The sequence below is a fragment of the Pyrus communis genome, chromosome 9 (assembly GCF_963583255.1).
Source record: "Pyrus communis chromosome 9, drPyrComm1.1, whole genome shotgun sequence".
NCBI classification, from domain to species: Eukaryota; Viridiplantae; Streptophyta; class Magnoliopsida; order Rosales; family Rosaceae; genus Pyrus; species Pyrus communis.
Window position 1 is genome coordinate 3909436 of NC_084811.1, and position 70203 is coordinate 3979638.

The window sequence follows — 70203 nt, forward strand, 5'->3', positions numbered from 1 at the left end:
AATCTATATAACAAATGTACGCTCTAATTGAAAAATTATCTCATTGCGGCAATTTGTCGAACACCTTCTGTGTGTATTTCCCACAGGGCAGTTTGAGAAAAAGCTTGTATAACACTAACACAACACAAATCCGATGGCATTACAGCGAAGGTGGTGTAGGGAATTACCTTTTTGGACCTTTGGGAGGAAGACAAGGGTGAAGATTGATCGACAAAGTGGGGGACTGGGGACTCTCAGTCCGGTACTAGATGTGAGAGACGAAAAACCAAAAAAAAGGAAGAACTGAAGAGGAGGGCTGCGTGCTGGGAAATGGGCTCAGCTTGAAGTGGCTTAGGCCGGGAGGGGAGGGTGCTTTTCTTTTTCCTTTTTTAACGGGGATATTATGATTCAATTTCGGAAAGAAAAAAAGTTTGAACTTGAGTGCAAATAGGAGAGTACGATGTTTTAGACAATTTCGTTACGTTTAGATACATGGTCTAAGTATACCGCTTAAGTTATAAGATATAGTTTGGAAATAATTAAATATTATTTGACACGTTAATTTCATGGTTCATCATTTCTGAAGAGCAACTAAGATGTACTGCGTACACTACTACGATAGTGTTCTGATCTAATAATACAATATCATGCATTAGTTTCACTCCACATAACATTTTGTTATTAAACCAAGACACTCACTGTGACAGTGTACTTAATCCATCAACGTCCTTCCATTTTTTTGTCAATTTTAACAGCTCTGTCAGAGCCTCCCTAGTCCAGCAGGAGAATCGATAGTCAACTGCAATAGCCTTTCGAGCATGCCAAACGTTACCTTCACCATCGGAGATAAACCTTTCTTTCTCACTCCGGACCAGGTTAGATTTTGACAATCGTACAGATTTTCCTCTTGTAGTTGATGCTTTCTTGCATCAGTAACATAATCACGAACCGGAGCTGTTTCCCAAGAACAAATTATTGGTTTAACTCTACAACATAACTCCGGACCACGTGTCACTCAATATTATGGTTTGGTGGTATTTATCTTCACTTGTAAGTGAGATCTTAGGTTCGAATCCCGTAGATGACGAATTCGATACCAAATTAGATTGTTCATTGTGTGACTTAACCGAACTCTCAATTTCCTTAATGTAAAAATATATCGTGCCACACGGTGTTCGACTTTGTGCCTGCAGGATTCTCGGAGACGTACTCATGGGACCGTACCACACGGTGTTCGACTTTGGTAACATTCGAGTTATACTTGCCGAAGCTGCTTAACAGCCGTACCATTCTGATTCTGTGCATCTTACCATGTATTCCGACTCCGATGCTTTATTAACTTATGTATGTATTGTATCATGAATCGTTTCTTTTTCACTTTGATTCGATATATTTGCGCTTTGATTTGATATATTTGCCTTTGATTCGATATATTTGCGCTTTGATTTGATATATTTGCCTCCGCATAATTTTAAAAGAAAACTACGAAAAATTAAAAAAACCTTTAGTTTTAATGAAAAGAGACAAATAAAGATGTAGTGAATAGTACCAGAAAAAGGTAAAATGTGGTTTTTCTTTAAAAATGAACTGTATCGAAAGTGTTTCGTTAAAACTCCCTAATTTTAAACGAGAGGAGCCAACTGATGTCTTCACAAACAATAGTTCGTTACAAAACCAATCGTTCATGAGCATCGATGTTTATAACTCCGATTGGTAAAACTATAAAAATGATCTTACATCTCATGCAACACAAATGCGTATAACTGGTGTCGTAGGTCACATAAAACTACATAAGGAGGCAATGTAAGCTTGATAAGGTACATAGCTGATGGCCAGTACTGTCGCACTACTCTTCATCGCTATCATTGCCGAATACTGAGGCCACACCGACTTTTGGCTTCTTTGCAGCACTACCAAACGAGATCTGTAAAATGGGAGAATAGTGCCCATATGTTAAGAGGACATAATTTTTATAAACTAGAGCTGATTGCCTGGATAACAAAGGCTAGAATCAAATTGCCATGAGATAAAATGGGGACAATGTAATAATTTTGTCAAAGTTCAGAGTGCAACATGCAGAGTTCCCGGTCTAATAGATTAGATAGAAAAGTGTTGACGGTGGCGGTAAAAGTTTTAAGTTTTGGAACCAAGCAATGAAAGCAAACAAAAGATATGTCAAGCGTAATATTATAAATATTTGAAATAATTAAGTAAGAAAAGGTATCATGTAGAGAAACCAGATATACTTCGACAGAGAGAACAAAGATAATCAGCACGTCATTAGAGAACACAAAACACAAGATTTCTCAGTCTACACATCCATGCTTCATAGATAAATATTTGCACACGTAAAAAAGTTGTATGCCATATGCACCACCATAAATCACCTTCCTCTTTAATTAAACTCATCTTTAACATGAACGCGTACCTTAGACTTAGAGGTTGCACCTTTAGAAGAAAACCCAAATTTCAAAGCCTTCCGTTGATCCTGATCTGCAAGTGTAGTAGCACTTTTCAGTTCAGTGGAAACTGGGGCAGGCCCAGATTCTTCTTGTTGCTGTTGTAACTGCTGCTGCTGCTGCTGCTTACGAGCATCCGCACTGCATGGAATTGAAGAAGACAGAGAAAGACATGTTACAAAAGTGAGGTTATAAGGATACAGATAGCAAATGAATAATGTATGAATCAGGGAAGGGAAAATAAGTGTATACATCTGAACAAACTTTGCCATTTCCTTCTCCTGACGCTGTTGCTCTCGTTTTTGGCGATCATCCCGACTACTGGAACCGTGCATTTCTTTCATTTCTTTAAAACGCTGCAACTCATTTAAGGGTATTGCGAATTCAGACCATATTGGAAAACACCCCCCACAAACACAATTAAGTCAAAGAAATGTAGATTAACAGTGTCATTTACCTTTCTGTGATTGTGATCATATGAGCTTAAGTGAGCTTCAAATTCCACGGCCAACTTGTATTGTTTGCTGCAGAGTTCACAGTAGAACACCTTGCGTATTTCTTTCACCTCGGTTTGGATTTTCTGCTCACGTTCTGCTAATACCTGGATTTTCATAATGGGCACGAAGCAGGCAGTAGAAGCCACCAGGTAATAAAAACTGCAGGAAATTCTCAAGACCTTCGAAAGTTGATGGTCCTATTCCCGTCAAAAGACATGCATATATGCTATATGCTGCCTTCTGCTATTAAGTTTAGGTTTCAGAAAAAGTAAAGCATCAACCTCAATACTATCTATAACTTAACACTTATAGCAACTAAGATCAAAGACATACCTCCCGCTTCTTTGCAGTTTCCTCGGTCTCTTCTAATTCCACATCGAGTTTTCTTCTCTGGATATTTTCTTCTGCTGTATAATAATCATCTTCCTCTTGTTTTCCAACTCCTAATTTTGGGTCTCTAATCCCAGATTTTATTGGCTCCGTAATTCCTGCACATGGATTGCATTAATAAAAAATAAATAACATAAAAAAAAAATGTAGTGTCATATAACTTGAAGGCACTGAAACAAGTTGTCAAAGAATTTATTGATTAAAATTAAAAGAGGGTGCCACTTACTCTACAGATAAGTAATAGCTACCACAGAACATGAGTATTAAACAATCATAAATATTTCACTAGTAACAAACCTTGCTCATCCTTCCCAAGCCCCTTCCCTTTCCACCCCATCTTTTGGAGAAGCCTAAAACCAACATTAGATGATGCTATGTGTGTGTCCAATGATGCTTGTTCCACATTCTCCAGATCAACATTTTCTGTGGGCCTTTGATTAATCGGCAATCGAAATTCTTCTGCTAGATCATCAACTAGTGAACCCTGATATGCCTGTACCATAAAGGTCTAATCATACACCATAATAAAGCGGGAATTACAAACATACAGACTCATTGGCAAACAAATAATAATATCAATGCAAAATTGGCATGTATGCATTAAAGTAAACTAAAATTAAAACAATGACATTTATGAGGAACCGCATATAGTTAATCAAGAACCTCAAAACTCAGAAACCACTTTAGAGTTCCAAAGTAAAGGAGCTAAGATCCAACATATATACAAATAAAGATCCTAGAAATACATTAGTTACCTGCTCTTTCTGATGTTGCAGGTTGCCTCGGGTGCTTGTTTCCTGTCTACCGTTATACCGGTAGGCCATGATGTTACCTAAGCAATCATGAACCATCAAAAATGTTAACGTACAATTTCAAGGCGCTGGGTGAACTTATTTGAAAGATTCTAACATCAAAACCGCATAACGAAAGAAAGCACAAAACACCAATTCAGCGTGTTGACCTACAATTGTAACCAAAAAGATCTCTTAACAATAGCCGTTTGTCTATATATATAAACATTAAAAGGTAAAGCTCTTTCTTCTTACTTAAAGTTGGATTGCAACACTTAGATTGAACCGGTAAGAGCAGAAACTAAAATTTATCTCAATAAGTTCAGGCAATGAAGATTTTTAAGATTCTATTCTATATACAAATCGAACTTTCTGATCTGATCTTGCCTTTCCCTAGCAACAAAAATAATTCTAACAAATACAAAATTACCAACAAAATTCAAACATTACCCCATATTTTCAATATACCATAAGCTCACAAAGCATTACCAACTACACTAAAACAAAAACAACAGGTAATTGGGTAATTTCAGTAAATCCCATAAGTTTCTGACCAATTCGGGGAAATAAATTTCAGAAAAATCAAATTCCAATAAAGCAAAAGAGTCTCTATCATCTCAGAAAGACGAAAATTAAAGCCAAAATTGAAGAAACAATACACAAAAGAGAGTGCTTTCTACAAATTGGTCGAAAACCCCATTCAAAAACCTGGTAAAGGTAAATAATTTCGAATAGTTCAAATCACAATAAAAGAAGAAACTCCAAATTATATATATACATATATATATATATATATATATATATAGCCGGATGAACGAGCAAAGTAGGCAATTAGTTAACAAATCAAGTAAATTTCGACAAAAGAAAAACAAATCAAATAATTAGCAGATATGAACAATTCAATTAGGCATAGAGTACCTGGATTGACGCAGCCAAAATTTCTGGCGAATGAAAGAACCAAAGATGCTCTCCGGATCTTGAACCGGCTCTGTTTTCTGACCCTGTTCGATTTGGTTTAACAAAAAAGTAATTATAATTAGTGAGATTGGGGTTCGATAGCCCAACTATAGTTGGGTCAACCCAATGGGCTGAACTGTCTGTTGATTTGGTGGTTGGGTTTTAGTAAGAGCCCACGCAGCCCAAATGACTTTTGTGACTTAGAGTTTTTTTATTTTATTTTATTTTATATGATAGTGTTATCCACATACTCATTTTTCCTTCTTACACACCCTTCTCAATTTCCAGATGCAGAATCGAATAAATTGAAGAAAATTAATAAGAGTGTGCAAGATGAAAACTAGTGTATGAATAACACTTTCCTTTAAGGATAAATTCTGGCATCCTCATGCGCGGACCACCTCACTCTTACAATCTCATAAAAAATCATTTCACCCAAACCTAACCTTTCATTTCCGGACCAAAGACTTTTTTCTTCATTTGATTGCTCCAACTTAATCTATCAACAAAGCTCCATAGGATTTAACTGAAATGGATAATCCATTAATTTAGAGGACATATTGAAGGTAGATGGATGATTTTTCATTTCAAAGGGTATTGGATGAGAATTAGAATGGATTTTTTTCTTTCATAATTCATCTTCAACTTTCAAATTAGATATATATTTTTTCGTTTCTTTCTTTAACATGCGCTCACTATAATAAGTTATCCCTTTCAATCCAATAGTGGAGATGAAATGAGGCATGAGATCAAATTAATTCCATTTATTCAAAATACCAATAAACAAGTCACTTAATATTACGGTTTAGTGGTATTCCTCTTCACTAGTAAGTGAGAGGCTTCATGTTCGATTCTCGACAAAAGCGAATTTGAACCAAATTATTGCTAGTCCATTGAGGCTTAGCCAACTCCCCACTCCCTAGTGTAGATCATATTGTTTATCAAAAATAAGATACCAATAAACAAAACTGAGCACTTACAAGATTTTGTCAAACTACGAAACCCCACTATTTATTTCAAAAAAGGGCTATGGCTGCGATGAACGAGAAAAGTTGTCACTTAACCAAGAAAAGTTGTAACAAACCAAATCATTAGCACATTAGCTGGTGTTAGCCCTAGGGGCTTCTCCTTGTAATTTATCTTTACATATATATACACGGAGCTTTTGACACATATTTTATAGTCTTGTAGAGTTCGCTTCGTAACATATTTCAACCATCTGAACCGTCTATAGTTTAGTACATCATTCATAGACTATCAACATTCATTCGTAGTAGAAAAAAATAGACGAACATAGTTCTGCAAATAAACAATAAATATAACACAATGGTCATATGGCTTCGGTTTCGGTGATTTTTGGTAGGCGTAATATTTGAGGTAAGATATAAAAGATAGACTTGGATTGTTGAAATTAATTGTAATACCCTGAAAATTTAAATATATGAATTAGATGTTCATAATTATTAATATGTGGACGAAAACCGTTCGTGAAACAGAGTTATAACGAAAAAGTTATTAACGTTTAAAGTTAGGGATATTTTTGTAATTTTGCACTTAACTAGAATCCTTCAGAAAATCTAGAGTCTGAGGTGTGCCACCTGTGTGGCTGAGGTGAAAAGAAAATAAGAAAAAAAAAATGGGATGGATGGCGGGGATGAAAAGGAAATGTTAGAAAGGAGGAAAAGGGGGAAGGGGAAGATGAGGCTAGGAGGAAAAAGGAGAGGAGGAGGGTGCACAGGATCACGGATCCTGGCCCAAAACCCGTGCGACCCGTCTCCTCAACCGGCGGCTCCTTGCCGTTTCTCGTCCAATTTTTTGACAAATTGGACCTATAAACCACTCCTAATCATCACCTTGGCCCTCTCTCTTCTAGTTCCACCAAAAATTAGAGGGAATTTGATGGTATTTTGGTACAAAAATAGTGATGGGTGCGGCAGGAGACCTTGCCCAAAATCCATCAATTGTGAAATGATTTCTTACCATTACCTCCACCAAAACCCTTCCCTAGATGGCTGCAACAAAGCCCAAACAATGGTAGGGGCGGCGGGCACCGGAGGTGACGATTCGAGGCCACCCATTTATAGGGTTCCGGCGGTTTTGAGGCAAATTGGAGCCTTTCCAGGCCAAATTGGACTTGGCCACAGGTATAAAGTTTTCTCTACTCTTCGAGATCTCCATTTCTATAATTTTTTAGAATTGTTAGAAATAGTTAAATTTCCGGTGAGTCGGGGTAACCGACCGCCACCCACGGCGGCGCATGCGGCGGAGCACGGGCAGGGAGCCGACATTGTGTTTTTATGCGAATTTCGCTATTCTAATTATGCTTTGGAGATCTAACTGTTGTGGTTTGAATATTAATACGATTGTGGTATATGTGGGACTAAATGAATATTTTCGGATTTGGTTTGAATGTTGGAAATGTGAACTACGAAAGGCTTGATCCTGCTCAAGGATACGTAGGCAATCTAACAGTGTTAGATGTAGCCTTAAATAACTCGAGAAATAATTTTTAGAACGGGAAGTGTTTTATAAAAGGAAATAGTGACAAAGTGAGAATAAATTTGTACGTTTGGTGCTTAAATTTTTAATTATGAATCATGGTTGTAAACAAGACAGATAATTAAAGAATTACGATGTGGTAGTTAAATCATTGAGATAAATCCTCTGTTGAGAATTGGTACTAAGAAAAGGAATTTGGTAAATAATTTGAGTATTAACCTTATGGATTGAAAATTAAAAGTTGGTCATGAATTTAATGTGAGGGATAGGAAAGTGAAGTAGAGAATCGGGTTTAATGGTAGTTAACTAACCAAGAGTTTAGTTTGGGCCTATCACCAATAATATTCCCTGAAAATAAAAATTTTGGGGCAGGGGCGTTACATTAACTACGAAGTAGGTCCCACAAAATGTGTGTCAAAACATATGTCAAAATAATGTATCACCGGATCCTAATCCTATATATAATGCACAAATCCTTTGTTTGGATTTATAAACATATAAATTTAGAATTTCCGCGTGGAAAAAAAAACCTTACAATTTGAGATCTCCAATTCCATGTAAATAAGTGTCATTTCCCAATTCTATGATTGAGAGTTTAAAATAACAAATTATGTATTCAATTTCATTGTTCTATTAGGTTAACCTCCATTGTTCTATTAGGTTAACCAAATAAGAAAATTCAAAAATTCTAGAAAATAAAATCTCGTCATTTCAATTTCTGTCATTTTAAAATTCCTTAATAATTTTAGATTTCTTCATCCAAACATAGTATAAAAATACTCGACTGAAACAAAAATTGTTGAAGCGAATGAAAGAATCAAGATACTCAGAAAGTATAAGAGAACTCTCTGTTCTATTTCTACTCTCTAGGATTAGTCTAACAAACAAGTAGTCGTAAATTTCTAGCTTATCCTGCCTAACTTGTGTGCTGCGCATTCATATATTTGCCAAATCCACTATTTTGTTTGCTTAATTAATCAAGAATTAACCAACGTGTCGACAATGTAATAACTTAACAATCAACATCGATAATCAAACAATTTGGCACTTTGAAAATCAAGCATCATTCTCTCCATATAAAGAGTTAAGATTGTGTCAACTTCATCAACCAAAGTGATTACAGCTTGCAAAGAAACCATTACCATTTTAATGACCTGAGAAGCAGCTGCATGGAATAAAGGGCTTCTGTGCTTAATAATATAGTATAAGTCGGTGGAGGACGCCAAACTCTGGCTTTTATAAGTAAGAATCTCGGATACCAAAATGCTAGACAGCTTGCATACTCTGCTACAAAAATAGAAACTTCTGTGCACTGTGCAAACTATTTGATTGCTATGATCACAAGATTGTTGTCATTCATCTTTATATGCAACTCACATACTCTCACAGATACTAGAGGGATTTATAAAACCAGCAAAAAAAAAAAGAGGGAAACAAACCTTTGATTATTAAAACTAAATTAAATTTGCGACCCACCACTTCTTGTGCGTTGTCTTTGTTAAAATTGGCAACCCACGTTCCCCTGCTGCTACCCACGCAAACAAGTACCCATGGTCTCGTCCACAAACACGTAATCGACTTTAGCTTAGTTTTTATGTTTCGCCCTTGTACCACTAGTTTGGGTTTGCCTCGGTTAGGCAATCTGTGGTGAACACGCTATTTATGATGAATTATGATTCTCTTGCATCTTTTTTTCATCCATTTCATCATTTCTTTTCATATTCTTTATTTTGTCTTTCTCTTTTTATAAAAAATTAATATAAAATGTTGACGTGACTTAATCATGACTGTTCAAATATGAGAGGAGGGAAGGAAAGGAAAAAAAAGATGAGAGAATCTTACTCCGTTTGCGATGGTCTTTGTGAGGGTCTTGTCAGTAGGTTTGTCGTGTTCATTGCCTTTTGGGACAAATTTGCTCCGAGACTCTCTTAGTTCTAGTGGTTTCTTGTGGTAAACGTGTAGGGGTTTAAAATCATTGGTGATTTGTGCGAATCATCTCAAATCATGAAATTGGTTACTAGAGTATATGTACCCATTTAACACCTTTTGTATTTGTTGTTTTTGGTAACGAAACAATTTAACGCTTTTACAAAATAAAAAAGAGACAGGGGGGAACAGAGGGGAAATTTTTTATTGTTATACCCTGTGCATTCTTCTCTATCTTTATGAAGTTTCCTGTATTTATTATTCCTTAAAGGTGAATGCCAAATAATAACTTTCTTCTTAAACAAAACCCCATTAACATGCCAATTTTATTGTTAAGTACAAGCTTAATCATATTCTAAACAAGTTTTAGATCACGAGGGTAAACTTGTTCTGGTGACAGGATCATATGCTTGTAGTATCTGTTAATTAAATACGCCGTGAAATGTACAGTCCATAGCTAATCAAATAAAAATATTAGAAAACTAGATTTTAATCCTTAAATAAGATGAAGTTTAGAAAAATATCATATACAAGATTAAAAATTGATTTTAGTCCCTATACTCTATTTAATGCTAGCATATTAAATGTCTCTCTTTTTTATTTATAATTTTATGGTTTTCATAAATTGAATCTTATGAAAATATTATAAATTTTAATTCTCATTATGGTAAGTATCTTATATAAGAAAATATTTTCGTAAATATTCGGTATACATGTTTCTGCATATTTTCTTATGTGCCACTAATTCATTTCAATATATTTAGGTACAAACGTTTTGGTATAGGTTAGTATAATATGTTTAGGTACGAATATTTCAGTACACTAGTTTATTATAATATATTTAGGTACCGACATTTCGGTACACTAGTTTAGTATCATATATTTAGGTACGGAATTTTTTGATACGCTTATATTTTTGCATATTTTCTTATGTGCTACTAATTCACTACAATATATTTAGGTACGGATATTTCGGTGCACTAATTTAGTAAAATATATTATGATACAAATGTAAAAAAAAATATTATGATACGAATGTTTAGGTACACTAATTAGAGGAAGTAAAATAAATATAATGAATTAAAATGTGTATAATAATAAATAATTTTAATTTTAATGTAATGTAATGACATTAAATAAGATATCTATTAAATATTAAAACAAAAATATAATATAAATTTGAATTAAGTACACATTAGATGACTAAAATCAATAGCTAATCTTGCACTAGGTCTTTATTGAATTTTAATCTTCTTCAAGGATTAAAGTTGTAAAACCCCTAAAAATATACATCTCGTAGCACGAAAACGGGGTAAGATTTGGCTGCTTATAATTGGTAATTAAATGATTTGGACGATGAAAAATGTGGAAAAAATAGAGTAATGTTAGGGAGACTAAATTTGGAGACTAAATTTTGGAAATTAAAGGACATTTAAGTTGATGATTGATTTATTACTTAAGCGTTGATAGACGTACTCATTTCTATTGATGACACGTCATTTAGTTTACAATTTTAGCCCTCTAAATTTATTTTCTCTAGCATTACTTGAAAAATAACCATGAAATTTAGGTGCAATATCATTATTCAAAATATTTATCTGCAAATTTTAATGCAAATTTCGATGACGGTATTTCTTTTTCTTTTAATGAGAAGGAGGATTTGAACACAAGTGAATAAGGGAGCCACATATGGAGTTTGCGTTGCAGTTCTTAGAAGAAGAAAGCGACAATAATTCTGAGTCTGTTTTGGTCAATTGAGAAAGTAGAGGACCATAGAAAATATGCTTTTTTCCTTCTTTTTTTTATTTTTTTATCTCAACCATCCAATATGACTTAGCTGCAGTTTGAATCCTCCAAGATTCTCCGTCCACTAGGATCACCTCCCACTATAAATACACAACAGCTTCCTAATAGTCACTACAAACCAAAGAGAGTACAAATTCTCATTATTTGAACTATCTTCATCTCACTTAAACCTTTGTATTTTGTTCTTTTTTCGTGACGAAAAAGAGTTATGGCAGGCAACAGGCAGAAGAAATCCGCCTTCTCATTCTTCAGTATGTTCAAATCGAGGAGGCCACGCAATCGCAGAGGGGACGACATAATGGAGGATTCCTACATGAGTGCAAGGAGGGTTTGGCCGAGCGAGGAGGACAGAGGTCGGTCGGTGGCTGAGCCCGGGATTGACAACAAAGCTGCTGCTTTCATAGACAGAATCCACAAGAACATTGTCTCAGAACATGATTGTCAACCTTAACAGTAAACCCAGCTGGAAAGGCCTAAATAGAAAAGAAAAAATAAAGAACTACGCACGCCTGCATTACTTAGTATACTATATACTATGTAAGTTAATTTATTCAAATTAACGAGTTGTATTTGGTTTGCGAATCACAATAATACATGTAGTAGTATTTGCTTCTGTTATGCATTTTGTGTAATATATCGCAAGTACATAGTTTATACAATTATTATTGTGCCTATTTGTTTTATTATTCTATCTTGGTTTTAAAGAAATTTAAGTAGAATACTAATGGCTATTGATCAGTTTCCTAGAAAATTTAATATAAGTGAAAACTTTAGAATACTGTTCATATGGTACCATTCTTCATAACTCCAGTAGTATATTGCCATAAACTTAATTATAAGCAGCATGAGCTAGCTGAAGTTGTTACTGAGAGGTAAAATCAGTGTCGAAGTTTTCTGGTGTATATATTTTAAAAACATAGTAGAAGAGAGACGAAATAATCAGAAGTTTCAGCATGACTGTTTCTACAAGAAGCACTTATGCTCATAAGCATTTTTGCCGAAAGGTATTTTAGTAGACATCCAAGTGCTTCCTAGAAAAGCACATTTTTACTACAAAACAATTTTTATGTTTTTTGCCAAATAATGTAAGTATTTTTGGTTGCCATAAAATGCTTTTTGCACTTCCAGAAACAGTCAGATATTCCTTAGAATTTTGTAAAATTCCGTATTACCAAACACTGAATTATACAATTGTTCGTACCACCAGACACTGAATTATGTTGCTTTCATCATTTCTTTTCCATGTCTGCGATCAATCATTCGTGGTTTAAAAAAAAATGCAGGTTGCTTTTGATTTGCATTATATATGCAACAACTCAATAACAAGTCTTTCTGTGGCTTCATACAGCAACTTTGTTCTTGAGCTTGATGTTCATGAATTGTATAATTGCAAATTTGCAAGATTAAGAAAATTTAATGAGCACATTGAGTTCCTTAGATTTTAACCTTCAACGTGATTCACATGATATTCTTAACCAAATTTCAGATATATTATAAAGCAGCTGTCTCCTTAAGGCCTATTGATTTAAAAAATTATTGCGTACAACGGGCGCATGCATGACAAGTTCTCTAAATTTTCTAAATATCTTAGGGTTAGGAAAGACGAGAACCGGACTCTAGCTTCGTAATGCAAGAAATTTACTCAGTTACCTTTCTGACAATATATACTGACTCAAAGTTAAGTGCCTATAACTATTTGGAATCTAACATGTACAGTTCCACGAATAGGGGTTGTGGCTTCCTCCACACAAATTATTGTACATCATTTTACTTTTGTAGCTAATTCATGCTTTAATTTTGTTCTCAAATCTTTTAGGTTTTAAAAGACGGTAGGCGTTAGTCGGGTGGCAGGACGGGGTCTAGCGCCTAGGTGGTTAGGTGGGAGCTTAGCCGGACTAAATAGATTTAAGCAAATATATTATATATCTTATAAATAAGTGTTTGTTTATAGTTAAAAAATACATAATTGTATGGGGATACATATATTGCAAAATAGAATGACATATAGATTATAAAGTATTAGAACATATAGAAAACATGAGACCAAGTATATAATGAATATTCATCCAAATATTCAACAAGTCTCTTAAAATATATTGAAAAAAAAATAAAATGCAAATCGTAAGTTATCTACTTTTTGTTTAAGTGAGACTCACGATCTAGGTGGGTACTTAGACGGGTCTAGGCGAGCGCCTAAGCAGGTTTAAGCGCATTTCCTTAATTTTCAAACGCCTAAAAATTAATTAGGGCAGTGACCGACCTAGGTGGTGCTAGGCGGAGATTTTTTAAAAACAGTGAGCATTTTACTTTAGATTGCTCAGACACCTTTTCTTAATTGTCAAATGCCTAAGAATTAATCGGGACTGTGACCAGCCTAGGTCGTGACAGACGAAGATTTTTATAACAATGAGCCTATTTAGATGCTTGTTTTTAAAGGCTACTGCAACATGCAAGTGTAGCTAGGCATAGGATTTTTTTTTTCCACCGACAGTATGTACAGCTAGCAGAAACAAAAGAATGGTGGAGAAAAAAACACCAGACCAACCCTCCAAAATAGTAGGAGACACATAATTAACATCAATTTGAACCAGAATCAATTTAAAGCATGTTATGAATGTTGTGTGTCACATAACAAAATCTTCACCCCATGGCATTGAATCGAAACTCAAATCACGGCAAGTCGAGCAACTTGTTTCTAAAACTTTCTTCACTAATGCTATTAGTTGTTTCGGTGTCTACAATCATGAAATTACACGTTCGGTGAACTAATCTACGGTCTCGTGTTAAAGTGAGTGGAGAATGTACTAATTTTCGTTCACCCGGCTAGCTGTTGTTTTGGTGTCTACAACTATGCATCTTGTGTCACGTAATAACATCTTTACCCAAAACCCTAAATCTTTACCCTGTCGCAGAGAATCATAACTCAAATCAGCTAATCAAACAACCGGAGCAAGTTGTTTTTCAGCATTCTCCACTAATATGGCTGCTAATTAAATATTATCAAGTTGGTTACAGGCTTGGTGAAGTAATATAAGGTCTCATATTAAACTAGGTGCAGATTGTACTAATTATTGTTCATTAATTTGCTGTTGGCTCGGATTACTAACATTTCGTTCATTCGCCGTTGGTTTGGGATTGTACTATATTTTAGCAATATTCGAAGGGATTAATTTTTTTTTTTTAGCAAAAAGAAAAAACCATTGGCAACTTTGCTGATCACAACTTTTATTCGAAGGGATTATTATTTGGCTTATTTTTAGCTATATCCCTCCTGGAACTTGATTTTAATTTCACTTTACTTCTTGCAACTCAAAAGTTGTCACTTTACTCTCTAAAACTCATATATAGTTCGCTCCACTTTGCCCCTTAGAACTCGATTTTGATCTTATTTTGCCTCCTAAAACTTGAAAGTCGTCTCTATAAAACTCAAAATTTGCTCCACATTACCTAAAATCTGTTAATTTCTTATGTGATTTTAATTTGGGTAAGCCACACTAATCAATTTTTTTTTTCATTTCTTCAATTTATTTTAAACTTAATATTCTCTAATTGTTAATATTAATGCGTAATAGAGATTTATTATCAAATTATTGCACATGTGTTATAGTCTTATTAGGTGTTGGACCTACATATGTTTTAGGAGGCAACCTATAAGTTTCAAAGAGAAAAGAGAATCCATAATTTAAAGTGAAATAAATTTTGAGTTTCAAGAAGTAAATGACGCCTTTTGAGTTACAAGAGGTAAAGTGAGATCAAAATGAAGTTCCACGAGGAGTAGCTAAAAATAGGCCTGCTTATTTCCATTGTCTGCCAACTTTCTTTCGATCCTGAATGGCTCCGCCTCCGTTAACGTCCACATTCGAGACATAATTAAAAACACAAAGTGTGACAAGTAACTAGTGATTCCAGCCTAAAGTTCTTGGTGTAGTGGTGTAGTGACAAGTAACTAGTGATTCCAGCCTAAAGTTATAGCTGTATGAAATTGTGATCTTTTCTAATTCTGTTATAACTTTATGAAGTTTCACTTTTAATTCTAAGATCCCATGTGAGTACCTTTTGTTGTTTTATTTCCATGAATAATTTATTATTTAGGATTAACCCTTCAAAGTCCCACATAGAATTTTATTAGTAGAGCGTTCTTTACATTTTGTAAAGTACGTTCTAGAGAGAATAATTTCAGATTCTAATAACACTTCAAAGTACATCTACAAAGTGGAAAAAAAAAATTCTACTTTCCATTAGAGTAATTTTTGTTTAGCCCTTTCCTTTAACAAAAGATGATACGTGGACAATTTCTAGTTTACAAGATGAATGAAAAAAAAGTGATATCTTGCTTAACTATTTCACTGTTATTCTGTTCTTGGAATCTGATGGGGGAGGAGGTGTAGAGGCAGCTGCTACAAAATATTTTGCAGTTTCTGCCTCTGTGGTTGAGCAATTTGATTATAAACACGAAACATTTGCGCGACAAAGGTTTCGTGGCACGAAACATATATTGTCGCAAATTTCCATGACGAATATAACATTAGTCCCACTAATGCTCTTTGCGCGACATAACTTCGTGGGATGAATTGACTTTCATCGCAAAATTTTTTTGTCGCCTTAATAATTGCTCGACGAAGGACTTTGAATTTAAGTATTTGTTTTGGAATTTTGAAGCTTATGTAAATAGAGAGTATTCTACAATTGTTCTTCCGTCAAAATTTATTCCAGATTTCATTAGACTTTGATAGAAGAACAATTAGAGAATACTCTCTGTTTACATAAACTTCAAATTTCCAAACAAATACTTAAATTAATATTTATTAAAATAATAAAAATTGTTAAATTATAGTAACCAAATAACTACTAAAAATCAAAATTTAATCAAAATACAATTTAAAGAAATATTTAAAAATACGGTCCACAAATATATACTTAAAAAAGAATATTATTCGTCCATAACAATTAAATAACACTTCTACTGCGCTGGTCCTGAAGTATTTCACTGTCATATCGCTCGACGTCATACTTCCACTTCCGCAAACCCCTCGAAGATGTTATCGATGAACTTCATCAAGTTTGGGTTCGTTTTAATAATATAATTATCCTGTTATGTAAAAAATAATTAATTATTAAACATTATAATATACTATTTAACAAATTTTTTTATTAATTTACTAATTCACACTTACTGATAAGTCATCCAACATAAACTTCTTTAGCTCTTCCAGCACCTTTTTCCAAGACGCCCACTCTGTAGAACAATTGTTCTGCACTAGTACCCCAACGTTGTGCCCAAGCATGGCGTGCGCCTTCGTCTTAGATCCTCTGAAATCATCATAGATGATTCGTTTAAGTCGGCCATCATTCACCATTTGGGCTCACCGATATTCTCTTTGTTTTTTTGTCTACGAAAAAAAATATAAATTTCATAATCAAACTAAGTAATTCATCCAATAATTTTTTTCAAAAAATAAAAATAAAACTATTAAATCCATATAAAATTAAGTATTACCTTTCCGAGATCCTTCTCCCTCACAACCTTTAGTTGGAGGAGCAACGGAATCAAACATTGTACAGAAAATTAAAACAAAAAATGGATATGAGAGATTTAGGGAAGAAGAAAACGGGGGGAGCTTTAGAGTTTCGGAAAAAGTATGTGAGGAAAAGGGAGAGTGAATCTGTGGTTTTAAATAAATCGTGGACCTTTGCGTGATGAATTTTTCGTCGAGCAAAGTCCCTACTCAATACTTTGCCTTAAATGGGTCACTGACCACTTCAAAATTACTTAGGGCTGGACGGTGGCCGACTATCGTGATTAACTCTTAGTCGGTGGTAAAATCAAAAACACATTAGGCGGATGCCTGGGCGAGATTAGGCGGGACTAGTCGGCGTTATGCAGAACTAGGCGGAGCTATACGAAGGTTAGGCAAGCCTAGGTGGCTGTATTTAAAGACGTCAGAGTCTGAAAATTTTTATGAATATGGGAAAAACTGATGGTATATAGTCAGGAGGAAGAGGATGGATTGTTGGGGACCACCATCTTCTTATCAATTTGAATGGAATGGACGATTTGTTTATGGTCCCACCATCCCTATTTTGGTTGCACGTTTCCTGGTTCCACTTATTAGGAGTGGGTTTGAAAATTGAAAACCAAAAAATATCAAACCGAATATCGAACCGAACCGAACCGAATTAAGGAAACTGAACCAAAAGTTTTTGGTTCGGTTTCGGTTTCAGTGATTCAAAAACGGAACCAAACCGAACCAAATTAAATATAATTAATTTTATTTGTTTATTTACTATTGGGTTATATTCCAAGCCCAATTTTAAATTTAGACTCAAATTTTAAGCTTTTATTTTAAGTCAGCCATTAACCTATAATCCAAGTCCACTGTTTTTTTTCTCCCCATCCAACCCTCTTCCTTCTGCCATTATTTTTTCCCCAGCCCTACCCTCTTCTTTCTTCCTTTTTTTTCTCCCCTGCATCTTCTTTCTCTTTGTGTCTTCATGCATCTTCTTTCTCTTTCTCTTCTTTAATTTCTTCCTTTACTTTCTTGGAAATGAAAAACTGGAAGCAAAGTTAGAGCTTAGACCACTTTTCAGATTAAAAAAAAAGAAAAAAGAAAAAAGGTTTTATAAGGTTTTATAAAAAAATCGAACAAACCGAAATTAAACCAAACTGAATAAAAATCGAAAAAAAAAGAAATCAAACATAACCAAAATGATTGGAACCGAACCCACCCCTGCCACTTATATCTTTTTACTAATTTTTATATTATTTTATTTCTTCTCTCACCTCAATCAATCATCACTTTTATTTATTTTTTATCTACTTTTTGTATTGTTTTATTATCATTTTCCTTTTAAGACCATTTATATTATTATGTATTAACTCTAACATTACATATACGTTATTTTAAATAAAAAACATATTAGGTATATATTACATATATTTAAATCTAACATAATGAAATCCGTTTAGGCCCCACCTAAGCGTCTGGGCGCTAAGCCCCAACTCACCGTCCGACTAGCGCTTAATGTCTTTTATTATCTTGCATTTAGACACATAACACACAATTTTGTGGGTCCCATTCCGAAACCTTTTTAAAAAATCAAAACCGTATATATTTCAATTCATCATTCATAGATCATCCTTGCAAAAATTGATATAAATTCAAAATCATTAAGGCATTTTGTAATGAAGAAAATGAACAAATACGGTTCTATAATAAAAAAACACTAAATTTAATCCAACAGTCATATGCTTTGGATTTGGGTGAATTGTGGTAGACATGATCTTTGAGAGATAACGTAAAAGATAGATCATTGAAATACATCATAGAGTAAGCCCTACAAACTGTGTGTCACAAAATGTGTCCTTGGATTCTAACCCCCTACATGTATACCAGAAAATAAGAGGAAATAAATTGGTCTCAAACTCACTATCTATAGAATTCGGACTTTAAGATATCTCATTATGAAAAAAAAAAAATACTACTATAGCATAGTACTAAGTAGCCTAAATAAAGTAAAGTACAAACAAAAGTTACCAAGCAAGCAGCTCTTATATAATTAATTTTTAGTACATAAAACTCAAGAAATTAAGAGACAAACCCTGCGGTTTTAATGTAAAGGTAAACAAGCATCAAAATAGAAATAACTTAAAACACCCCTGAAGCAAAATAACAAAAATTACTTGAACAATTCAAGCTAAATTAAAGGGGTTCTTAGACCACCTAACACGGTGGTCCTAACCCTTAAGCGGTAGGGCCTGATCATCCACATCACCAAATTGTGGGGTCAGCACGTCCCCAATGGACCTTGGAACCCTCTAAATGGTGTCATGAAAGTTCTCATCAGTTACTGATGCACGCATCGGTGGTTGTGCAACTGAGGGTTGATCCATCTCTACCAGCTCTTCCTCCTTTCGGCTCTTGATCTTCGCGACAATGTCCTTCAATGTCTCGTTGATCATTGACCCCATATCCTCTAAATCATTGAAGTCCAAGCCGGTCAGGGGCTTCCCAGTGAGGCACTGGTTCATGAGCATCCGAATTTGTTTCTCCCGGTTCTCTTTCTTCAGCTTGTTGAGCTTCTCCTGCTCTTTTTTTATCCTCTGCTTCAAAAGCATCTCATGGATTACCATTTTCTTATTTTGCTCCCCCTCGGGCATGTTTCTGAACTGCTCGATAAGGCGTTGCACTCCTGAAGAATCAGGCCAGAAATCAGGTTGAGACTCATCTGGACTGTACATTATAGCACAAGTTGGAACTTCGCAAAGCTTATTGATCTCATACATCTTCTTCATGAAGCCCCTCCTCATTTTCCTTAATGTCGCTTTTCGCGATGAGTTGTTTATGATGAAGGCTAGTTTCACCTTTCTTCTAGTCATGGTTTCTCAAAAGAAAGAGAAATGGAAACTAGGGGAAAATGGGAAAAGGACGTACGGCTCTAGGGTTTCAGATTTTTAATCGGTGTGTTTTAACCCAAACCAGCATATGCTATTTATGGTATTTTGCAAAGGCCTATTCTGATTAATTATGAAAGATTTTTTCCTCAATAGAAATTTTATACTTTTACAATGATAAACACTCTTTTTAACCTCTGTTTAATCATATTCATTGTTTTTGTTTGATTTATTTAATTTGATGATAAAAAATAAATAAAATTGTGTAAAAATCACATTCTCAATATTTATGCGACTATCATATTTACAATATGAAATCTAGGACGGAGATTTATTACCATATATAAGTTTATACACATTAGTTGTTGGATTTGTTTGATATTATCCACTATTTGGTTTTATATGGAAGTTTATCTTGAAACTTTCATCAGATGCATGCACTAAGACACAGATTTTTTTTTTTTTTTTTGGGTATGGTTCATTCATTTATTAAAGAATTATTAATATTATATATAATTGTCTTTAGAAGTTATCACTTATTAGGTAAATCCGTTCTTCATTAGGAAATTTTTGTTTCTTTCTTTTCTAGCATACATATGTTACATACTATATATCAAGACAGTTTACATTTCTAATTTTATCTTCCCGCATTTAAGAAAGAAAAAACTAACTCTTTAGCGGGCGTTACCCACCAACATCCATCCCTTTTTGGAATGCTCACCTACCACTCTTATTCAATAGAGAACTTACAGTTCGACGCCTCACTATACATGTGGATGTACTCTATACGATGACAATTTAAATTTTTAATTTTACCAATTTAAGGAATAAAAACATCTTAAGAAAAAAAAAAACTCGAGCAAGCCAGACCCGCTATCCATCAATCCCTCTTTTGAATTCTCACCTGCCACTCCGATAAGATAATAACTTTACAGTTAATCTATATCTATATATATAAAGTGAGAGCCCCAGTTTGGTGAAGCATTCAGAAATACCAAGAAAGCCCCTTTGTTTTCTTCACAATCCAAATCCAAAAAAATCGGAAAATGGGGACAAACTGGTAAAAACAAAACTACTGTGTTGGAAGGACCAAAAAAAATAATAATAATAATCAAAAGTAAATACGTGCTAAAAATGATGTAGGAGGAATAAGCGCCAACCAGTTGACGGTTTCATCTGGAGGATTCCCACGATCTGAACTGAGTTTAGTGGGAGGTTCAACAGTAACTACCCACACCCTACTAATGTTTAGAGATGAATAACCGAAAGGAAATCCATTTTCGTTTTCACGAGATTAGTGTGTGGTTTCCATTGGTTCGAAATAGAAAAAGGATTGAAAAAATTAGTCACAAATCTCCTTCTTTGTTGTTGCCGTTCTGGGTTTTGTGCTCTGCATGCAACAGGCTTTTCAAAATCAGGTACACCACTTTCTGAATTATGTATTAATTTTGTTTCGGAGAAGGAATTCCCACAGTTGAACCTGAGCCCGTAAACAAGTGTGAGGCTCTCAAGCGATTGCTCGCTCTCATTGCCCAGGGCTTCCAAGTCTCCAATTTCTTCCCTGAGGTCGGTCTCCAACTTCATCACTCTTGAATTCGAATCCTAAAATTGATAAAAAATTGAAAAAGTGAAGCCATTAATTTTTTAATTTGAATTATGTTTCAATTGAATTTTGTACTGTTTGCTTTTCGTTTCTTTGGCTTTTGATTTCTATCTCAATAAAATGGTACTTTTCTCCTATTCTTCAAATTTACTCAAGGTTCTATTCGGTATTGTTGTTCATACTGTGTTCCTTCGTTTTTACAGGAAATGAAACTGCTCTCTTCCTCTTCTTGATACCCACGTTGATAGCATTGATCTTCAACAGTTAAAGGTGAAGTCTCATCTACCTCCAGTCCCTCATCAATAATTTTTGTCCCACCCCTTTTGTAAATTTATTTTTGTTTCCTCACTATGACGATTTCAGGGCATGCTTTAGTTTGCAGTCTTCTTTTCCTTTTTTCAGTGCATGTATCAATATTCAACACTTTAATGTGTGGTGAACATTCATTGACATATCCCTTTTTTGTTTATAATAATCCATTTTCCAATTAATCGTGCTTTTTCCATTAGGTTTTCAAATTATTTTCCAATTCTTTCTCTATTAGTCTATGTATTTTATTGATTTTTGTTCCTTCTATTGTATAAAAAACTTGAACTAAACTCTTACTGGGTTTGTGCTTTACATTTTTGTCCTGCCAAGACTTTCTACTATTTTGACTTCTTTAAATTTCGTTATTTGAACTCTCTGAATTTCGTTACCTAAATCGTTCCTAATGTTTGATGTGGTCTGTGGCTTTGTATGGCTGGCTGGTGTTATGTGAGGGTGTTTTTAGTTAAAATGGGAGACAAGGCATATTAGTTATATGTGTGCTCATGAATTGATTAGGATTAGGATAGTAGAGCTTTCGTTAAAGTGATAGACATTACAAAACAACTGCTGGGAAAGTAGTGGTGTGAACTGTGAAGGATTTTGGTAATGGGTTTTGAAAAGGAGACGTTTATATCTAATGTATTTTCTGTTCCTTTATACATGAGGATTCCTTTATTAATTTTTCAAAGTTAGTGACAGTTCCTCTTAAAGTTGATGAAAGTAAACTTGGTGGCACATAATAGCCAGGTAAACTAAACTTGGTGGCATTTGTCACTCTATGTTTCATTCAACTTGGACTTGAGTTTCTTCATTGAAAGACAAACCCAAGCTTACATGTTTTCGTATTAGTTGTGTTGCTACTTTGCCTTTTCTGTGCTTATTTCTTTGGGCAATTTGGTTTTTACAATGTGTAGGCGCTCCAAATTTTATATAGCTCTTATGAATTTGGGATATTTCAGTGAATTCATAAGCTGACCAGCAGTATTACTTTTTTAACGGTAAGTGTTTCTTATCATCTATTATTTTTTATGGTTATCTTTTTCAGTCCTAGATTTATGAACTTAATGACTTTTAATTTGTCTTTAAACCATAGAAATGTGCATAACTGGTATGACCATAACTGAAGTTCCCCGTGAAACAATACCATCTTTTCCTCTACCAATAATGTCAGCATCATCAAATCTTTCATCACCGTGTTGCCATAAGTCTCGCTTCCCTTACTGTATTGTAGATTGAATACAATTTTGGCTTAAAGTAAGGCAACACAACCTGATACATATTGATTCACAAATCATCAGCTGAGAGAGAAAAGAAACCGACATAGCACTATGTTGAAAAAAATTGGATAATTTTGGATGAGTGAAGTTTAGGATATTGAGGTAGGGAAAATCCCCAATTCCAGTTCTGATTGTTCACTTTTTCATTTTCTTTGTTCCTTGCAGATTCTGAACAAGATTAGGACTACAAAGTGGAAGCCCTGAAAAATTCTGTTTTGGGATCGGAGCTCTCTCGCCAGTAATGATCAGGTATTGATCATATCCCTTTTCCATTTTTACCATCACCAAATTGGATGTGTGTTTTCTCTTGATTTCAGTAACGAGTTCTATCCATTTTGCACTCCTATAATTTCCCAAATCATTTACATACAAACTGACATAAAAAAAAACATAAAGAGAGACCATTATGGAGTTCATGCTGATGCTTATTTAACTGATTTTTTTGTTTTTATTTTCATATAAAAGTGTGCTTTTATCAATTGGTTTGCAGCCCTGTTATATTTGCAGAACAGTGCCTCATGTTTATTATGATCATCTTAATTAGTTAGACTTTCAATTTAATCTTATCTATATATATATAAAGTGAGAGCCCCAGTTTGGTGAAACTTTCAATATTCCCATGATGCCCTCATTCAATAAAAAAGACAACATAAAAGTAAATGCTTATAATAGGGGTAACATAGTGAAATGAAACACAACACACATATATATATATATATATATATATATATAAAGTGAGAGCCTCAGTTTGGTGAAACTTTCAATATTCCCATAATGCCCTCATTCATATATATAAAGTGAGAGCCCCAGTTTGGTGAAACTTTCAATATTCCCATAATGCCCTCATTCAATAAAAAAGACAACACAAAAGTAAATGCTTATAATAGGGGTAACATAGTGAAATGAAACACAACACACATAGGAGATGCTTACGTGAGATATACTTTTTCTACACTCTTAGCCAAGATTGTTTTTATTCGTTGGATGAATCAAACCCTCCCTCAAAGCTTCACAATCAAACACAAAAAAAATCAGAAAATAAGGACAAATTGGTAAAAAACTCATAAATGAATAGAAAACTGTAATGAAAAAAATATTAAATTTTTACTATAAATTGAGAGCAAGGAATACAAAAAAAATACATAGAAAACCGGAAATTAAAACGCATACTGGTCACGAGTCCACGTAATAGATAACCCATGAATGCAATATTGGTACTCATCTTGATTTAAAAAAAAAAAAAAAAAAAAAGTAGATGAAAACATAAAGAGACGGATGCTGTTAAAAAAATGAGAAAAAAAGGAAAAAAAATGTTGGCAAATTGAGGAAAGAAACGTGGGAGAGAGACTGCAGGTTTTAGTTTACAAACTCTCACGTTATTGTAAAATTTGATCGAATGAAAAAAAAAAACCAAATATGTTTAGAATTAGAAAATTTTGAAAAAAATTGAGGAAAGAAACGTGGGAGAGACTGTAGTTTACAGACTCACGTTATTGTAAAACTAATGGAATAAAAATAAATAAATAAATAAAAAGAACCCTAATATGTTTAGAATTAGAATTGCTATTCAGCAGTTGAACACTTGAAGCGTGTGAAGGGAGTAGTTTTGTAGAACTAAAAACACGATCGTGCATGAAAAAAAATTCAAACGTGGGAGAGGAAGCAGTTTTGCGGAAGGAGATCTAAGTAAAGCACAAAGCGTGTGAAGGGAGTAGTTTTGTAGAACTATAAACACGATCGTGCATGAAAAAAAATTCAAACGTGGGAGAGGAAGCAGTTTTGCGGAAGGAGATCTAAGTAAAGCACAAAATAAAAGAACCTGAAAATAGCAAATTGAAATTGTTTTGCTGGAGCCCGGAGGAGAAGATGAAATTGGTGAAAAACCAACAAGAACTGGTCATTCGATAAAGTATGTGTATTTTATTTTATTTTTTTGCTGTTAATTGAGTTTAATTCCTCCTCCATAGTTCTCAATTATTAATTAAACTTTTGTATTTTGTTCTTTGTCACAGTGCTCCTTATTCCTTACTGTTAATCTTCTCATGCATTTTCACAGAATTATTGAATTGAATTTCTTCTACAAATCAGTCTCTGGAATTTACCAATTGTGGAACAAACAAGTGACGAGGTTTGAAATTTGTTTTCTATGTAATTGATTTTGGCATTCTGTTTTTGGCTTGAGGAGGCTTTGGCAATGGATAAGTTTTTGTTTTTGTTTTCGGTTTTGTTTGAAGAGGCTTTGACAAATTTTGGTCAGATTATGAGTTTCACTTTTGATTATCTTAATGTGCTATACGTGTGCTATGGTAATTTTAAAAATTATTTGTTTTCATTCTTAGGATATTTACAAGAATACCCACAAAAAATGAAGAAGGAACCTATTGATAAGATCTCAAACAGACGTGTCTCTATTTTTACACCTGGTTGGGAGATATCTGTCGGAGTAAAAACTACTGATCTAAGCCAACTGATTCTCAAAGAGTGGAAAAAGAAGAAGCATGAGCAGTATGTATCCAAAATTATATACAAATTTGTTACAAGAAATCTAACATTATATATACCTTCAATATATAGGTGGCGCATGAAAAAGGCTGTGGAAGAATTAAAACCTTCAACAACTCCTCAGATCATACGTATTTGGAATAAAGTCCAACAAATAAGGTACAACACCATTTCTTACCTATTTATTTTTAATGGCATTCTCTATATCATTCTACAAATTAATTATCTCAAATTATAAAATAAAATAAAACAATTTATGGGTGCAGAAAAAAGATTAACAGTGGCCAAACAACTTTTCTAAATACGGTAAGTCTTCTCTTATTTTCATACAAAAGTATACTATAAATTCAAATTGCATTCAATTTTCAAATATAAATAAAATTGCATTTTTTGTCAGTTTTACAAGCATCACACCCGTCCCAAAGTACAAAGGTTGAAGTACAAGATTAAGGTAATATTTCTTATTATTTAATTTTGTAAATATGGTTACAATTTGTTACCTCAAACTTGACAAATATATTTATCTTTCAGTATTCTACAAGTAATTGGAGTAAAAGTATTGCCATGAGAAAATTTTCCAACTTAAAGGTATTTAGGTTAAGTTGCTTACAATCTTTATAGTTGGGATTGTGCATTATAGTTAGACTTCTTATTTTATCATCATTGCTTGCAGATTAACCATGAAAATCTAAAGCATCAAGTCCAAGCAAATGGGTGGCAAGCATGGCTTTGATTTCACACGTAGGTGCTATGTTTACATATGTACATGTTGTCCATATTTTGCTTTGCTTCATATATTAGGACTTCATCCCTAGCTAGCCTATAACTTTGATTGAAAACTTATGAATCTGAAACATTTTGATTTAAGGACATTAAGTGTTGTCAATATGTATTTAGAAATCAAATTACATGTCATATTTTCATTTTTTTTTATTTATAAATAGTATATGTTTTCCCATTTTATCTTCATTGTTGTTTTAAAGAAAAAATAGTAAAAAATGTATGAGAGATTACTCACATATGTGCAAATTGGATGGAATATATGCTCCTAAATTATTCAACAAATGTGGCAATATGACAATATGGCATGCGATAACACCATTATCACTTTGGAATGATGGGATGATTGTACGGCAATACCATTATCTCATCAACCTTTCTTCAACTCAAGCAATTGGAACTACGTAGCCTGGCCCATGCTCTAATGTTATGTTGAACATCTCAGTCCCAACCCAAAATGGCACACCCATAATTATGTACTCACTCCTCTAACTGCATCAACTATCCCATTCACACAACCATTGAACAAATGATCTGCCAACCTGCTCGAATGACGCCAAATATTGCCCATAATACCTTTTTGTCCACCATAATAAAAAAATGTTGTTGTGCACCCTTTTAATACAGCCACTAATCCTCATGTTACAAAATATATTGATCATTTCATATTTTCTATACAACATTAAATAATTAAGCATATTTTTTTATTATTTATATGAGAGTTTAAGGAACCTAACTCTTGATCTTCTTCTGTACAATATATAAGGGTAAAATGGTACTGATGGAGACAACAAAATTCTAACTAGACTAAGTAACTTAATTACCAAAGTCATAATAATGATCAAGCATAGCTCATTTCGTGAAATCAAATTCTATCAGCCAAAAAAAAAAAAAAAACACCATAATAATTAGCAAGCAAAAAAAAAAAAAAAAAAAAAGGTGGATTGGTTAGTGTACAATTCATAAATTTCATTTTTGGGTACAATGGGCAAGTGCAAAAAGACTAAGTTAGATGATTGAACATAATAAAAATTTGAAGCTAATAAGAAATTGTTGTGATGGACACAAACACAATTTATAAAATAATCACTTAAGAAATATAAGAATATCTAAAACAACACATCTTTGGGGCGCGTAGCGCCCGTGATGCAAAAATGCCTCTCGCACGGACGTTAGTGCGTGCAGAGAGGCTAGTAATAATTAAAAGTAATACAAAATTAGATGAATACTATCACGTACATGTTAGTATGATGCCTCATCAAAATATTGTCCTTGTACTATTGGGCTCACGTGCAAAAGGTAAAGTAAAACAATAGAATAATGTTTGACTACTTAAGAATGAGTATGAATTTCTACTCAAAATTCTTCGTATTTGAATCATACAGCTTTTTAGGTAATAATGTAAGATGAATGAAACAAGTGATTATATCATATTATTGAGTAACAAGATATATGATAGGTACTCTCTCCGCATCGGATAATTAATACTTGAATGATGTGCCTATGAGTGGGTTATATGACAAACAATTAGTTAAATACCTACCGTACAACTATGAGTTAGATCAAAATAAATGGTATTTTTCAAACCTCAATTTTACTATAAAAAAAAATTAATTAATAAAAACTAAAAACCACATGAACAACGTTTCTTCTTTTCTTGCAAATCACCCTCTGAAGCATGTAGAAACTTAAGAAACAGCTTTATAAAGTATTAAAGTTACCAGAAGAAATATATTTGTTTACATGTGTCAAATGTGGTTAGCATCCAAGCATAAATGTTATCTTCTTCGGCTATTAAATTGAAAGATTTGTCTAACTATTAAGGTATTATTGTTTGAGTTTATATTTGACATTGGGTTTTGTGGTAATAAAGGCCCAAAGGCACAAAAGCAAATGAAGACTTATCCAAGCCCAGTCTATAGGCTTGAGGTAAATTGAAAGCCATTTCAGCCAAAGCATAAGCCATATGCCTATGACTGAAGTGATGGGTGACAGAGAATAACTCATCACCAGCCAAAAAACATTTTTCAAGGGCATGACAAGCAAATAAGTGATGACTCACTGCCTTCTGAAAGTTATCAGCTAAAGGCAGAGTTGAGACAGTCAGGCCAAATTGTTTATAAAAGCTGAGAGGGGCACTAGAGATAAGAGCACTCAACCAACATATCAAACTATGCTCTCAAGCCAGTTTGTACCCCATAAAGCTGATTTTTGTCCACATCCAGTCCTTTTTAGCTATAGTTCCCTCATAGAAAGTCATCTTTTGTCGAGATTAGAAGCTCTGCTACCTTCTCTTAGTGTTGTAGTCTCGATTCCCTCTAGTGAAACATATTTACTTTTCATCCCTCACTGCATACAAACCCTTGTAAACATAAAGAGAAGTGGTTGCAAGAAGTTAAACCTCGCCCGACTAGGTTAGATCTTGCCCAAGTCTCTTTTGTTTGTATTTACATTTAGTATATCTGTCGTTTAATGTACATTCCTTCTTGTTTTTAAATCATTTTCAACTGTTTTCTACTTAAGAGTTTCATTTGCTTTCGGATCTGGTTAAGTTATTAAGCCTGTTTTCATTGAAGTAAACTTTGATCGAGGAAATGGTTGGAAGGGCCTTGAACCCCCTTCATTTTGGACATATAAAACTATGAATTAAAAGTCCTTGGACATATAAAACTATGAATTAAAAGTCCTTGTTTACAAGGCAAGAAAATAACTTATTGCAAACTTAACCCATTTGTCGCAATCTTTTGATAAACAAGAAGTCTAAGTAACTTAGGATGCAAGTAACCAACTTAATTCACTTCCATTCAACAATCTATTATACAAAGATAATAGTGGTACCTCATATCCTTGTTTTTTTTTTATTTTTTATTGTGAGCCTCAAGGCCTACACCAAAGGCCCCACAAAGGCACCTTTCAAACTAACTATAAACTCGCCTTACAGTACACCAAGTAGCAAGATCTTGCCCAATGGGCAAGAAAGAGCCATTTCCCCGAGGAGCTGTGCGAGGGACCAGACCTAGAAATCCAGCTCGAACAATTATATATACGTAAAACCAATTGACATACATAATTTTACAAATGTACCTACGTGAATTAGTCTTCGATAAAATTCTTTCATATAAAGCACCTTCTTCTTCTTTTCTTCTTCAATATATGCATATAACGAAAAGGAAAAATTTATCACTTGCGTTTTGAATGTTTTCTTACATTCTTTTATTACTCCAGATAACTAGAGTTAACTAAAGGGGCGGAAGTTTGCCCTTTAATGTTATAAACATTATTATTCAATAAAAAATGGTATAAACATACATAAAGAATTGCTCTTCAAGTCTTAAGTTATTCATCCCACTGGTTGATAGGTCCCATAATTTTGTTTGCTTGTTGATTGGTCGTTATTTCTTTGATTTTCTCATTGATCTTCCCCCTTCCATACATGTTTTTATATATGAATCTTTGAAACCTATCAAGTATATATTAAAAATGTTAGAGGATAACACCTAATTAAAAAAAAAATATATGAATGCAAAAAAGAATTCTTATATAATTAAATTTTTACTACATAAAATTCAAGAAATTAAAAGACATAATAACACTGTGGTTTTGATGTCAAGGTAAACGTGCATCAAATTGGAAACAACTTAAAACACTATGGAAACAGAAAAACAAATTACAAAAACTACTCAATAAATAGTTGGAGGGAAATCAAAGGGGTGGGATCTGATCATCAGCAAAACCGAATTGTTGGTTTGGCACGTCCCCAAGGAACCATGGAACCGTCTGCTTGGTGTATATGTTGCTTTGATCAAACACCTGCGTTTCCATTGCTGCATGCATGTTCTGATCAGTTGTGGCTGCAAGCACTTGTGGTGGTGCGACTTGGGGTTGGTTCATCTCCCCCAGTTCCTTCTCCTTCCGGCTCTTGATCTGTGTGACAATCTCTGTCAAGCTCCCCTTGATCATACAGTCCAAATCATTCAAAGCGTCTAAGTTCAAATCAGTAAGGGGCCTCCCAGCGAGGCACTGGTTCATGAGCATCCGTATTTGCTTCTCCCGGTTCTCTTTCTTCAGCTTGTTCAGCTTCTCTTGCTCCTTTTCGATCCTCTGCTTCAGAAACATCTCATGGTTCACCATTTTTTTATTCCGCTCCTCCTCAGGCATGTTCCTGAACTGCGTGATGAGGCGTTGCACTTCCAAAGGATTGGGCCAGACAATAGGTTGAGACTCATATTGACTGTACAGAATACCACATACTGGAACATCACAAAGAATACTAATTTCCTTCATCTTCTTCACGAAGCCCTTCTTCCTTTTATTGTATGATGCTTTTCGACACGCGTCGTTGATGATGTAGGCTAGTTTCACCTTCTTCCTCCCAGCCATGATATTCCCAAAATAGAGAAAATTTTGAGAGAAATGGAAACTAGGGAAAAAGAAGAGAAGAGAGGCTTAGTGACTTTAGGGTTATAGTGTGTGCTTTAACCCTATACTACATATGCTATTTATAGTATTTTGCAAGGGCTAACCTTAATCAATCATGAAAGATTTTGACCTCAAAAGAAATTTATTACTTTTACAATGAGATATACAATAATTAATGTAGACTATTTTGGCATATATGTACATTGGGTTTAATATTTATGCCACTAACAAATTCACAATATGAAATCTAGGCTGGGGATTTTTTTAGCAAAATAGAAGTTTATTTACATGATTTTGATGAATTTTTGTTTGATATTATCCAACCTTTGGTTTTTATGGAAGTTTGTCTGGAATTTTGAATACATAGATGCATGTATGAAAACACAGATTTTCCTGTATGATTTATTCATTAGTTAAAATAGAGTTATTATATCGCTATATCTTTGGTAATTACTTACTAATAAGGTAATTAATCCATTCTTCTTTCAGAAATTTTTGTTTGTCACTCTTTTCTGGCATATATTATGAATATACCATATATATCAAGACAACTTAAATTTCTAATTTTACTTTTTCCGTATTTAAAGATAAAAAATCAAAACATCTTAAGAAAAAAAAAAAAAAAAAAAAAAAAAAAAAACTCTTGAGCGGCCGGACCTATAGGCCATCGATCTCTCCTCCGAATGCTCAACCACCACTCCGAATGCAATGGCCTAGCTACTTGAGTTTTCGCCGTGGCTAAAAAAAATATTAGGAGTAACTTTTGCTTGCTTTGGATTTTGAAGAACCTAAGCGGTACTAGAGGGAAATTGTTAATGATCTAAAAATCTTCCGAAGGCGGCGGAAGCCTGACATCAACTACAATAATCATCTAACATGGTGTCCAATTAAATTAGAGCGCACCTCGATCATGCCAAAAGAAAAAAAAAAATATCCCTCATTTAAGAAAATTTGGCAAGTCGATGAGTTACCGTTTGCTTCACAACAAATTTAGGGTTCTAACGAAGTCACAAAAACATTACTTGTCCCTATATTAGAAACAGAAACTATATGATAGTAAATCGTTTTATAGAAACCTAGGCAAAGTTTTTAATAATTAAAACATGTCATAACATAATTGACTAAGTAACACCACGTAATAGTATTACCCGCAAAAATATTTCGTCCATAAATATTATTGAATACATTATTCAAATTGCTTACAGCCATTGGGGGTGTTTTGAGCCTGCGCTCACTTGCAAAATTTAAATTAATGAATTTGAAACTGGCCCAATTTGAGTATTGTGATTTGCAACACTTCCTTTTCACAATTAGGGTTTGCTCTTCCATTTCACAATTAGGGCTCGTCTCTAGATCAACTGGAATTGGAAACGGGATCGGACCTTTGCAGTGATTAGCCACACCTTTGAGTCTTGAAAGGGTTCAGGCTTCCGATCCCTGTCAAAACGAGGTGTTCATCTCGGTAAGTAGATTTAGGGTTTTAGAATAACCTAATCGCAATTTCGAAATTGAATTCCTGGTTTTGGGCACATTTTGAGTTGGAGTAAGGTGCCAAGGTCCAGGAAGAGTTTAATCTAATTCACTGCTACGAAATGTAGGGTTTTGGGTTTTGCAGGACAAAGAGGATGAAAGTTAACATTCTTTATTTTTTGTTAGGGTTTCGAACTTTTGACCTAACCTACTCCTACCCACCATCTCCACTTCACAAACTCCAGTGGCTTGAAAACTAGTTTCTTGCGTGACCTTTAACTGTGTTATTCTGTTCTTTGTTTCTAGTGCACTAATTAATTTATACCAATTATATATATATAGCTTTTGTTCCTCTCCTCATTTCTTCAATGGCGTTAATCTTGTTGGATTTAATCACGGAGACGGAGACCCCTGACAGAAACACTACGGCGGCTTCATGATCTGAATATGAAATGGACAGGGAAACAACAATGAAGCCACTCAAGTTGGTGATGACGTTGACGACTGCGCGAGTGGTGGGTTTCATTTTTTATTTTCTGATTTTTAATTCTTGGATTTTGTTGTTGGAGGATGGGTGCCGTGGTTCTCCGTAAAGTGTGATTTACCAACATAAAAAATTGAACTCAAGACGTGTCGCGTAAAATACAGGTTTAGAATTTGTTCTTAACCACTGGGCTAGCCCGTGGTAGATGTAGTTGTAGTTTTTAAATTCTTTTCTTATTATTTTAAGACAGCGTAAGTGGAAATTGTGCACTCAACTTTCTATGTAATTAATATTATGGTCTAGTGATATTCTTTTTCACTTGTCAGTGAGATGTCTTAGGTTCGATTCTCGCTAAAGACAAATTTGAACCACATTATCACTAGCCCATTGTGAGGCGTAGCCCACTTCCCCACACCCGTAGTGTAGATAATATTGTTTGTTCAAAAAATAAGAAAATATAAACTTTCTCTACAATTAGATTATTAGAGTATTAATAACAACTCCCTAACTATAATTTTAATTATATTTTGTACCCATGTGATATTATCTGGCATATGCATAACATGTATTTATCACATCATCACTTAACATTTAATGTGACCTGAGAACATAATCCTGACAAAATGTAATTTATTGAAATATATGTTATACATACATTTTGACACACTTATTTAAGCCACTTAATAGTGAATTTCAATCTTTTGAGTCTTTCGTCAAAAATCACTTCCACAAAAAATCACACAAATTCAAAATCATATAACTAGTGGATTAAAAAATAATAAATTTAGTATTTATTTCCAACCTTTTTCAACGACCCAAACCGTCAATATTTAATTTAGGGTAATGCTAGAGAGATAAAAATTTTAAACCAAATTTTGTAAACCAAATGATGTGGTTGTTAATGATTGAATAAGTACTAACGTGTTGATTGACGCGCTTATTTTCTATTGGTGACACTTCATTTGGTTTGCAAATTTGATTTAAAATTTGGTCTCTCTAGCATTATCCTTTAATTTGTCATTCATAGATTATTCTTGCAAAAAATTAAAAACTCTAAAACAACTAAGACAACTAATTGTAGTGAATAAAATCGACGAATACAGCTTTTCAAAGAATAAAAAAAATGACTACCATTTAATCCAACAGTCATATGGTTTCAGATTTGGGTGATTTTTAGTAGCTTTGAGGGAACAAAGATTTTACATTCAAGGTTCAAACTCGTTAACTATGATATTCGAATCTAAGATCTTTCATTTACACGAGATGAGAAATAACACTAAATCATATAATGCAAACCAAAGTTATCAAACTACTCTCATATATAAAATATTAATTTTTAGTACATAAAATCAAGAAATTAAGAGACATACAAACCCTGTGGTTTTGATACGAAGGTAAACAAGCATCAAACTAGAAATAACTTAAAACAACGCTGAAGCAAAACAACAGAAATAACAAACAACAAAAACTACTTAAATAGCTTAAGAGAAATTAAAAGGGTTCTTAGACCACCTAGCACCACCGAACATGGTAGTCCTAATAATCCCCAAGCGGCATTATCTGATCATCCACTTCACCAAATTTTGAGCTCCGCACGCCCCCCACAGACCGTGGAGCCAGTTGTATGGCGTCTTGAGTGTTCTCATCAGCTGATGTTGCATGCGCTGGTGGTTGTCCAACTAAGGGTTGATTTATCTCTGCCAGCTCGTTCTCCTTTCGGCACTTTGTCACGGCAATGTCCTTCAACTTCTCGTCGATCATCCACCCCATTTCCTGTAAATTGGTGAAGTCCAAGCCATTTAAGGGTTTCCCCGCGAGGCATTGGCTCATGGCCATCCGAAGTTCTTTCTCTCGGTTGTCTTTCTTCAACTTGTTCAGCTTCTCCTGCTCCTTTTCGATCCTCTGCTTCAGAAACATCCCATGGGTCACCATCTTTTTGTTTCGCTCCTTCTCAGGCACGTTCTTAAACAGCTCGATGAGGCGTCGCACCTCCGAAGGATCAGGCCAGACATCAGGTTGCGGCTGATCTGGACTATACATGATAGCACATGTTGGGACATCACAAAGTTTATTGATTTCATACATCTTCTTCATGAAGCCCGTCCTCCTTTTCCTGAATGTCGCTTTTCGCGACGAGTCGTTCTCGATGAAGGCTAGTTTTAGCTTCCTTTTAGTCATAGTTTCTCAAAAGAAAGAGAAATGGAAACTAGGGAAATGAAAGGAAGAGGGCGGCTCTAGGTTTCAGATCGGTGTGCTTTACCCTTAATCGAAACCAATGCTATTTATAGTATTTTGCAAGGGCCTACTCTAAAGCAATTACGAAAGATTTTGTCCTCAATAGAAATTTTAATACTTTTAAAACGGCAAATACACAATCTTTTTCGACTCACACATACTTCTGTTTAATCATGACCGTTATTTTCATTTGATTTATTTATTTGAAAGTCATAAATAAAGAAAAGTGTGCAAAAATCACCTCCTTGGATATTTCTGTGACTAACAAATTTACAGTATGAAAATCTAGGCCGGGGATTTATTAGCATAATAGAAGTTTATTTACATGGGTTTCTTGGATTTTTATTTGATATTATCCACCTTTTGGTTTAATATGGAAGTTTATCTTGAAATTTCATAAACAGATGCATGTATGTAACGCGAAATTTTCTGTACGGTTCATTCATTCATTAAAAGACAATTATTACATATATGGTAAAATTCTTTCTTCTTTAAGAAATTTTTGTTTCTCTCTCTTTTCTGGCATATATATATATCAGGCAGTTTCAATTTCTAATTTTACCTTTCCGCATTTCAAAATGAGAAAAAAAAAAAATTCTCTCGAGCAGAAATTTTGGGCGCTAGCCATTCATCCCTCCTTCGAATGTTCACCTATCACTCTGATGCGATAATGAATTTTCAATTTCTACTTTCTAATAATCGAAAAGTTGGACAAATAATATCACGTGTCAGAATGACGTATTCTCGAAATTTCTACTATTGGGCTCACTTGCAAAATGTTAAACATTATGAATTCAAATTCAGCCCAATTGAGTGGTGGTCTCTCAACCCGCCCAAAACTGGACCGCGGCTTTTCCTTTTCCAATTAGGGTTTTGCAGACACGGAGATATCGAGAGGGCTACCGGAACCGGAACTGGAATCGGAATTAGAGTCCGATTTCTGCAGTAATAATCCACATATTTCAGTCTCGAGAGGGTTCAGGCTTGCGATCTCCATTAAGCTTGAATCGAGGAGTTTGTTCGGTGAGTACATTTTGGAATATGAAATTCCTGAAATTCTGGGAACATTTGGGATTTATTCTAATTCACTGCTCTGAAATATAGGGTTTTGGGGTTTTGCAGTTGCAGGAGAAGAACATGAAAGTCAACATTTTGCGTATCCTTCTCACTGTGTTGTTCTGTTCGTTCTTTCAAAACACTACTTTATACCATTTGTAACTGGATTTTTCATTTTCCTCTTCTTTTTATTCCAAGATGTTAACTTTGTTGCATTAATCATATGGTAGATTAAATTTCAGCTTGATAGTGTCGAATTGCTACGATTTCGATTCTGTTGTTTCTTTCAAATCTACTAGTTTATATATTTTAGAAATAGCTTGTGCAGTGTTCTGTTCTTTCACTTCTATGGTATCAAAATGTTGCATTTAATCATGGTGGAACGAATTTCCGCTTGACAGTGTTGAATTTCTATTATTTGTCTTTTTGTCATGAATTACGAATGGTTAATGAGCTCTAGAGTTTTACTACCTTGATTGTAGTCTAATGTTACGAATGTCGATCACTAGATCAGTATCTTATAAGTTAGCCATGAATCTCTAGCATATGTTCCCCCTTTAATTATTCAGTGCGAGTATTTTGATGACAATAATCGTAATAACTTGAGAATCCCATTTGCTCGTGTGGTCTTGTTATAACTTGAAACATCTATGTTGTGAAATGGTTGGATGCATTCAAACAGTTTTCTCTTGACCCGACTCTCTTTGCAAATATCTGCTTTGGGTTTTAAACAGAGTATGTCCTCTTTACCTCTTCTCTATCTGTTCTGTTCATTAATCAATTCCTGCATGTGTGAATCTGTCTTTAACATTGATGTGCCCTTATGTTTTATTTCGTCTACTTTGGAGCTCTAATTCTTATCCTTTTGGACCTTCAGGTGGCATGCTGTTGCTTCATGGACATGGGATGCACAAGACGAAACATGTGGGATTTGTAGGATGGCATTTGATGGTTGTTGTCCCGATTGTAAACTCCCTGGGGATGATTGCCCACTAAGTAAGTCACTAACATTACCGTCTTTATGTCCTGCACCATGTTTTATGTTTCACCAAATTCTTACATTTCTTCTATTATTAAGGTCCACGTCCAGAAATTGATTTTCATATTGACCTATAAACATGCCCTGGTCGAAAAGTGAAGCTCATGTTGCCTGTGTCCACATGGTTGTGCCTTTTTTCACTTTCCTATCATGATTTATGCGGGGTCTTGCAATTCTTCCATAAATAATGGCATCGATTCATAGCAATGCTTTGTTGCAAAATATTATGGAATATACAGTTCATTGATAATTTACAGGCATCGACATTTGGATATTATTTCTTTTTCTACTGTGAACTTCCCAAATATGATTCAAATGCCTAACATCAGATCTTGTGCCGACACCTTAGAACATCATTAACACATGGTTTCATAGAACATCATGTTACACATGATTTGCAATGCGCACAACTGCCATGATATGCTCCCAAGCTAATGGTCAACCCCTTTATTCCTGATTATAGTATCAAGCTGGCCAACTGAATTGTTATTTTTTGCATTGAACCAACCAGATTGTGACATTTCACATTTTGCGTTAGTAGTGTGATTTCTATTGATATAATTTGACGACAACTTATCTTCTATTCGCAGTTTGGGGTGCATGCAACCATGCGTTCCATCTTCATTGCATCTTAAAATGGGTAAATTCACAGACGTCTCAGGCACATTGCCCCATGTGCCGTAGGGAGTGGCAATTCAAAGGATGATAGAAAGATTGGAATCACTTTTAAGGAATTCTTGCGTACTCTTTCCCTCTTCAACTGCAGGTTTGCAAATGTTTGATTGTATACTGGTTGATGTAAATTGAGGCCACCCTATTTCTGCTGTGTATTGGCTTTTATGAGCTGAAGTAACTCCGTCTCGCGGCGTTACTTCTCAATCATTCATTTTATTCCCTCCATAAACCCCCTCTATTAATCTCTAGATCCTAAAAGTGAACTTGAACCATGTTCTATATGTTTGTTTATCAATTAAGATTCGGGAAGCAGAGGCAGCGTGAAAAAAAAATTCCATCTTTAGCGGTTTTCAGGATCGCTGCTGAAACATGAACCGAGGAATTTTCCAGTGTTAGCGGCCTTATAGAACCGCTGACTTTGTTTTGCTGCTCGTAATCTTCTTATCTTGATGAATTTAATAAACTAGATAATGCCTTGTCAATCTTAATTTCGAATTGGATTCTCACAAAGGGTACTTGTCAATTTGGAAAAGATAAAGAGTTGGGTTGAAGTTTTGATGGATTCTCACTGCTTTAGTTATTTACTTGGTGCGCAACCTCCTGGATTAGACACCACCTGTGCCTTGCTCTTACCATATATGTCTTTCTTAATACGGTTTTAGACAAAGTATTATTTGACCGAGGATTAAAAACACAACTCAGAAAGTGACATATAAAGTAGCTTTAGTAGGATAGATTCTTAGTTATCCATCATGGTTTGTTTCCTTGCCTCTATTTAATTCAATGGATCATGTGATGAGATAGATAGACAAAAAATAATAATATAAATGGTTAAATCCCTTCGCTCGTAATCAATTTTGGAGAAACAGAGATTAAGGTTAATTGAACATTAGGGTTGCAGTGCGCTTGTAGTTCAGTTTGTTAAAACTGTTTACTTGCATCTTAGTTTCATTCTCCCTCCGCTATTAATATAGTGTTTTTATGACACAAATGCATTGCTACAGTGGCGTCCGTGTACAAATGAAAACAGAGGGGTCGGACCTTCACTGTCGTGATGCAATTGGTTGGATGCTAGGTAGCTTCCTTCACGCTCCTCTTGAACAGAACCACTGAGGCCAAAATGTTTTTGTTTTTAAAGTCATATTTTTATAAATTATACTAGTACTTGCCTACAGATTTTGTGTGTATGAACACATGTTTTTTAGAAAATGAGGAGAGAGAGAGAGAGAGAGAGAGAGAGAGAGAGAGAGAGAGAGAGAGAGAGAGAGAGAGAGAGAGAGAGAGAGAGAGAGAGAGAGAGAGAGAGAGAGAGAGAGAGAGAGAGAGAACGTGGGGAAGTGCAAGGTTTTTTTTTTTTTTTTTTTTAATTTTAGTATTGAAGATATTTTAACATCACTTATAGGTAAGGTTTTAATACAAAATAATAAAATTTAGACTTGTGAAATTACATTATTGCCCATCATTTTTTTGTGTGATAAAAGGTTAATTTGTCTTTTCATCTTCTTTTGATTGACAAAAAGAATTTCATTAATTAGTAGAGATTATCTATTTTTTTGGTTGAAATTTATAAATATATTTGAGAGACAAATTTCACGGAAAATGATCTTCTCCGGATCCACTTTGTGGAAATCTTAAGGATCTCCACATCTTATATGTTCATCGTACATCGTGCGACCAGTTTTTATCATGTACTATTTGTGTTTAATTTTAAATAAAAAAATCAAATAATTTTTTACTGTACGATGTACGATAAATGATTAAGATATGAGAATTTCTAAGATACTCACAATTTGAATATGACAAATCTAGATGGAATCCAAATCCAAATTTCACATCCTAAAAGAATATGTCGCCTGACTATGATGGGTAGGGGTTCTTTCCTTTTTGCTTAACAACAACGCTACAAACAATACATACGAACCACTAATGCAACTGATACTGCAGAAGTGAATTACGTCAGTTGGCGAGAGTATCGTGCGTGCCCAGTGAAATTCAACTTCGAATTTCGCTCCCATAAATTAGAGAAATTTAAGTATATTTTATACGGAAAGCTAAGATACTCTGTAACCCAATTGGATGAAATGAAAAACCAAATTACATCACTATCGGAAAAAAAAAATTACATTGAAAAATAAATAATGGGTAAGACTGAGTGTGTGAATAGTATCACAGTCCACTTTTACAACAGACAGATAATAGGTGGAAGGAAAATTAAATTAAAATAAAAAACAAAAAAGGAACAATCACTACATGTAAACATCAACCATCCACTTGGCTCACCAGATAATCAGACGGCTGAAAACATTCCAATACCGCAAACACAAAATGACATATGTGTCCTTCGCATCTCTAATACCTGTCCAGCGAAGCAAAACAAACGTGGCATAAATAAGTTGGTACAGGTCATGTCACGTGGACCCATACCCAAAGTTATAGTTGGGCCGGTGGTCCACTGAAAGGAACTTTTGCCTAATCATGTCCTTTAAACTTTTATCCTCTTTTTTATTTAACAAAAAAATAAAAGAAAATTTTGTTGTTTTGAAATTCAAACGGTTGAATGAAATGTCAGGGATTACAACGTTCCTTCTCTAATCTCATGGATTTTGAGTGAGGATCCTCGCTAGATTCTCTTTGTAAGAATCTTGAGGATCTTTAAATTACATTTATTTATCGTACATCGTATGGTTAGAAATTATTGTAAATTTTTTTATATAAAATTAAATACAAACAATACCTAACGAAAACTAACCGCATGATATATGATGAATGAATGTGATTGAAAGATCCTGAAATCCTCTCAAAGAGAATCCGACGAAGATCCTCTTTCATGGATTTTTCATGTGAATACAAAGAAAATAATAAGATATTCAATTTAGAATGCAGATGGCTAAAAACGTAGCGCTCGAATAGTTACTGAAACAAGATATATTATCAGCGTATTAAGAGAAGTGGGTGCTTACAGAAATTGGACATCACTTGGTGATGGCATAAATGGCATAAATAATCCCAGGGATGTAACCAAATAAGGTCAGCAACAAACAGATCCAGAATTCCACCTGAAAAAACATCACATCCACCGTATATTAGAACCATGAACCCTTAAATATCACTGTCGAACCGTTGCATCCGTAGAATTCTACTGGTCTAACGATTCAAACAGCGTTACCATGTGCGTGTTCGTGTGACGTATAATCTCTACAAACTAAACGGACACAGAAGAAAGAACACTAACATGGCAGCCAAACTTAAGGAAGACGCCAAGAGGAGGCAAGAGGATGGCGAGGAGGATGTCGACGCAGTTTAATGTTCCTTCGCTCGGCATATTTGCTGACAATTTTTTTGCAGGAAAATTGAGAGAGGTTTGGTAGAAGAAGAAGAAGAAGTAGGGCAACTGGTGGAGGCGTGTGGTGGTATAACAGAAACCGTGAGTGGTTTATATATACAGCTCCTCCGTGTGCTAATGGGACACGTGGAGATTTGGTGGAAACAGAGCGATACAATTTGGTATTTACCACCACGCGGTTCCTTAACCACGTGAACTTTCTAGAGAAGTAAATCTTACTTTTGGGGTTTCCATCAGAATCATACAGCGTGGTAGGGCTGCTGTAGAATCCGTATCCGAATAAAGAAGCAAGAATCATACAGCTCAGCTTATTCATGGAATGGGTGTACATGGCACGTGCGAATCTCCCATGTGCGTCTTGTATATTGTAGTTAGGGCGTAAGATTTTCTCCTCTGGAAATTCCTTCATCTAGTCCTCTCCTCTCATCTCTTGCTTTTTTCTTTTTCTCTTTCTCTTTCTCTTTCTCTTTCTAACAACACAAGATGTTAACGTGATTTAGTCGTGACATTTCAAATAGGAGTGAACTGAGGAGGGATTTAGAGAGTAGAAAATCCTAGCTACTCTATTAGTTAGAGCTAACAGCACGTTTGAGGTAAGAAGGTGTAAAACGTAGTTAACCCTTACAGTTAAGTTTAAACTCATATTTTGTTTCAATAGTGCTAGATTTGTCAAATTTAATGATGTATTTGTTGACATGTTACTAGGGGTTTGTTTAAGATCGAATTATGAATGTAATTTGCCTTTGGGAAAGGATAAAAAAAAGAGGTCCAAATGCGGCAGTATTTAAATAAAGGGTAAATTACATTTTACCTCCTTAGATTTGGGTTCAATTTCATTTCTAACAATATCTTTAAAACATTTTAATTTCATACATTTACTTATCATTTTATTTCAATTTCATATATCCGTTAGAAAATCTATTTAGTAAACTGCTAAGTGATGACGTGGTTGCCAAATTTGTGCCACGTGACAAAAATGATTTATTTTTTTTATGCATTTAAAATATTATAATAATTTATCCTATTAATAAAAAAATAAAAAAAAACTCATCTTCTTCCCCGAGCACACCCCACCCCACATGCAACCCCCTCCCCCGCCCCACAAACCACCTATATAATATTTTAAATGCATAAAATTTTATTTTTTTTGCCACGTGGCACAAATTTGGCAACCACATCATCACTTAACGGATTTTCTAACGGATGTATGAAATTGAAATAAAATGATAAGTAAATGTATGAAATTGAAATATTTTAAAGGTGTTGTAAGGAATTGAAATCGACCTCAAATTTGAGAGGATAAAATGTAATTTAGCCTTAAATAAACGACAAAAAAACACGTTATTGAACTACTAAAAATTGGTGTAGGGTGCAAATAGAATGTAGTTTAGTTGGTTAAAATAGTTCTCTCTTTTATTGGAGGCCCCGAAATAGAAGTCCACCTCCCAAAATATTGCTTGTTTCAAAGAAAATATAAATTGGTTCACGTAATTGAAGATTTATCACTATGTTGCAACTTAATTTAAAATAATTTGTTGCAAGACTCTAATTTTTTTTCAAGTCTAATTGAATTTGGAGGAAGACAATTTCAACACAATCTTTCACTTTGATTGCCACCCAAGACCACGAGCATTGGGATGAAGCGTCTCGACCAGCCTCCAGGCTGTAAGGAAAATCTAACGGCTTGTAGGTTGCCGCGGCATGCTGAAACAACGGCGGTGGTGAAGGCTTCAAGTGTGTAGCGACCAATAGGGACTTATCCGAATGCACACACTATGCACGTGATGTAGCCGTCCTCTGAATTTTCAATCCTAAAGTCCAAACTAATAACTATAATCTTCATGCAGAGGACTTGACCCTCTCTTCTTCCCACATGGTTTAACACATGGGAGCTTATTACAAAAATAAAGCACATTTTTATTAGACCAGTTGATTGATATAGTATGATATATTGTGTCCTTTAAGTATTATTCTCATTAGTCTCTTGCAACACGCTTACAAAGTTACACATGTAGAGATTGGCCTTTTGTTTATCACGGTGCGCTTTGTGCGAGAGAATTACATTGATTGAAATCCATTTAGAGATAACACCTCTGCCAACATTAAGGAGAAATAATAAAAGGGCTCTCTTATAGTGGGACTGTCCATAAACTCTTTTGTCACATCACAGTTTAAAGTCAATTTTCATGCCAACATTATAAAACATTGTGTCAAAAACATGAATTATCAGAGAGTACATAAAAAGTCCCTCTTTAGCATCTAATTAATTAAGAAAAACAAATGAAAAAAAATACACCCTGTAAACTTTACCATCATCATGAACACCATGGAAATTTTCATCAAAGTTGCAAACATACAATGTCAAAGTTGTCATTGTAACATGGGTTTCAATACAGGAAACCGACGTTTTTGTTGGCTTGCATTGATTGATATGATATGTGCATGCAAAATATCTCATTTTCAAACATGGTGTTGAAAATATCTCATTTTCAAACATGGTGTTGAAAATATCTCATTTTCAAAGATGGCGTTAAATAAAGGACAGTGATTTTTACATTCATTTTCTCTCCTTCAACGCTTTTGCCATTGTTTTTGTTCTTTGTTTTTGTTTGGATAAATTCTGTTGTACTACTACCGAGGGATGGATGAATGGAGGAAAGGCAAGAGCGAAGATGATTTTCCTCAATTAAAATCCACGGAGCCAAATTATGTTGTTTCGTACTTCGTCGGAAGAATGTGACCAGTCCTATTGAAGTGAACCTTTTGAGGTCTTAGTTTACAACAAGCATTGGCTTCGTAATGCTAATGTTTTGCAACGAATTTGATGGTGCTTGCAATTTACTTTGAACAAAGGCAATGCATTGTGTAAGTGCTGGAAATAGTCAAATATGAGGCATTTATTCAAATCAAAATGAAAGGAAAAAAAAAAGGAAAAAAACAATGAACAACGACAGTAGATACACACTACATAATGGAGTATCAACCATCCATCTGGCTACACCAGATAAGTACAATCCATCAAACGGTAGAAAATAAACCCTTGATATCTAAACAAAAAGACACAGCCGCCCTTCGAACACATCCTTTACCACCTGCTCAATACGAAAAATAAAAAGGATCAAAAAGTAATACGAGTCATTAATCCTTCTTTGTTAAGCATACAACAAATTACTAATAGATGGCATATTTAAAATTATCGCAGGTCATTTTCAAGTGGACCCACATCTTTTTCTTTGTCGAACTAAATCATAGTAGGGTTGATAAACCATTTAGAAAGGCACATTTGCTTAATCACTAATCAGGCAGTTTTATTCCTTTAAAAAGATTTAAGAAACTTTATTTTATGAAATATCTAAATTCAAAACAAATCTGGTTGAAATCTCTAGCAAGATTATTATCAATGCTCTATTTTAAAGCACTTTATCCTCTTTCTACGTATTCTTTCATTTTCATTTCCAAATTCAAGACACAGCCGGTTGAAATTTCTAACAAGAATATTATCGAGGCTCCAATTCAAAGCACTCTATCCTATTTCTACCATATCACACTTTTACAGCAAAAAAATAAACGAAAAATATTTGAGCGATAGAGAAAAGTTGGTGCTTACATAAATTGAAAGGATCACTTGGTGAGGATATAGATGGCATATATAATACCAGGGAGGTAACCAAACAGTGTCAGCACCAAACAGATCCAAAATTCCGCCTGCAAATCACCAATCCACCACATATAAACATCAAAATTCATCATAAAAAATAACTGCATGAAAATTCGGTTCCAAAACACACATAAACACAGACCATATACAAATTAGGGCAACAATGTTCTACGAGTACTGTATGACTGTTACATCTATAGAATTTCGCTGACATGATGATTCGAGCAGTGTTAGTACGTAATACATGTGTGTATGACAGATTATCAACAATCAAGCAGTTTAAGTATGTAATACGTGTTTGAATGACAGACATCTATAAAGTACGGACTCGAGAGAGAAATTAACACTCACACGACACTCATACTTGAGGAAGACACCAAGAGGTGGCAAGAGGATGGCGAGGATGATCTCGAGGAAGGTTGCTCTACCCATACTTACCAAGTTTGATAAGAGAAAGAAAACTACAAGGGGCAGAGAGAGAGCTTATACAACAAAAACTAAGAAGTATCCGATTGCTTTGACAGAAACTGCAAAGGGTATATATAGAGTTGCAACTTCTGGTGCTGAAGGAACCACGTGGAGGCTAACCATTGGGTCGACTACAATATAATTATTTTTGTTTCCGAATAAAGGAAAATGGATTATACAGCTACGTTTTAAAAATGGGTAAGATGACACGTGTTGGTCTCATATGCGCGTTTGGTGCGTTGTATGTGCCGACATGTTTTTAAACTTTGTTCTTAACAAGGATCCTCCACGATGCATAATAAAATATCTAAGATCATCTCCAACCAAAAGGTTCAGAAGATCAGAGGACTGAAAATAGTCTGAAATCATTTCTAATCAAGGGTTAGGCCAAAAGGTTCGTGAGCTCCACTGGACAAAAAAAGGCCAACCAGCTGGCCATTTTCAGCCAGCCAGCCCGTTGGCTAGCTCCTTTTTTTTTTTTTTTTTTTTTTGGAAACTAACGAAAAGCTTCTGTTACTGTTTACTTTAACAAAAAATCATATTTTTACACTAAAAAGTCAATCCTGATACTATTTACTTTAACCTTTATTTTGTCCTTATCATTAAAACTCAAAGTTTTCAAGCCCTTTTCATTAGTTTTTTTTTTTTTTTTTGGGGACTTTTTTTTTTTAATTTCTAATTTTTTTCTTACACCATTTCTCACAAATTTTTCATCATTCCATACTATCTTACCTTATTTTATTTCAATTCTTTACATTCCATACTATAGCCCTTTGGTTATCAGTTGGAGATGGTTTTTTGTGACAGGACTAAAACAAGCTATTTGGCCCTCGATTGGAGATGGTAAGAAATATGATCATGCACTGTTCATTAAAATATTAATTTCTTTGAGGGCCGGAGGGCTAAGACGAGCCATGGACAGCCTTTGGTTGAAGATAGCCTTAGTATTGAGTCCTCCAAAATGAAGATAAATATTTCAACCAGACTGTCGATCTCTATGTATTTATATCGTGAAAAAAATTGAAGTTTAAATTTGCAACATAAAACATAATTTAAATGTTTATAAGTTATTGCAAAGCTTTTTAATTTTTCAACTTGAAAATTCTTTGCATTGTAATCTTATGTTTGTTTCGTTTTTTAATTTTCACATTTGAATTACGGATGCATTTTTAGTTTGAAAAAGTAAGTACTTTATAAAAGGATAAAACAGGAAACTTATGACTAGCTCTGCTATGGAATTGCGACTATCGGTTGATATTTTACGCGATTCTCAAACTAATGTCATAGCTGTTATAATGATATAGGATCAAATTTTGGTTTCTCTAGCATTATTTCGAAACTTATATTAGTGGTCTAGAAAGCCATATTGAGTAAGTGACAGCAAACTCGTTGCACCTAACCTTACTTATAATGGTATGACACATATATGATGGTGTATCCACACATTCTTTTTTACCTTTCCTACACCTTTTCTAATTTTCGGCCGTTAAATCGAATGAATCGAGAGTATCAAAGAACAACGATTAACAAAGGATGTATGAGAGATAAAAATGAGAGATTTTTTAATGTGCCGTGGAGCACGTCCCAATATATCAAGTGTCACAATACAAGACTAAAAGTGATTAGATACTTGAAAAAATAAAATGCAACCATTTATATTATGACACTTGATATATCAAACTGTAATCTTGATGTATTAAAATTTTCTCGTAAATAGGGATGTGTTGATAACATCATCCTATATTATAATATAGGAAGCTCACATTATCACATGTGTTGCAATAAGAGCTTCCCCAACGGGGGCTTTATCCTCCATGAGGCTATTACATTTCTAGCCTTAGCGAGAAATTTCATCCCAAATGAGCTAGAAAATAGGGCTAGATCCACCACTAGAGCTAGCAACTTCCTTTCTTAGGTAGCATAAAATTAGGCTACATCTAGCCCCAAAAAATAGTGGGTCCCACAAAAAAGTAGCAACTTATGTGAGCAAAATTCTATCACTTTCCCTCCACTTGCGAATAGACTTATACTCTCCTTTTATTATTTTTTAAATTCTTTTTTCTTACTTATTTTTCTTGCAATTTGGCTAATTAATGATTGTTTGAAATTCCATAAGAATTAAAATTTCAAATTGATTTAACGTTCATGGGCATTGATGGATGAAATTTTCAAATATATTTTTTTTCAAAAATTGTATGAAACTAATTTACCAATTGGTGCTAGGTAAATTGTTGTGTTATATGTGAAAATCAAATTATTTCAAAGGACGAAGTGGAGATTTGCTTTTTTTTTTCAACGGATGAGATTAAGATAAGGGAATCTAATCCAACGAACAATTCATAAGTGATGAAATCTAATTTTGTCACAATAGCTTGAAGGGTTCACAAAAAAAATTTAAGATAGCACGTCCAAAAATCAACTTAAGAAAAGCTAACACAAAAAAAAAAAAAAAAAAAAATCATCGCTTAATCAAATTAAAACATAAATAAATATATATAGCCTCATATGGAGCCCGAAAGATATAGCGCCTCATTGTGAGAGATTCTTTTATAAAGGCCCAAAGATTCCTTGGAACTCTAAAATGGGTTATATCCGCCACTTTTTTAGCCCCATATAGAGTCTTTCGCTGGGGTTGCTCTAATAACATGCATCCACTTGATTGGGTGGGGGGGCTTGTTTCCCATAAGCATGAAATGGCGGGTAAAGGTTAATTAAGAGCAATAGGCTGTTAGGAAAATCTAAGCGTTCGTAAGTTGCCATTGCTCTACATGTGCTGATGCAATGGCGGCAATGGTGGCTTGAAGTATATAGCCCACAAATTACAAGGAGTTATCCAAATGCACGTGCTAGGCACGTGAGACAACCGTCCTTAATTTTGAAGTCGAAACTCCGAACCATACATGCGGAAGACTTGATCGTCTTCCCATATGCGATAGATAATGATGGCTTATGGGTTTGAGTAAAAGGCAATCCCAATCCCAAGACAATTGATTGGTATTAGATTATGGTTTTAGACTTTTGATTCACATTTTACCCAATGAGGTAATCCCATTTGTTCGTTTGATTAGATGGTCAAATTAGGGGTGGGCAAATTGGTCCTAAACCCTCAGGTTTGAGCAGGTTTATGCAGCTCAGGCTGAGTGCTGGATGGGTCCAAAAAATCAAAACTTAAAATGGATTGGGGCGGGGCGGGTCCATATAATTACCGAGGCAAGGCAGGTAATAGATTTTGAGGAACCCAGACTATTTCCTAAGTCCCAACTTGTTTCTTCTAATTCCATCCTGAACAAGGAGGCAGATTGTCTGCCCCTTCTGTTTGGGTGCCCTTCCCATCCTCTTCTATTTGTGCGGTCACGATTAAGTCATGTCAACATTTTATATTCCTATTACTTTTTGTCTTATTATCTCTATTAAAAAAAAATTAATATAAAATGTTTGACGTGGGTTAACTGTGATCGCACAAAATAGGAAGGGATAAGAATGGCACAACAAGAGGGCAGACAATCTGCCTCCCTTGAACAATGCACAACTCTTGCACATCGAAAAGTGTAGCTAAGATTGTAAAGTTATAATATTAATATAATATAAAATCATCAAGATAGATGCTTGGTGTATAAAAGTAGGGAGCTTATATTTACACCCCAAATTACTTTCCCCATATCCTGTTAATTTTTTTAATATTTTTCTATTAAGTGTTAGTGGTATGTAGAAAAAAATTAAAAAAAATTAAAAGGGTGTGAGAGAAGTAAATTGGGGTATGTGAATATAATCCCTTTAAAAGTATCTCCAGAGGATATGTCAAATATAATATGTCAAAATTTTATTTGATAGTTGATGTGACAAATTGAATACAAGTGCTAAATTTTCTTATCTTCTAATGGATGTGTCAAATATCTATTTTATTATTTTATTGGGTTTAGAGTTACATTAACTATTAAAAAATAATCAAAATTAATTTTAGTTTGTATTCTATTGGTTGTTAATGAGACTTTGTTGACCCTAAAAATTACAAAACCTACGTGGCGCGCAGGCCGAGTAACTAATAAGCTAACTACGTCCTTCGGTCGAATGCGGGGCGTGCCAACTCGTCGGCCGAGCCTGGCCGAGGAGTAAAATTTGTTGATGTAGCTTTGAGCGCGTTGCTGACTTCTTTAATTTGCGATTGCGACCGAGGAAGGAACACTCTCGGTCTCTGGGTTCTACAGCCTGAAGACAAGGCTGCTAATTCTGCGGAGTTCACAAATCGTCCGAGCCCGATTCGGTCACTGTGATTATATTCGTGAGAGTATAAGCACGTCGAATCGAGACCAAGGTGTATGGGCACAAGTACTCGAACGTGATGTATGTCTTGATGGTAAACGTAGTTCGGCCGTCGGAATGCCGAACCCTGAAACTCACTTGTGAGTATCCAATCATAAAACCACTCGGCGACCAGTACGCCGCGCAATGTAATTCGTAACACCTAACTATGCCGAGAAGGCTAGCAAGGTGACCTCTGCCAACAAAGGTTCGAAAACCTTTCTCGACCGAGACTTGGATAGATAATCGGTCGACCTCGACGCAGTGCTGTTTATCCAAACTGAAGATGCTTCTTGGGCGGCTGATTCTGCGGCAGCAGTGCTGTTTATCCAAACTGAAGGTGCTCGCCGGTTGCTTCCACAGTGCTGTTTATCCAAACTGAAGGTGTGTCGGCAAGAAAAAGAAAAGGAAAAAATCTCAAGGTGATTGAGAGGTTTTGCGCAGGGCAATTGTATGCTGAGTTGAAGGTCTCTCGAATGTTGCATGATCTCGTGTATTTATAGTACCCCATTCCTTGAAACCTCCTCTGATTTGGATTGGGAGTCCTTGTCCCATTTCGATTCTGGTTCGAACAAACCTACTCCCACTGGGATTCTGAATCTTCCTCCCTTTGAGGCTTTATTTCTTGCTGGTCGAAAATCCTGGTCGCACCAGGATTTCCTCAATCCTTCCTATTTATCAGGACCTCTTGAGATAGGATTCGGCTGACCCTGCCAGCTGGCCCGGGTTTTATTATCCGGCCCATAGCATCTGTTATTACCTTGGGCCGAGCACATATGACTGCTCGGCCTGCCCAAAATATTTTGGGCCCAAACATTGCCCCCTCGCTTCTGAGGTCGCCGACTGTCACCTTTTGGTCGGGCCTCGACCTTGAAGAAGCGAAGACATTTATTGCTTTTTTGAACTTTACTCCCTTAATGATCATTATTCCTGCATATTTATGAGACATGATTGCACTTTCCTCGTCGCCCCCAACGCGTGGCCACGTGTCGATTCTCCGCCGTTCTTAAAAGCTTCACTCATGGGCCTCGAAACCGTGCACTAATTGAACCGTCTCATCCTTATTAAATGCATTGAACCTGTCGCCACACGCCATCGTGCGTCCTGGATTTTCGACTCCTCGATCCCATTTTCGCAGGTTCCCAAAATATCCGAAATGATTGCAGACTTTCCCGGTTACATTTCCCCCCAATCTGAACCAGCGCTTTTGAATTCCAGACGTTTGATATTCATTCTGAAAAGCCTATAAATACCCACATTTCTGCCATTCGCCTCTTACGCCCTCAGAAACTCCAGAATCTCTAATTTCTCATCTTTGTTTGCTCAAATCAAACCTTCCAGACCTTCTGCAATTTTCAGTTCTTCCTTCTGCAAATGGCCTCCTTTATTTCGAAGCTTTCCGATGAGATCAATAAGTGCAAGTCATTCATCGATCGCAGCGCCGTCAAGACGCTGCGATTTCAAGAGGATATGGCCACCACCCACCAGATTCTGGGTCCCCTCTTCAAAGACGCAGTGCCGTCGTCTGTTACCAACTTGCTCAAGGAGCAATGTCTAACCCCCCTTCTTCAAGGGTTTGACTGGTCGAAATGGTGCTTGGCTCGTCCTCAAGGAGCTTGGCCCTCGACCACCACGGCCTGGGCCGCCTGGGTCGACCGAATGAGTTCCTTCTTCTCCAAGGAGTGGAAGGCTCTCGGCATCTACGATGCCATTATTCTGTCAACCATGGAAATTGCCATGGATAAGGAGCTGCTCATGGCAGCCCTGAGTTTATGGTGTTCGGCCACCAACACCATGGTCCTGCCTTTCGGCCCTCTCGGCCCCACCATCCTCGACGTCTCGGCCATCCTTGGGACTTCCTCGATCGGCCTTCCTATTGACGCCGCCCTTTCCGGATACCCTTCTCCTCTCGACCTGAAGGCACTATTCGACGAAAGGGCTGTCGAGACGCTAAGCCGGGGTGATCGGGAGCCCTTAAGGGAAGAAGTTCAGAAGCTCCACAAGAACTTCTTCAACTATAACACTCTCATTCTTCATTTCGCCGGCCGAGGCGAGGAAAGCCTTAGGAAGGGAGAGCACGAGGCCTTCCTCTTCTACTGGTACAACAAATTCATTTGTTGTACTCGGTCGAACAAATGTCTGGTGGAGAACATGCCGGTGGCCCAGGCACTGGCTAATGGTCGCTTGCTGGCGCTCAGTCCAGCCATACTCGCCAATCTCTACCGTTGCCTGGCCGAGGCGACCATTGGCAAGATCGACCCGCATCAGAACGGACCCCTCTGGGTGTTCCAACTCTGGTTGCAGGTTTACTTCTCTACTCTTCGACCGGAGGTCCCTGCCTTCCAGCGAACGGCCGCCCTCGGTCTTCAACTGGCATCTCGACCGGCACCACCTCACCGGGCCGACGAGGTTTTTAAACACTTCCTCGGCCTAGATGTCCTCTCGGATGACGAGTTCCTGGTGTGCCGGCGCCAGGAGTACCCTTCCTCGCTCAAGCTTCCTACGGCCGCGTGGGCCGCGTCCGAGGATGCGGACATTCGTCAGCGCTGGAGGTCGTTTGTTTTGGCTCGCGACCTTCCACTGGGTTGCGATGCCCGCCGAGCTGGCTGGGAGGTCTACCACCCCCATTTTGTCGCCCGGCAGCTCGGCTATATTCAAGGCAGCCCCGTCCCCCTGCTCGCTTCTCGGTCACTCCTAAGTCGGGGGCGTCTTACCGGTTCCTCTGAGAGGGAGTGCAAGACGTCCGACCAGGAGTTCCATGAGAAGTGCAGGAAATTCAGGATTCGGCCGGCGGTCCCTGAATCTCTGGGAACTGATACCTTCGGGGACTGGTGGGAGGAGTACACCGGCAACTTCTTCGGCGCCCCGGCCGAAGATCTGGCAATGAAGATCTTCGGCGACCGCCCTAGGTCAACATCCTCGACACAGCCTAAGGAGTCGACCCAAGGTAGTCTTTCCGTTCTTCTTTCCTCCTTTGTTTTACAACTTGATCCTCGTTGCTAATTACTTCGCTTTTCAGGGGTTCGCGTGCCGAGGACGGTGGAGGTGGTCGTCGCGGTGGCAAAGGCGAAGAAAGCGCCTATGAAGAGGACCCTTGTCACCGAGCGGTCGATCCCTGCCAAACGCCCCCACCAAGAGGCCGAGCCGGCGGAAGAGGCCCCTCGTCCTTCTAAGCGCGTCAAGAAATTGGCGAAGAAGGGCGACCGGGAGATTCATGTCGTCCCCAGTGACACTACTGGGACGCCCGCTCCTGCCGGCTCTCCATCTGTGCCGGCTGCCCAGGCACCTCCAACCTCGAATCCTCCAACCGTCTCCCAGGCCGATCCAATCGTCGCACCCGCATCCGCTCATACTTCAGAGGCGGTCGTGGCGCCCGAAATGGGGAAATCGGCTGCTCCTGCCGAAACACCCCCGACTCCAACGGTCGTTTTGGAGGTATAATTCTGCTTCTACTCTTGTTCCTTCAGGTTTCTTGGTCGTAAAATAATCTCTTTTTGTCCAGGATGTCGAGAGCGAGAGCGAAGAGGTCCCCCTGGAACGCCGTCGCCGACCAGTCAGCTCTCCTCCCGTCTGTCCTTCTCCGGTTGTCGAGGCGGCCGCTCGACCGACTCCTCCAGTGGCGGATCGTGGCAAGAGACCCATGGCCGACCCTGAGGCCACGGCCGAGTCGCCGATTCATCCGCAGGATGCAGATCTCCCCATTCCTCCGCAGGAAGTCTCTTCGGCCTTTGTAAGTCTTTCTTCTTTTGTGTTGATTCTCTTTTGATACATGTTTTTAAGACCATTAAATGTCAGGTGCCCGAACATTCATTTCACCGGCAATTTTATGCGCCGAGGGGCGTTGTTTATATTTCCTGGCCGCCATCGTGGCCATCAAATGTAGATGACCTCCATCGGCCGCGTGAATTGCGTAGCGGTCTGAGGCACTGGGCTCGGCCATTAAGTTCCCTGGGTTCGAGCAATGACCCAGAGGGCATGGCCGAAGTCTCTTCTCGGCATGTCTAAAACATTCTCCTTTTTCCTTTATGCACTACATCACGTCTTTACTGTTCTTCACCAAATTTTCCTCTTATGTGCAGCCGTCGTGGGAAATGGAGCTTGACGCTCTACTCCAGAGCACGACCGGTGAGGCCGGCTCCTCTGCTGCTCCGGCCGAATCGGTGGGAGCCACGCCCGCCGAAGTCTTCGTGAAGCTGCACGAAGTCTTGTCTCTGACTGCTTCTCAAGCTCTCCGGTGCAAAGGCCTTGACTCTGTTGGAGAGTGTCTCAATGACCTCGCCAGCGGTGGTCATCTGAGCCCGGAGGGTATCTCTTTCCTTACCGACCTCTTGGAGCGAACTCGGCAACACTTTCTTGTCTTCGAGCGAGCCTTGCAGGCCGAGGACGACTTGAAGGTGGCCAAGGTCGCGCATGAGGCCGGCCGAGTGGAGATGGAGGCACTCAAGGCGAAGAAAGCCAAGCTGTCCGAGTTCGATCACCAGATCTCTGACCTCCAACGTCAGATTTCTGACCTTCAACGGCAAAGGTCGGCCGCTGCTTCTGAGCTTGAGAAGGACTTTGAGGCCAACAAGACTCGGCTAACGGCCCTCGCTGCCGGTGCACGGCGTATCCAGCAACTGCAATGTAACAAGAAGACCCGGCAGGCTGAGATAATTTTGAGCGAAGCCAAGTGGCTGGAGCTAAAAGCTGCCCTCGAGACCTTCCTCCCTTCGACCCCTTAGGAATTTAATCTTTGTATTTGTTCCCTTGTAATGAATCTCTTGTTATCAATACAATGGTTATTTTGCCATCAATACAATGGTCGTTTTGCTGTCAGTATAATGGACTTACTCTTGCATTTCCCATGTAATTGGGTAGTATTTCTTTAAAAACTTTCCATTAATCGGCAATTTGTGAACTGAACCCGTCCGATCTCGTAAATGATATGCCCCCTTGCCGAGGACTTTGTGAACGATGAATGGCCCTTCCCAATTTGGCGACCACTTACCAAACCTGGGGTCTTTGATTCCAACAGGCAACACAGTTTGCCAAACCAATTCTCCTTCGCCGAACGTTTTTTGTCTTACACGCTGGTTATATGCTCGTTCGGCAATTTTCTTTTGCGCAATCAACAAGTTACCTGCGTCGATTCGACTTTCTTCTAAGTCTTCTAACTCCTGTCGCATCGCTTGACTGTATTCAATACTGCACAAATCATTCTGCTCGATTACTCGCAACGAGCTTATACTCAACTCGACCGGTAACATAGCATCGTGTCCATAAGTTAACGCGTAAGGAGTGGTTCCAGTGGCCGACCGGGGTGAAGTTCGATATGCCCATAATGCTTCATTTAACTTTAAATGCCACAAACCAGGTTTCTCTTTTACCATTTTTTCAAGGATGCCGATCAACACTTTGTTGCTTGCCTCGGCCTGTCCGTTTGCCTGTGGGTAGTACGGCGTAGATTGCTCGAGTCGGATATTCAAACTTGCCGCGTATTCCCTAAACCTATCGGCCGTGAATATAGTGCCATTATCAGTTATGATTGTTTCTGGCACGCCGAATCTGGTCACAATATTCTCCTCTACGAAGTTGCATACCTCTTTAGCAGTTAATTCGGCGTATGACCTTGCCTCGACCCACTTAGTGAAATAGTCGGTTGCTACAATTATCCATGCGTGCTTCGCTGCCCCTGATGACGGCGTGATTTTGCCAATTACATCCATTGCCCAACCCCTGAACGGCCATGGTTTAGTAACCGAGTGTAGCAATTCGGCCGGGGCTCTTTGCACGGGTCCATGAATTTGGCATGATACGCATCTCCGTGCATATTCGATGCAATCCTTTAATATATTGGGCCAAAAATAACCGTGTCGTCGGAGCAACCAGCGCATCTTTCGTCCAGATTGGTGTGCTCCGCAAATTCCTTCATGTACCTCGGCCATTACTTGGGCAGCCTCGTGTGGGCCGAGGCACAATAGTAGTAAACCATCCTCGCCCTTGCGATATAATTCATTTTGATACGACACATAATTCGTGGCAAGCACCTTCGTTCTTCGGTCGTGTTTCCCATTGGGGTTATCGAGGTACCGTAACATCGTCTTTCTCCAATCATCTGGTTCTACTTCGACGACACATACTTCTATGGGATCTCCTCGTTCTAGTAGGGATGGGAGCGACATTACCCTTGTACGTATTACGTGCGCGCGTTGGAGAGTTTGCTGATTGATCAAGGCGGGGTACGATCGTTGACCCGTGGTCGCAATTCCCACAATTCGACCAAGTTTGCCCCCCATGAGTTGTGCTCCGGAGGCGATCTGGGCAAGTTCGTCGGCGTCAGTATTGTGAATACGTGAAATGTGTTCAAATGTGATTCGTTCGAACGACTCGGCCAGGTAGGTGGCGACCATGTGATAGGGAGCTAAAGTACAACTCATGCAGCGAAACACGCCGTTCAGCTGGTTAATCACAAGTTCAGAATCACCAAGGACGAGAATGCGGGGGGCCCGCAGATCGTGTAAAACATGGAGGCCGATAATGAGGGCTTCATACTCGGCCTGATTATTAGTGCAGCTGAAATCTAACTTGAGAGAAAAATACCATCGGCAGTGGTCCGGCGACTGAATTGCGATACCGACACCGGCCGAGGTCGAAGTACTGGAACCATCAAAATGCATAGTCCAATGGTTATCGCGTGTGGTGACGAAACCGATGTCGACGTCGCCCCCCTCCAAACCATAAGGGGATGGGTGTTGTGCCAGGAAGTCGGCGAGGGCTTGCCCCTTGACGGCCTTTTGTGGTACATACTGAAGGCTGAACTCGGATAAGGCGAGTGTCCATTTCCCGATTCGGCATTTGACCATAGGCCGAGTCAGCATGTAACGAATTACGTCGGTTTGGGCGATGACCTGCGTAACTGTGGGGATCATGTAATGCCGAAGTTTGGATGCGGCAAAAAACAGCGCTAAGCAAAGTTTTTCGACAGGTGCATAATTAATCTCTGGGGAATTCAGGTTTCGGCTAAGGTAAAAGATAGCTTGTTCACGCCCGACATTATTATCATGCGCGATGAGGCAACCAATGGATTCGTCGGCTGCCGAAATGTATAACTTAAGGGGTTTGTTGCGACAAGGTGGAACGAGCACTGGTGGAGTGGAAAGGGCCACCTTGATCTGCGTAAACGCAGTTTGATGCTCTTGGCGCCATTCAAATCGGTCGGTCTCCTTCAGTTTAAGGAGCGTAGAGAATGCCTTCATTTTACCGGCCGAATTGGCGATGAAACGCCGAAGGGCCAGCAGACGTTCCATTGTAGATGAAACCGCGGCCTGATGCCGTTCTTGCGTGGTGTGCTTAATCATCGGCATTGATGACCAAGTTCGCCAAGCCAATTCTCGCCGAATCCTGTTGGACAGTCTCGGCGCCGACCTCAATCACTTTTTGTACCGAAATTCTCGTCGGCCGCCCATCCTCGTTAAGGCCTTGGAGGGTGATGTAGCCGACGTGATCATCATAATAGCGAGCCTGAATCATGTTGGTTTCAAATGGTTGGTTATCGGCTGGGTGGACTACGACCGATTTGCCATCCCAAAAGATGAGGACTTGGTATAGTGAGGAAGGAATGCAACTGGTTTGGTGGATCCAGTCGCGGCCAAGTAATGCGTTATAATTGATGTCGTGGACTTAACCCTGTCGACGATGTTGTAGGGGCCGCAGGTGGTGTTGAAGATGTCTTCCTTCCAGGCTCCACTGGTGTTTTACAATGGTCACATAACACCTTCGATCCACAAGTTCCGTCGGATTTTGACCTTGTCATCGGCTCATCGGCGGGTTGCGCCGATTGTTCCGTTGGTGGTGCATTTGAAAAGATATCAAGCTTTAGTCTTGTTTGACCATTTTGTCGACGGATATGCTGCACCGGGACATATTCGGCCTTCCCTTTGTTTTTGGGAAGGTGAGCATCCACCATACCAATCGTTGTTGAAGGGAAAGGATTAACGTCGACCGCCATCTTTTCCGGAAATTTCAACTTTCCTTTTTCAATCCAGCTTTGAATTGTGTCCCGGAACACAACACAATTATTGGTTGCATGCTTATTAGAATTATGATATTTGCAGTATATCTTTCCTTTTAATTCATCGGCCTTAGGGATAGTATGCCCCGGCCGAAGCTTGATGATTTTTGCTGCCAATAACTGATCGAAAATTGCATCAGCTTTGGTGATATCAAAAGTGTATACTTTTGATGACTTGCCCGTTTCCTCGACGGTCAAACGGGTTTTGGCGTCTTTGGTATTTACTTGCGCCAAAGCCTTGCAAACATAAGGTTTGTCTATTATTATCTCGGCCGCGTCCACACTAACATACTGAGGGTCTTCACTTTCGGCCGATGCATAGCTCACCGTGGGGTTCTTATACAACGTCCCCCGGGATGGTGACTTCGATATCTTTTCTTCTCGGAGCAGATAATCATATTGTTCGACATGTTGAGCAAGTTCGTACATATCCCGAATATTTGGCCCCAGAAACTTCTTTTTGTACTCCACGTCTAATCCGTTAAGGGCGATCCTGACGAACTCCACTTCGGGGAGTGGTACTCGGCACCAATTCCTGGCCGACTTAAACCTTGTTAAGTACTCCATTGGAGACTTGTCGGATGCTTGAGCCATCCTGGCCAAGGATGATACGGATATCTCCATCCCTGGCCGATAGAATTGTTCATGGAATTTTTCGACCAACTCTTCCCAACTCTGCACAGAATTGGGTGGAAGATTAATGTACCAGGCGAAAGCTGAACCTGTCAGTGAAAAATTAAACAAACGTAGTTTGTAGAAGTCGCTATTGACGTCTCCACACTGCGCTGTGAACCGAGCCACATGTTCTAATGAGGATAAAGACGACTCCCCGGCAAAGAGGCTGAAATCAGGGATCTTAAATCCTCGTGGGTATTCAAACCTTTCTACATAAGCCGGGTATGGATGAATGAATTTTGGAAACTTCGGCCCTTTCTTCAGGGCCGAATCAATCATTCTCTGGACTTCGGTCATGTTTACGGAAGTGGCTTCTTCTCCCTGGCTTGGTCCCTCGGATCTATTTCCTGGTCCACCTCTTCTTTCTAAGGTGATTGGTTGCGGTCGGGCGGGCCCTCTCTCGTCTGGTATTGGCACATTCGTCGAAATCTGCCGAGGTGGGCCGACCTGGCCATCTTCGAAAGCTTTACTAACCAATAGTTCGAGCATTCTGGTCTGTGTATCGCTGTTACTATGTATTGCTTCTAGCAAATCATTCATCTTCTGACCGATCGACTGCTCGACCTGACGATATTGTTCCTCCAGTCGTCGCCGAAGGAATGTCCTCGTTGGTGGATCGGAACCTTCCCCACCATCGTCATCACAATCTTCCACAATCCCTTCCATGAACATTCCAGCTGTTTGATTCGGGACTGCGGGGTTGTAAGGTTGCCCGCCGAGACAGACTTCATTTTCTCGGCGTGTTACACTTGTGGCCTCGGGCGGCGCAATTATGATCGGATTTTTTGTAGAGTGCAAATCCTGCCCAAGGCCTTGCGCTGGTAAGTCAGTTGTTGACTTTCCCATGGTTGTTTTCTACTTCGTAGACCGTGTCTCAATGGTCATGAACTCCGAAGGTTTAGCACAATGGTCCCACTGGGCGTGCCAAAATGTTGACCCTAAAAATTACAAAACCTACGTGGCGCGCAGGCCGAGTAACTAATAAGCTAACTACGTCCTTCGGTCGAATGCGGGGCGTGCCAACTCGTCGGCCGAGCCTGGCCGAGGAGTAAAATTTGTTGATGTAGCTTTGAGCGCGTTGCTGACTTCTTTAATTTGCGATTGCGACCGAGGAAGGAACACTCTCGGTCTCTGGGTTCTACAGCCTGAAGACAAGGCTGCTAATTCTGCGGAGTTCACAAATCGTCCGAGCCCGATTCGGTCACTGTGATTATATTTGTGAGAGTATAAGCACGTCGAATCGAGACCAAGGTGTATGGGCACAGGTACTCGAACGTGATGTATGTCTTGATGGTAAACGTAGTTCGGCCGTCGGAATGCCGAACCCTGAAACTCACTTGTGAGTATCCAATCATAAAACCACTCGGCGACCAGTACGCCGCGCAATGTAATTCGTAACACCTAACTATGCCGAGAAGGCTAGCAAGGTGACCTCTGCCAACAAAGGTTCGAAAACCTTTCTCGACCGAGACTTGGATAGATAATCGGTCGACCTCGACGCAGTGCTGTTTATCCAAACTGAAGATGCTTCTTGGGCGGCTGATTCTGCGGCAGCAGTGCTGTTTATCCAAACTGAAGGTGCTCGCCGGTTGCTTCCACAGTGCTGTTTATCCAAACTGAAGGTGTGTCGGCAGGAAAAAGAAAAGGAAAAAATCTCAAGGTGATTGAGAGGTTTTGCGCAGGGCAATTGTATGCTGAGTTGAAGGTCTCTCGAATGTTGCATGATCTCGTGTATTTATAGTACCCCATTCCTTGAAACCTCCTCTGATTTGGATTGGGAGTCCTTGTCCCATTTCGATTCTGGTTCGAACAAACTTACTCCCACTAGGATTCTGAATCTTCCTCCCTTTTAGGCTTTATTTCTTGCTGGTCGAGAATCCTGGTCGCACCAGGATTTCCTCAATCCTTCCTATTTATTTGGACCTCTTGAGATAGGATTCGGCTGACCCTGCCAGCTGGCCCGGGTTTTATTATCCGGCCCATAGCATCTATTATTACCTTGGGCCGAGCACATATGACTGCTCGGCCTGCCCAAAATATTTTGGGCCCAAACAGACTTACACATTAAAAAATTAAATAAAATATATGTGACTTATTTTTTGTTTGCTATCAAAAAAACGCAGATAGAAAGTAAGAATTCAAATGACTCACATGCCACATCATATATGATATATTTATTGAAGAATACTTGAATGACTTTTAATCTTATTTAACATCTCTTTTAAAATGGTCGAAGAAGCCACATCTGCTATTTTTGGTTCGAAAGTGAGAGAGTTGATGTCCTTTCACATCTACTAGCTTGAGTTGGGAGAAGAGAAAGTTAATCTCCCCACAAGAGCCATTGGTTGAAGAAAAGTGCTTGATAACTTGATAATATCTTCAACCTAAAGAAGAGACATGGTCATTGGCACCTGTGGCAGAGGCTCCGAAATTAGCGAGCCACTAGAAATTGGCGCCGTGGACCTTGGTGTCGCAGTTCCAGCATGACATCGCTCGGTCCGATTCGCAGAATATCCTAGTGGAAAGTCGGCAGAGCTCGCAGATCTTTCTCACTCTTGATTGCAAATGGCGGAGAGTTGGCCTTCAGATGCTGTGGAAGACGACCTCAACGAGGTCATCCCATGGCTCCCATTTGTGCTTGCTGACCCAAAAAAAATAAATTGTACTTGGACCCGTGGAACCGGCTTGAATCGAACCGTTTGAAACAGGCGGGGCTATGTCCGGTTCTAAATTTAGAAATCTCAAAATTCGGCTTGGCCTGCCCTGTTTCATTTTTAACCGGTTTCAGTCTAGTTCCTTCAAATTTAGGCCTGGGCGAGGCCAAATGTGTTTTTGGTTTAAGGGATGGACCCATATAAAAACGTAGAAGCAAAAGGGTTGCCCCTTTTTAGGACATGGAATTGGAGAAGTTAAAATTTTAATAGCGTTGTTTGCATATGGTAGTATCATATTCAAGATTCTAAAAGACGCTAGGCGCTAGTCGGGTGGCAAGTTAGGGCCCAACGCATAGGCAGCTAGGCGAGGTCTAGGCAGGCATCTAGACGGACTAGGCGGATTTAACTAAATCCATTATATTTCATGTAAATAAGTGTATATTTATACTTAAAATATATATAATTTCATCATAAACTACAAAATAGAATGACATATATATTATAAAGTATTAGAACATAATGAAAACATGGGGAACAAGCATATAATGTGTGCTCATTTAAGTATTCGACAAGTCTCTTACAATTTATTGAAAAAAAATAAAAGGTAAAATGAAAGTTATCTATTTTCTGCCTAAGTGAGTCGATGCCTAGACGGGTCTGGGCAGGTGCCTAGGTTGTCTAAGCGGACGCCTTAGTAGGTCTACTGGCTTTTTTTTAATTTTCAAACGTCAAGGAATTAATCGGGATGGTGACCAACCGCCTAGCGCCTAGACGGGACCTAGGCAGTGCTAGACGGAGATTTATTTTTAGAACAGTGATCATGTTAAGTGTATTGTAGTGTGGAGGCGAGTAGGACAAAATTTTAGTCGTGGTTGTAGAATTGTGACCTAAAGACAACGTGGTCGTCCCCTTTTAAGTGTTACTCCAAATTAGAAAATATAGCATAACATTGATCGTAAATAACTTTAGAGCCTTGCAAATGCAATAAGCACGAGTTCTATGCACAATCAATATCACGTAATTTTTACTCCACTATAGTTTATAATTTATTCATTAAGTTAATTGTTTGAAAGATGTCACATGTAATAGTAACGGAGCTACACTGAGGGCAATGTATACGCGCCACCCCCAATAACCCAGTGCTGCCAGTGCTCCTCGTTGTATTTTGCTGGCAATAGTCAAATATGAGGCATTTATTCAAATCAAAATGAAAGGAAAAAAAGAAAAGAAAAAAAAAGGAAAAAAACAATCAACAATGACAGTAGATACACACTACATAAATGAAGTGTCAACCATCCATTTGGTTACACCAGATAAGTACAATCCATCAAACGGTTGAAAACAAACCCTTGATACCTAAACAAAGAGACATAGCTGCCCTTCGAACACATCCTTTATCACCTGCTCAATAAGAAAGATAAAAAGGATCAGAAAGTAAAATGAGTCATTAATCACCAATCAGGCAGTTTTATTCCTTTAAAAAGATTAGAATATTTTATTTTATGAAATATCTATGTTCAAAACAAATCTGGTTGAAATCTTTAACAATATTATTATCGATGCTCTATTTTAAAGCATTTTATCCTCTTTCTACGTATTCTTTCATTTTCATATTCAAATTCAAAACAGAGCCGGTTGAAATTTCTAACGAGGTTATTATTGGGGCTCCAATTCAAGGCACTCTATCCTATTTCTATTATATCACCCTTTTACAACAAAAAAAATAAACAAGAAATATTTGAGCGATAGAGAAGTTGGAGCTTACATAAATTGAAAGGATCACTTGGTGAGGATATAGATGGCATATATAATACCAGGGAGGTAACCAAACAGTGTCAGCACCAAACAGATCCAAAATTCCGCCTGAAAATCGCAACGATGTTATACAAATTCGGTTCCAAAACACACATAAACACAGATCATATACAAATTAGGGCAACGATGTTATACGAGTACTGTATGACTGTTACATCTATAGAAATTCGCTGACATGATGATTCAAACAGTGTTAGTACGTAATATGTGTTTATATGACAGATCATCAACAATCAAGCAGTTTTAGTATGTAATACGTGTTTGTATGACAGACAACATCTATAAAGTACGGACTTGAAAGAGAAATTAACACTTACACGACACTCATACTTGAGGAAGACACCAAGAGGTGGCAAGAGGATGGCGATGATGATGTCGATGAAGGTTGCTGTACCCATACTTATCAAGTTTGATAAGAGACAGAAAACTACAAGGGGTAGAGAGAGGTTATACAACAAGAACTAGGAAGTATCCGACTGCTTTTACAGGAAACTGCAAAGGGTACATATATATAGAGTTGCAGCTTCTGCTGCTGAAGGAACCACGTGGAGGTTAACCATTGGGTGCACATACAACATAATTATTTTTGCTTCCGAATAAAGGAAAAAGGATCATACAGCTGCGTTTTAAAAATGGGCAAGATGACACGTGTTGGTTTCGTATGTGCGTCTGGTGCGTTGTATGTGCCGACGTGTTTTAAAACTTTGTTCTTAACTAGGACCCTCCACGATGCATAATAAAATATCCAAGTTTTGAGTCCTTCAAAATGAAGATAGATATTTCAGCCAGATTGTCAATTTCTACGTATTTATGCTGTGAAAAAAATTGAGGTTTAAGTTTGCAAAAGAAGGAGTGATCTAAATGTTTACAATTTATTGCAAAGTTTCTTAAGTTTTCAACTTGGAAATTCTTTGAATTGTCAAAATTTTATGATTGTTTCCGTTTTTAATTTTCACATTTGAATTACAGATGCATTTTTAGTTTGAAAAAGTATAGTAAATTATCAAAGGATAAAACGGGAAACTTATACTAGCTCTGCTGTGGTATTGTGACCATGGTTTGATATTTTGCATGACTCTTGAACTCATGTCATGGCTGTTATTATGTTAGGTATACCAAATTTTGAAACTAAAGTTACAATTTAAATTATGTATCACAAATAACCAATAAGCACGTTAATCAACACGTAAATAATAATCTAATCATCAACAACCATATCATTTAGTTTATAAATTTGGTTTAAAATTTTAGTCTTCCTATCATTATTTTAAAACTTATATTAGTGATCTAGAACGCCATAGTGAGTAAGTGACAACAAACCCGTTGCGCCTAACTTTAACTATAATGGTATAATGCATATATGCTGGTGTATCCACGCACTTTTTTTTACCTTTCTGACAACCTTCTCAGTTTTCAGCCATTGGAACGAATAAATCGGAGAGTATCAAAAAACAACAATTAACAAAAGATGCGTAGAAGGTAAAGAGGGAGAGATTAGATACTTGGAAAAAGAAAAATCAAATGTTTATATTATGACACTTGCTATACCAAAGTATAATCCCGATATATTAAATTTTTTTATGTAAATAAGAATGTGTAGATAGCATCACCCTTAGGGGAAGCTAACATCATCACATGTGTTGCAATAATAACATTCATCAACTTGATTGGGTGGGGGGTCTTGTTTCCCACGAGCATGCATCAAATGGCGGGTAAAAGTTAAGAGCAACATGCTGTCAGGAAAATCTAACCGCTCGTAAGTTGCCACTGCACTACATAAAGCTGAAGCAACGGCAGCGATGGGGCCTTGAAGTATACAGCCCACAAATTATAAGGACTTATCCAAATGCACGTACTAGGCACGTGAGGCAACCGTCCCTCTCAATTTTGAAGTCGGAACTCCAAACCATACATGCGGAATATGCGACAGATAATGTGGGTGGGTTTGAGTAAAAGCCAATCCCAAGACAATAAATTAGTATTAGATTATGGTTTTGGACTTTTGATTCACATTTTACCCATTGAGATAATGCCATTTGTTCATTTGATTAGCGGCCAAATGTGTTTTGGTTTAAGGGATGGACTCGAAAGAAGAATATATAAAAACATAGAAACAAAGGGGTTGCCCCCTTTTAGGACATGGAATTGGAGAAGTTAAATTTTAGTAACGCCGTCTGATTATGGCAGTATCATATTAAGTGTGTTACAGTGTAGAGGCGAGTAGGACAAAATTTTAGAGTCATAGTTATTGAATTGGTCCAAGTACAACGTGATCGTCCTCCCTCTTTTTTAAGTTTTCCTTCAAATTAGAAAATATAGCATAACATTGCTTGTAAGTAACTTTATAGCCCTGCAAATGCTACAAAGCACGAGTTTTATGTGCAATAAAAGGCATGCAAGTTCTACTCCACTATAGTTGATAATTTATTCATTAAGTAAATTGTTTGAAAGATGTCACATGTTATGCATGTGTAAAAGTTAAATTGTATCAGGATGAATGAATTGATTTGAAACAAAAAATACAAATGGACCAATTAGAAAGATAAATTTTATAAAATCACCATGCTACATACCTAGGTTGATAGTAAGAGTTCTCCTAATAATAGTACAAGTTATTAGCATAAAAAACAAGTACAAGTTACAATTAAATTAATTGGGAAATAAACAATGTTTGAATTGCAATTGTTACAATTTGATTGGCCTCAATCCAATGGTGCACCAAATATGGGCCCGTTGGTAAAATGGGTTCCAAAAAACGTAGTTTTTGTGGGCCGTGTATTGGTTGATTTGGAAAACATATCTTCTATTGCTGGAAAATATAGTTTTTGTGGGCCTCCTATTTGGAAAACATAGTTTTTGTGGGCCGTGTATGGGTTCCTGAAATATATCTTCTTGCTTAGAATTATACACTGGTAGCTAGGGTTTTGCAAAACATTTTCCATTTATAATTATGTGTTAAGAAGAACGTGAAGAATTCATAAGCAGGTGATTAAAAGTTATATATGATACACCTTATTACTCTTGTTTTCTTGATACATGTTCATGCTAGTCTTGCAGAATCAGCTCCGATTATTCCATGATCAGGTAATTAGAGACGTATATGTGGAGATATTTAGAATCAGTTTGATAATCATTTTGTTTTTGTTTTTTGGTTTGAGATACGAGAAAATATATACGGGAGGGATGAAGAAGTGGGTGAGAGAGATGTAGAAAAAATAGGGAAAACAAAAAATTCGAAAACGAAATAGTTATAAAATGGGCACTTAATTTATCGTAAGTTCATTGTTTACAATGGATCTAAATGTGGAGCATGATTGATATTAGCAGGTTGCTTTATTTTCAATCTCAACTTAGAATTGGGTTTAGTGCCTGGAACATTCCAACCTATATGTCAAACTTTTGTTTTCCCGTCTAACTTTTGTTTTCCGAATGTTTCCAAGCTAAACACACACACACACACACACACGCATATTCCAAGCTACACACACGCAGACACACACACGCATATATTTTAGAGCTTAGTAGATGTTGGAAGACTATAAATAAATTCGAAAGGACGTGTGTATTTTTTATGCGGAAGCTTGAATCTCAACACGCTCTTACAAACATGAACAACTACTTTGACCCTCCGTGCACGTCTAGAACCTCGCAGGTTGTAGGGTTGGCTACGGTATGTCGAGTTGCCCCTTGGTTTTTGCCTCCCAAGACCTAGCGCCGAAAGTGATAGCTCTAAAGACCTAACTAGAATATTTGAACTATGGAAAAGCTTGTGTTTCTTATGTTTCCTCTCTTCCCCAAAGCCTCTTTATATAGTGGTTGGGAAGAGTGTACAAAAACTGAAAAGCCCATGAAAATCTCAAGTATATTCTAACATGAATATCTCTTGATTTTCATCTAATTATCACATAGATAATTAGGAGGTTAATATCCTCATGTGGGTGGAATATTCTTTGATATTTATTTATCCCATAAGATAAATCCTACAGTAAACTTTTCTCCTGTTTTTGCATCATGTTCTTCTTCTCTGGTGGACGATTTAGTTTCCAGCTAACTTCTGCAAAACTATTATATATGATGGTGGAATATTCGGATATATTTCAGATCAGAACTACTAATCTGAGTGATGTTGAGCCAGCTTTCAGAATACAGACGAATACAATGCAGCCCGGGTTTCATCACTATTATGTAAAAAGCTTTCATTGGAATTTGATGATTTCTTGGTAAAGGCATATCTTTTTATAGAAAGTCAAGAACTACTGCTGAAATTTTTTATTACCAGAAAAAAGAACTGATAATCTGCAATACCTAATTCCTTATTAATATTAAGGTAGCCAATTGTTTATCGTTTATTCACATTCTAAAAAATGCAATGATATGACCATAAAACTCTCCTAGTCTCCTTGTACTTTTTACAGTAATATTACTATGGTGATATCTCAAGGCAATATGCATGCGATATAAATGTGTAATTTGACTTTCTCACGCGCAATGCACAATTAGTTTGGAATACTACAGCGTGGTATATTCCATAGGGTTTATGTAATGATGGGACAGGCTTAAGTTTGGAGTCTTGGACCTAGGAACTTGGGGCTATATGCACAGATGAAATCTTCCATGCCAGTACCAAATTTGCAATGTCGTATGCTGAATTGCTGATTGTTGTGGAATCTTCACCAAGCTGTCTCACTGAATTCCATTTTGTCCTATCATTTCCTCATGGGCCAATTGTGCCAGAATGCTAAAGAATCGAGGAAACCGTCTCTCCAGTCAAAGACAAGATGCACAAATTAGGAGGTAAATTTTGTTGACAATCACGTACTGTAAATTTTATTTTATTTTACAGTATTTTAGAACTTATTTTATCTTTACTATTAAGCGTACATTTATATGCATTCTGCATGCCATACAGTGAGAAGCCACATAAAGGCCAAGATAGGCCCGGGTCCAACCCGCATTGCCACTGTTTAATTTTGTATTTCCACCGCTTAATTATGTATTACCCAATACACCTGTAATCTCATAAAACCAACCTATATTAGCTAGTCAATTAACCATGTGACCCTTAGCACGCCATGGTTTTTTAGACTTAATGGTATGGCCTTATCATTTAGTTTTTTTCAAACAAAAAAAAATTATCTGTTTCAAGGGGTTTATTTTTTGGTAGTTCATATAAAACAAGGCCTATACAATTTAGAGGAAAATTCAATTAGTTGTAGAATAATCTCATAGTAACAATTTTGAGCCATGACTCTAAATTTTTGTTCGAATGTAATGTTTTAATTCTTTTTCCATTAAAGATTTGATACTCTAATATCTTTTATCTGTATAGGATCTGCCATTAGATCATTTGATGGTCAAGTTGCATTTGCATACCAACTATTCTAGCATATATCTAAGATTGAAACCCTATTTACTCTATCATATAAAAGCAGCAAACAGCCTACCAACAAATGTCAATATTTATGTTGATCGTTAGATCTCTATCACCGACTAAAGTTTTATCGTTTGCTTTTGAATGAGAATTTTATATATCATCCGTTGTATCTATTTGTATGAAATATTTCTATCATCACGTGTAGTTACATTGATATATACACTCAGTCGATCGGTGAAGGGGAAGAATGTCTCATGCATTAGCCGACTGTACGGTAATAAGCAATTCCTCCCCACACGCTCATGGGCGGAAGAGCAGTTTGGGCCTAGCTAGATATATTATAATAAAAGAGGTAGCTAGGCCCTAGGCAAACCTGAAAAATGATTGCTCTCATCACACTAAAAGGAAAGAAAAAGAAAGGCTGCCCTCCACGACTCTCTTTATTTATGCTTGTTTCCCACTCAAGTGTTTTGAACATATATGTGCCTTGTGTGTGCAACTAAAAAGTTAATAAGAGGATATATATAATTAGATATGGTTTTGTTCCGACATTTGCTAAACATTATTAATTTTATCAGGCTAATCCTTATTGATTAATTTGATTAAACTATATTACTAAGTAATTACTAACAATAATCTTATCCACTTGCATAGTTGGAACAATGCATGAATGCTATTTTAGTATTTCTTTGGTTGTGCGCTCTATGAAGGCTTATTTAAGAAGAAATACTTACATATGATGATAATATATCTATTTTCTCTTTTTTCGAATAACGAGTCAAAAATAGAGAAATGATATGTCTTCGTTACATGAGATTATCAAGTAAGTGAGAAGGAGAGAGGCAATATATTTTTGTTGCATGCGTGTTTTTCTTATTTTCTAGGAGTAGCATAAGCAATTTGCATAAATTTTAGGGCATGTTTGATAATTATTTTATTGTTTGTTTTTAGTGTTTACCTTTTGTGTTAGGTGTAAAGAGAAAGTCAATGGACAAAATGAGGAATATGAAAAATTGAAAATGACTGGATGAAGTTTGATGGGAGAGATGTAAACTAAAGTTCTATCAGCACCAAGGAGAGATAAATATAAGCAAAAATGCACAAAAAATGAAGAAAAAAAATCGAAAACTAAAAGCTATATATGTACTAGCTATTCTGACTTTTGAGATTTTGTTGAGGTTTTACTATGAAAAAAATTGAGGTTATACTATACAGTCGATAATTTGAGGAGTAACCAACTTACTCATCATACAAGGTCTCCTCCTCTCGTATCAATGTGGAATTCATTCTCAACACTCGTTATTCCTTATTTCTTTCAAATCTCTTTACCAACCTTCTTTATCCTTCATTTTCTTTATACACTTCCTTTATCTCAAGTATAAAAAGTAAAAATAAAAAACAAAATACGAAATCACGGACCTTAAATAAAACTAAAATCCTAAAACACAGGAGAAAAAAAAAATAAAAGCATGCAGGTGGTGATTGTTGTTTACAACGTTACAGTACCCTGCAGAATCACAGTGCCTCTGCAATTCTTTCAGTCATAAATATTTATAGAAATCAAATATTTTTCAGTCATATAATATATAATAAAAACATAAATGATATATCTGCAGAAATGGTTATTAGATCGGTCTGGCGGTCATGTGCAGATTGCAGAGAGAAGGCAGAGAGACAATGGCCAGCAGAAACTGCTAGTGTTGATAAACCACGATCCATGTTTTGGGTCCATTTTAATTAAACAAAAATGGCTTCGCAGCCAAGAACGCATGCATTAAAGGGTCATTGACTCAGTACTCCAATCTCTTCCTCTATCATCCCAGTCCCATGAAGGGTCATTATTTTCAATTATTATATTATCCTTCTGTTCTTCCCAGATCTTTGCACTCTTGTATCACGCTGTATTTTCCTTACAATCTTAGTATCTGCGTCTTTTTTTCTTAAATTTACTTGGGATCTTCATGCCATTTCCAACATGTTTAGGCAACACAAATTTGTCATTTTCTCTCCCACAAATCATTGTCTGCATGAGTCTAATTACGGTATTAGTTTGTTTAATCCCTGCTTTAAATTAATAGTAATAGCTCCATTCAGTGTTTGAAGGTTGTTCACTGTGATGCAAAATAGTTTCTGGATATGCATGTCACTTTGCTAACACTAGGGCTTGAATAATACATCCTTGTATGTGGGACACGTAGAGGAAATTAGAGAGCAAGACACGCACCTAGTCGGCTTATGCAATGCAAACGCACACACTAGATGTTGTCGGATGCCAAATTCCATGGACATGGAAACAGTAGTCACGTGAAGTTCATACGTGCA

The 70203-nt window shown here is 37.1% G+C and overlaps 10 protein-coding genes and 1 long non-coding RNA gene across 13 annotated transcripts in view; 2 read left to right on the forward strand and 9 right to left on the reverse strand.

The window, feature by feature from the left end:
- LOC137746205 (uncharacterized) overlaps window positions 1-443 on the reverse strand; it is a 1463-nt gene extending 1020 nt beyond the window's left edge. Inside the window, exon 1 of one of the 2 annotated variants that reach the window (XM_068486281.1) lies at window positions 168-443. The gene's annotated coding sequence lies outside the window, so the exon portion shown is untranslated. The remainder of the gene's footprint in view (window positions 1-167) is intronic. The other variant, XM_068486280.1, reaches the window with a different exon arrangement.
- Window positions 444-1568: 1125 nt separating this feature from the next.
- Window positions 1569-5124, reverse strand: LOC137745602 (uncharacterized). Its single transcript, XM_068485578.1, has 8 exons — window positions 5035-5124; window positions 4081-4157; window positions 3623-3818; window positions 3269-3423; window positions 2896-3039; window positions 2691-2794; window positions 2408-2579; window positions 1569-1903 (listed from the first exon to the last, which is right to left on the reverse strand). The coding sequence occupies exons 2-8, from the start codon at window positions 4147-4149 to the stop codon at window positions 1826-1828; spliced, it is 918 nt and encodes a 305-aa protein (XP_068341679.1). The 5' UTR covers window positions 4150-4157; window positions 5035-5124; the 3' UTR covers window positions 1569-1825.
- Window positions 5125-19120: 13996 nt separating this feature from the next.
- Window positions 19121-19681, reverse strand: LOC137745523 (agamous-like MADS-box protein AGL80). The gene has a single exon (XM_068485485.1). It carries the CDS (start codon window positions 19679-19681, stop codon window positions 19121-19123), a length of 561 nt encoding a protein of 186 aa, XP_068341586.1.
- Window positions 19682-24945: 5264 nt separating this feature from the next.
- On the forward strand, window positions 24946-25693 carry LOC137744694 (uncharacterized). Its single transcript, XR_011069618.1, has 3 exons — window positions 24946-25390; window positions 25460-25546; window positions 25654-25693. It is a non-coding gene; the product is annotated as an uncharacterized lncRNA (long non-coding RNA).
- A 4176-nt stretch (window positions 25694-29869) lies between these two features.
- Window positions 29870-30547, reverse strand: LOC137745527 (agamous-like MADS-box protein AGL80). The gene has a single exon (XM_068485488.1). The coding sequence runs from the start codon at window positions 30545-30547 to the stop codon at window positions 29870-29872; it is 678 nt and encodes a 225-aa protein (XP_068341589.1).
- A 3529-nt stretch (window positions 30548-34076) lies between these two features.
- Window positions 34077-34718, reverse strand: LOC137745528 (agamous-like MADS-box protein AGL80). Its single transcript, XM_068485489.1, has one exon. It carries the CDS (start codon window positions 34716-34718, stop codon window positions 34077-34079), a length of 642 nt encoding a protein of 213 aa, XP_068341590.1.
- A 790-nt stretch (window positions 34719-35508) lies between these two features.
- LOC137745529 (anaphase-promoting complex subunit 11) lies at window positions 35509-39802 on the forward strand. Its single transcript, XM_068485491.1, has 4 exons — window positions 35509-35720; window positions 36709-36827; window positions 37461-37595; window positions 37885-39802. The coding sequence occupies exons 1-3, from the start codon at window positions 35509-35511 to the stop codon at window positions 37574-37576; spliced, it is 447 nt and encodes a 148-aa protein (XP_068341592.1). The 3' UTR covers window positions 37577-37595; window positions 37885-39802.
- LOC137745220 (hydrophobic protein LTI6B-like) lies at window positions 39603-40969 on the reverse strand. Its single transcript, XM_068485138.1, has 3 exons — window positions 40778-40969; window positions 40506-40601; window positions 39603-39901 (listed from the first exon to the last, which is right to left on the reverse strand). The coding sequence occupies exons 1-2, from the start codon at window positions 40865-40867 to the stop codon at window positions 40518-40520; spliced, it is 174 nt and encodes a 57-aa protein (XP_068341239.1). The 5' UTR covers window positions 40868-40969; the 3' UTR covers window positions 39603-39901; window positions 40506-40517.
- Window positions 40970-43767: 2798 nt separating this feature from the next.
- Window positions 43768-45054, reverse strand: LOC137745221 (hydrophobic protein RCI2B-like). Its single transcript, XM_068485139.1, has 3 exons — window positions 44898-45054; window positions 44496-44593; window positions 43768-43980 (listed from the first exon to the last, which is right to left on the reverse strand). Exons 1-2 carry the CDS (start codon window positions 44976-44978, stop codon window positions 44510-44512), a joined length of 165 nt encoding a protein of 54 aa, XP_068341240.1. The 5' UTR covers window positions 44979-45054; the 3' UTR covers window positions 43768-43980; window positions 44496-44509.
- A 10467-nt stretch (window positions 45055-55521) lies between these two features.
- On the reverse strand, window positions 55522-58710 carry LOC137745531 (uncharacterized). Its single transcript, XM_068485493.1, has 3 exons — window positions 58086-58710; window positions 57485-57989; window positions 55522-55609 (listed from the first exon to the last, which is right to left on the reverse strand). Exons 1-3 carry the CDS (start codon window positions 58708-58710, stop codon window positions 55522-55524), a joined length of 1218 nt encoding a protein of 405 aa, XP_068341594.1.
- Window positions 58711-61621: 2911 nt separating this feature from the next.
- On the reverse strand, window positions 61622-62999 carry LOC137745222 (hydrophobic protein RCI2B-like). 2 transcript variants are annotated; one of them, XR_011069666.1, is made up of 4 exons: window positions 62825-62999; window positions 62458-62555; window positions 61966-62093; window positions 61622-61860 (listed from the first exon to the last, which is right to left on the reverse strand). XR_011069666.1 is itself a non-coding variant. In XM_068485140.1 (3 exons), the coding sequence occupies exons 1-2, from the start codon at window positions 62903-62905 to the stop codon at window positions 62472-62474; spliced, it is 165 nt and encodes a 54-aa protein (XP_068341241.1). In that variant the 5' UTR covers window positions 62906-62999; the 3' UTR covers window positions 61949-62093; window positions 62458-62471. The 2 variants fall into 2 exon arrangements, 1 of the variants encoding a protein (XP_068341241.1); XM_068485140.1 differs by lacking the exon at window positions 61622-61860 and having other exon boundaries at window positions 61949-62093.
- Window positions 63000-70203: the final 7204 nt, after the last annotated feature.

Bases quoted from the DNA above. Each gene is read 5' to 3' on its own strand.
- LOC137745602 (XM_068485578.1), bottom strand. From the start codon at position 4,149: ATGGCCTACCGGTATAACGGTAGACAGGAAACAAGCACCCGAGGCAAC. The intron at 3,819-4,080 runs GTAACTAATGTA...TTTATGGTACAG, and splicing joins TGCAACATCAGAAAGAGCAG to GCATATCAGGGTTCACTAGT. The intron at 3,040-3,268 runs GTATGTCTTTGA...ATGAAAATCCAG, and splicing joins AAACTGCAAAGAAGCGGGAG to GTATTAGCAGAACGTGAGCA.
- LOC137745523 (XM_068485485.1), bottom strand. From the start codon at position 19,681: ATGACTAGAAGAAAGGTGAAACTAGCCTTCATCATAAACAACTCATCG.
- LOC137745527 (XM_068485488.1), bottom strand. From the start codon at position 30,547: ATGGCTGGGAGGAAGAAGGTGAAACTAGCCTACATCATCAACGACGCG.
- LOC137745528 (XM_068485489.1), bottom strand. From the start codon at position 34,718: ATGACTAAAAGGAAGCTAAAACTAGCCTTCATCGAGAACGACTCGTCG.
- LOC137745529 (XM_068485491.1), top strand. From the start codon at position 35,509: ATGACGTATTCTCGAAATTTCTACTATTGGGCTCACTTGCAAAATGTT. The intron at 35,721-36,708 runs GTAATAATCCAC...TTGGACCTTCAG, and splicing joins ATTAGAGTCCGATTTCTGCA to GTGGCATGCTGTTGCTTCAT. The intron at 36,828-37,460 runs GTAAGTCACTAA...TTCTATTCGCAG, and splicing joins TGGGGATGATTGCCCACTAA to TTTGGGGTGCATGCAACCAT.
- LOC137745220 (XM_068485138.1), bottom strand. From the start codon at position 40,867: ATGCCGAGCGAAGGAACATTAAACTGCGTCGACATCCTCCTCGCCATC. The intron at 40,602-40,777 runs GTTAGTGTTCTT...ATGTTTTTTCAG, and splicing joins TCCTTAAGTTTGGCTGCCAT to GTGGAATTCTGGATCTGTTT.
- LOC137745221 (XM_068485139.1), bottom strand. From the start codon at position 44,978: ATGGGTAGAGCAACCTTCCTCGAGATCATCCTCGCCATCCTCTTGCCA. The intron at 44,594-44,897 runs GTGAGTGTTAAT...GGTGATTTGCAG, and splicing joins TCCTCAAGTATGAGTGTCGT to GCGGAATTTTGGATCTGTTT.
- LOC137745531 (XM_068485493.1), bottom strand. From the start codon at position 58,710: ATGTTCATGGAAGGGATTGTGGAAGATTGTGATGACGATGGTGGGGAA. The intron at 57,990-58,085 runs GTTCAGCTTTCG...TCTATCGGCCAG, and splicing joins GTTTAATTTTTCACTGACAG to GGATGGAGATATCCGTATCA. The intron at 55,610-57,484 runs GTTATTGGCAGC...GAACTTGCCCAG, and splicing joins GCTGATGCAATTTTCGATCA to ATCGCCTCCGGAGCACAACT.
- LOC137745222 (XM_068485140.1), bottom strand. From the start codon at position 62,905: ATGGGTACAGCAACCTTCATCGACATCATCATCGCCATCCTCTTGCCA. The intron at 62,556-62,824 runs GTAAGTGTTAAT...TGCGATTTTCAG, and splicing joins TCCTCAAGTATGAGTGTCGT to GCGGAATTTTGGATCTGTTT.